Raw genomic sequence first — 72,089 nt, forward strand, 5'->3', positions numbered from 1 at the left:
GATATGCAGTGTTCTTTACCTTAAGATTTTGACTGTGGGGTGGCTGGGTGACTCCGTTGGTTCAGCAGCTGCCTTCCAGTCCTGGGATGACTTTAAAAAAAAAAAAAAAAAAAAGAGTTTTACTTTGAAAAACCTCAAATGACTTAAAAAAATACATTCAATGTCCTTACTACTATCCTGAATTTAAATTACTTTTTCTGTTTCTTAAAAAAAGAAAAAGATCTAAGATTACTACACATTAGAAACTATAATAAGATAGTTTTTTTTCTCTTCCCATGTCATCAACTGCCTGATAATGGTGACCCAGCAAACTTCCTCTGAGGCCCTTACATGTGGGCCTGTTATGTGTGAGAACGTCAGTAAACTTTGGTCTAATGGAAATCATTTGGCTTACTCACACATCTGTGTGCCTGCAGAGGGCAAATCTCTCTCTCTTTTTGTGCAGAGTTACCAGTCTCTACAAGATGGACAGTTTTTATTATTCCTTTTCCCTTCTCATTGCTCCTTCTTCCAAAATTACTTTCATTTACTCATAAAATTTCCAAAGCTTGTTGTAAAATCCTGCATGAAAAGCGTTCTTTTAGCAATATAAATATTGTCTGGTGAACATTTAAGGATATTCTCTTTAAATCACTTCTAAAATCCCTGCCATGCCATGATGATGGGCCCCAGTCAAACTGTTCCCTGAACTATTGTCAGAGCTTGGTGTCAGCTACCATGCTACTTCTCAAGCTAGGCTTGTTCAATGACCCCCCCATTACACTTAGGATAGAGCAGCAAGCTTGTTACTATAAAATGTAAAACTGTTCAAATATGGCCTTCTATTACTCCTGATTTACTCTGTACAATCATTTCTGTTTGCATCTTAATTTCCATAACTTACTATTTGCAGCCACTTCAAATTATGGCACTCCAGGCCATATTCCTATATGCTATTTTTTCTCTGTGGAATGCTCTCCCTAAACTCCGTCCTTACCGTCATATCATGATGTTGTAGATAGTTTACAAGGATTAACCTGCAGATTCCACTCAAAATTCACTAGCCATTGGCAATGTTAATTGATACTTCTCCACAAGCTGCAGAACCTCTTTCCACCCTTGGTAGCCTTGCATCAATGCATACATACTTCTGTTGTGCTTCTTGGAATTTTTATTGCAATTATTTAGCATGTCTTCTCTTCTATCTTACAATTATCTCTGGTAAGTTATTCACCTATATTGCTTCAGCAGCTAGAACGGTGCGAGGCACATAATAGCCACTCAGCTCCTGGTGGAGGGTAGGAATCTGGCATGCCAACATCATTTGCAGACCACAAAATCTGCTGCCAAGTCATCGTTCTTTGTTCCTCTCTTCCTTCAGTCAGCAAATATGTATTGAGTGAAAACTTATGAAGAATATTTATTTCTTATATAATTGATTGGTATTTAAACCCTTTGTACCACTTCTACATTCTTTCCCCCATAGCACTCATTTTTAGTCTTTTTATTGGTTACTTTTATAACGTTAAATAATATGTAAATGGCCTTACTTCTTGAGTCATCAGTAAGCCAATTTCCTGACTCCCTGCAGTGAAAAATAAGGATACCAGACCTCCTTTCTTTACCTGTAACTTTCCTTTCCTCCTTTCAACTTCCAAATTCAGCCATATGGACTTCTCTTTTAATAAGAGTAATGGCATTTATGTTCTGTACTGTAAAGCATAATTATGTCCTTCAGCATAATTTTTGTATACACAAAAATCAATGGCTCTATTGTTATGACTATGTAAATATTATGTACTGTGTAACCAATACTACACTGTAATTGCATTTCCTCTTGTACACCGATTTATTGTTTTGCTTTGTTTTGCTGGGTTTTGTTTTGTTTTGTTTCTTGAGTTTCTACATGAAATTTTTTTCTTGTATTAACTGTCTTTATTGCCTTCTTAAATTGGTCCATCTTTTCAAGGATAACATTAAATCTCTGGGCTTCTCCTTTTTCCTCCATACCTGCCTCCCAGTCCTATTCTCATCTGAACTCATTGCTCTCCAGGACTACTGCACCACTAAATCTTGAGCCAATCCTTCAACATGCTCCTAGATTCCATGTCTTCCACTTTTCTGGTTTAAGTGCCTGGAATCTATCCTCCAGTAGCATCTAAAGAAAGGGAGATAAATCTGCATGTCTTTCATATGAAAATATGTCTCTTCTGGCCTCAGGTTTGATCAAGAGATTAGCTGGGTATGTAATTCTGGATTGAATCATTATTTCTCAAAGCTTCAAATGCAATCCTGTATTAATTTCTAGCATCCAATTATACAGATGTACAATTGATGCTAATTTGTTATTTTATAAATTAACTGTTTCTTTTAAGAAACCTTTTAAGTCATTACATTATTGTTGGTGTTGTGAAAACTTCACAATTACAGGTCTAGAGCTGTAGCTATCTCCTCCCCCCATCCACACACACATTATGTCGAGCATTGATGCTTCTGTTTAAGGAAACTGTCTCTTATAATATCTTTGATGGTACTATTAGTTATATATTGGCCCACCTGCATAGATTTTGTAGATATTTTATCTCTTTTCTAATATCCTTCTTCTCTCTGCCATTTTAATCTACTTCTTGAATCATGTCCTTGCCTTTTTGACTTTGTCAAAGTGTATGTTAAAATTCAACTTCTGCAATCATATTGCATTTCCAAGATCTCTTCATTTAGAGCCAGCAGTTGACTAAATAATAAATAATCAATGAATCTAGATAAATGTTAGCATTAGAGTGTAATAAACATTACAATATTTTATATAGCAAAAGACAACTTTTCAAATTTCAAGTAAAGCATAAGTAGAATGGTCATCAACCATTCTGATTACTTTTATTTCACTACACTACACAACAATGGACTGATGAAATAGAAATAAAATCAGAAAAGTTTATCCTTACAATACAAATTTTAACGAAGAAAATACATTGGGAATATGCTTCTACTCTTGTATTTATTTTCTTCATCTAAAAAATGACAAATATTGCATAGCTCATAACCTATGGAAAATCAATTTACTTATATTTATGAGGAATTAAAGATAAACAAATTTGTCTTCATATTTATTTCACTTGAAATATATTATCAGAGAATTACCAAGCTTATGAAACTTTATAGATCTCACTAAACAGTGACACTGTTTGGATATTCAACTAGTATTAAGTTTAAAAAGGCTTTAAAATTCTATTGACTTTGGAGCTAAAATTTCCATGATGTTTCATCATGTAGTTGCATATATCCAGTTTATACTCTACAATAAGAAATTCATTGAAATCTATCTTTATTTCACTATTTTGTACCTGTTTACAAACTTGTTCTTTCTAGAGATTTTGAATGCAAAATCAGAGAAACAAAAGGACATTGATTAGATTATTATTCAAGCCAGGTGCCCAAAAGTAGACACTGATTTTTTGTTAATTATATTCAGCGCAAAAATAGATAATGTGATCCCTATTTACAGTAGTTCATCTTGGCCTTTAATCATTTGTTTATCCACGAGACTATTGATTGCTGCTCCAGCAAAGAGAACCACAGTGACACAGGGGTAAGAAGAGAAGCAGTGTAATTCTGTGTTGTTGGCTGTTCCCCACGATGAAACTATAATTCACAAAGTGATAGATAACAGAAGGTAATTTTATGGTTACTAAGAATGAGTTTGCATTTGTTTGTGTAGTTACTATATAAATTTATAGATGCATTTTGTTTGTATCGCATTTTAAATTTTAGTGGCTGAGCAGGAAGAGGATTGAAGTAGTACAAGGAGTATGTTCATGAACTCCTTTAGCAGCCACTTGTAAAGGTGGACTGTAATTCAACATGAAATAGGTTCAGAATGTTCCCACAAACTCATTATAAATCAAGCTGCTTCGAAGGTATGGTGTTATTAAGTTTGTTTTTTGATTTTCTCTTGCCCTTCCTCCATCATCTTATCTAGAAAAAGAGTTTAAAGGCAGGAAAAGTAATTCAGCAAGGACCTACTTTTAGTGCCTGAAATAAAAAGAGTCTTGCTAGATACATTTCACTAAACCATAAAGGCAGTTCCAAGAGTCAGGGCTTTTTTTTTTTTTTTTCCATATCATTGACTGACATTTGATCTGCTCTCTAGCCAAAGTTTGATAATGAAGCAGTTAATTGATGCATGCAAAATTTGACATGTATTTTGGAAGCTGTAGATTACAGTCACAGGAGTCCAACTATAGTGATGATCCTCTGCTGATTCCAATAATGCTGCTGCTGGTTGCCTCTTGTGCATTATGTCCAGCTAAAATATGTCAGGAGTTATAAAGGTTTACTTTTTTGTCCTTGTATAAATGCTAGAAAATCATTTAATACAGACCATTATGGTTTTTATGTTGTGGGAAGCTTCAGGTCTTATATTAAGAAGTAGAATTGAACCTGGTAAGAGCAATCTCAAATCTACATTGAGAGAATTATACTAACATTACACTAGTAGGCCCTTTCAAAACTGTTCATTGCTTGAGGACAAGAAATTATGTCTCATGCATTATAATGGTTGGCACCCAGTTGATTTTCAATGTATGTATATTGAACAGGACTGGACTAAACTTTGGGAAATTTGTTTTATGTGATGGATGGTTTTCCCTAGTGCTTGTTAAATTCTCAATGCACATTCTTACCTAGTGAACAAGCTATTTTCTCAGTGAGTTGTCCTCCACATTAGTCATCACAGAAATTGGTTCCCCCTAGATTTTCCAATCCCTATTCTAGAACTTGGCATAAAATTGGCATTATATAATTGTTTGCTAAACAAAGAAGAATAAATGTGAAACATTTGGCAGCCATAAAGTATCAGAAATCTTAAGTTAGAGTGTTGGAGAATTACACAACGTAAAATGAATATGTAAATGTATATGTAAAATGTAAATGTCTTCATTTGAAGCATGAAATCCTAATTATTGTTCATTTAGCTAATTGCTTAAACAACCTTTAAAGGTAGATTAAAAAGGGACACCTTGGTGGCTCAGTCTGTTAAGCATCTGCCTTCTGCTCAGGTCATGATCCCAGGATACTGGGATTGAGCCCCACTTAGGGCTCTCTGCTCAGTGGGGAGTCTGCATCTCCCTTTCCTTATGCCCCTTCCCCTTGCTCATGCTCTCTTTTTCTCTCTCTCTCTCTAATAAATAAATAAATAAATAAATAAATAAATAAATAAATAAAATCTTTTAAAATATAGTAGTTAAAACAACTCCCAACTTCAGCAATCCCTAGGCAAGACTAAATAGGCAAATGACTTTACATAAAGATTTGAAGAATAAAAATGTCACATAAATGCTGAACATGATTGGGAATACTTTTTGTGCCTAATAAAATTAAATAAATCACATATGCATTTATTGAGTGAATATTATAGCTTTGGCCTGTGCTACATTCTTTGGAACATTTTTAAAAGATGATATGGCACTCTGTGTTTCTGGAGGTTTTTAATGCAGCTATAAGTAAACAATCCAATGAAGCAGTTAGAGATCAATGATAGATAACACCATGATATACCAAATGAGACAGATCATTTTCCTGCCTCCCTACACTTGCACCCATTACTGCACATTCCAAAGTCTATTCTTGCTCCTATGCCAGTTCATGCCACATTGTTCTGAGCCATTCTTACACCTCTAAGAATCACTGTGTCCTTTCTCCATAATGTCATTACTCTTTGCCCTACTGTTTGACACTGCATAGTCTCCTTTACATAACACGTTTTCACAGACCCTTCATATCAGACTGAAAGTTCCTTAAGGACCAGAACTTAGGTATGTGAAAATTCTGAGCAGTGTCTGACACCTAAAAAATACTCGATAACAATTTTTGTCCTTCTCCTTTTCTTATTTCTTGTCTTTGCTCCTAACTTCGTAGGCATTTTTAAATACTTGATATTGGAAGACATAACCGGTCATACTGGGTATAATCCAAGTGTGAAAATTAATATGGAGGACAAAGAAGGGAGCTGTAGTGATCAAAGATCATTTCATAGAGGAAATTCAACCTCAGCTGGAATTGAAGGAAGAGGAGAGGCTATAGAGAGTGATTTGAGGAATAATAAACAAGATTTGCAAAAGTATGAAGGCAAGAAATTATGTGTTCAGGGAACTGGAAGGCCAACATCATTTAATGTTGCATTTGGGAAAGGCACTGGAAATATGATTGGGAGATGGGGTGAAAGATATGTCAGAGGAGCCGGATAGTTGAGCATAGAGCTTTGAACAGGGACGTAATAGGAAAATACAGTAGTCTCACGATCAGAGGAGAGAAAGAAAGAAGTTAGGATTTTTAGGGAGCTTAATCTAGCAGCAGAGTATGTCACAGAATAAAAAAGAAGAGATTGGATAAGACTAGCTAAAAAGGCACCATAGTAATTAAGAATGAAATAGTGAGTTTCTAAATGAAGGTCACAGCCATATAAATGGAGACTTTGGAGATGAATCTGAAACATATGAGATAAATGGAATATGAGATAAGCATATCAGATAAGGACTTGGTAATTCTTTGTATATAGAGCAGTGATTCCCTTTCTTTCAAATTTATTATCATGTAAAGTTTTTACAGGACTGATACAGTTTTGTGAAATCTTATTTTACCAAGTAAGAACATTAAAATAATACGGCAATACCTACCATTGCCAGGTTTTCATAAAAGAGAAGATATTTTGACACTAAAAGGTAGTGAAGATTTTTCTACATTCTCTGCTACAGGTGTTTGCTCATGATTTTGGTTGCCCTGGAGTGATTCACATCCTCTGAAACTCCACTCATCCTTCAGGACCACCTCCAGGACCACTTCTCCATGAAGGGTTTCATAGTAAATGTGTAGTAACAGTGGAATGTGCTTACCTGCCCTTTTGTGTTTATCACATTCTTTCTCATATTAAATTTATCTACTTGCATGATTGGTTATTTTGTTGCAATGAAGGTTTTTAAAGAATATTCACCTTGCATTATTCCTCATTGAATAGCTGGCACAAAATAGATGCTCAACAGTTGAAAAATGACAAAAAGGGTAAACAGTGATAGAAGGGCTTCTAATCTCAGAGCAGGAAACAGGTAGCAGCACTGAGAGAAATGAGAAAGGGAGCAGGCTTGGAAAGGAGGTGACAGCAGTCCATTTTTGATATATTGTGTTTCAAAATATGGAATAATAACTGGATTAACTGGGATAATAACAGGATATGTTAATCTGAAGTATGAGTGAAATTCTAGAAACTGAGCTAGCTACATTAAGTTGTTATCTACAGAGAGAGACTCATTGGAGTAGATAATATTTTGCTGGAGTAGGACTAAACAGAGAAAAAAAAAATAGATATGGTAAGCATTTTGGAGACTACCTCCACTAGCCAGTGGGGAGAAAAATAAACAGAAACTAGTGGAAGATATGGAAAAACGGGAGGGGAAGTCCAGGAAGGTCTAGGCATTTCTAGGCATTGTCCTAGAAACCATTGAAGGACTGGCTGCAAAGACTGGAGGTCAGCACTACACGGCTGAAGAGAGTTGCCCTTTGTGATTTCTACGAACAACTCTGATAAAATACATGGTACTAAAATTGACTGCGAAGTCTGACTTACACCCACCATTATGTTATGGCCTTGAGAGAAAAAAATCAAGTTAGAATGCATTACTTGTTGGGATGTTAAAAAAAAAAAAAAAAACGAGAAAGAAAGAAACAGCTTCACAACAGCTACAAATTATAAAGTAGATGCTTCACAATGCTATGTCAATGGAAATAGTTCATCAAGAAAGGTTATATATAATTCTGGTCCAATGTACACTAATTTATTTTTCATTCCATTTTTAATGAATTCACATTAGAAAGGTTCTTTTGAAGTCATAATGTGTTATTTTTAATAATTTATTTCTGAACTTTAAAAATTAATAATATTTGCACAGGGCCATTTTATAATCACAATATGGTACTTCAAGTTGTGAATTATGATATAATAACTCATAACTTGTGCATTTAAACAAGCACTCATCCTATGGCCTCATTCTTAGCAAAGCAAAAGGTATGAATTATTATGTAATAACTCATGCTTTGTCACATATTATTACTTAATTATAGAGGAAGAGGAGAATTTCAACTAATTTCGGTCTTGAAAAATCTAACATTTTATCCTTAAAAAAAATTCTCAGATGCTTATTTGACACAATTGAATCACTTTAAGTCTTTTTCCATTCAGACCACTCTAGATTAACTTTTTATAGCACCCTTGTCCTACTTCTTGCAAATCTCAGGAAATCTTCAATAGAGAAATTGAAAATCCCAGCACAGCTCTTTAGCCTATATTTTACAGGATCATTCATTTAGATCCAAAAAAGAAAGTATATTACTTAAGTAATTTTTCAATGTATTACAAAGAAAATGAGCAAGAAATAAGGAAGAGAGGGAAAGAGGGAGGAAAGGGGAGGAAGGAAGGAAGGAAGGAGGAAGAAGGAAGGAAGGAAGGAAGGAAGGAAGGAAGGAAGGAAGGAAGATCAGATTGAAATATGAATTTCTATTTACTATAATGATTTTCTGATAGAACTTTTAAACAATAGAAAAATAATTTCAACATAGTATAAAATATACTTTCTATTATCATTAGAAAAGAGTATATATATTTTCCAAAAAAAAGGATATCAATATTATTTCAGGGCTATCTCTCAAATAGTCATCATTAAATGATGGTGAAAGTTTATCTCGAAATCTGAAGCAATGAAATTCTTTATTCAATGCTTTCCTTGGTATTAGAAGTTTTTTTTTCTCCCCTGAGAAGATTACAGTATAGAAAAGAAAAATGAAACCAGAAGAGTAGGTATATTACAAGAGACAAATAACAGCCAATAAAATAGCCTACATACCAAATAAATACTATAAAGTAGATGGGCTCTAATCTCCAGATATTTCATTAAAGAATGATGTATTAAAAACCTGTGTAGTTTGTGTATTAGCAAAATGAATAAAACTCAGAGAGAAAAAGATCATGGACCTGTGGAGGAAACCACCATACTACTGACCAGCTAATGCTGACTGATTGGTCTGTCTATTACCACTGACCTAATCAGTCAATGAATTAATGTTTAAACTTTGTTACAAATACTTTTTCAGAAGCTATTCCGTTCTCTTACTATATCTGCAATCTCCCTCTAAGTTGCTGTTTTTATGGTATTTTTGTACCTTAAACTTAGGAGTGTGAATATCAGTGACCTAAGGCTGGAGATCTCGTACATTCAAACTTTATGGAACCTCTCAATCAATATAAAGAATTTTGGTGACACCACTAAGAAAACAGCAGGATAACACAGGGAGCAAAGCCATGCTTCAGAGCCACTGACTTGCTTGACTTACCTTGAGGTTTTATGCTAAACCATTAACACCTTCTAACAAATCTTTCTCTCCTAAGGGATACATTGGCTCTCATACTTCAGTTTAATGTTCCAGCGATGGCTATATAATCTGCCAGTATACCTCCAAAGTAGCAAAACAAGGTGAGTGTTTTCAATTACTTTTTAAGATCTCCGATGATATAGCAGCATGGTCTGGTATCAGCCTTTGGTCTTTTTCAAGCTGATTTAAACTTAGTTCATCCTGTTGACCTGATTTTTGTATGTATACAATGGCATGTCCACACAATTGTGAATTACCAGGACACAGTAAGAACCAGGATATATGTTTTTATATCATTTGTTACAGAGCCAGTGATTATATCATTGACTCAATAGGGTTAATTTATAATGTAATGCTTATTCAAATAGGACTTTGGTATTAACTACTCACTTAATGCCTTATGCAGGTTTTGTTTTAGGTAAGTTATGTGACACAAAATAAATTTTGTATATTTTCTGGTAACACATATATCCAAGATGAGGAAGTATACTCCCACAGTCATGGATCTCTTCTTTACGTGAGACGGTTTATCAGATTTTATCTAGAATATTCATAAATCCCTTTTGAATTTTCAGTTAGACAGAAATTGGAAAAACTTAAGATCATCAAGGTGATCATTAGTTGGCTTAAAGTCCCACTCTTTCTGTGTCTATGAATGCCTTCAAATAAAAGCTTTTTTAAAGAATAAATTATTCATTTAATGAGAACAATAAAAATAAGATGTTTTTCTTCATAGAATGAGATAAATTCCTAATTAGTTTTCTGATTTGCTGAGGTCTGGATCTCATTTAATATTTCCTGGTTCTGAATGCAGTATAGTTTTATATACTCTAGTTAAAGGGCTATGACAAGGGGCTAAATACCACAGCAATAAGCAATTAAGAAAATTAATCTTTTTAAAAGAAAATAAGGTCAGAGCAGTAAGAGTTCACCTCAGAATGGCAAACATTGGATAAGGAAAGCAGATTACTAAAATTATATTAAAGTATGATCATACAGTGTACAACAATATTTATTATTGCCATATGTTTCTACCCTGTTCGTTCAGCAAGATGCATCACAGATGTCCCTATAAATCCTCCTCAAGCCACATACAAGATGGAACTCATGGCTGGCCCCGCGCTCCCTGTGAGAACTTTCCCTCTCACATAGTTTGAAGAAAAGAACTTATTTTCAAGGCACAACAAAGTTACTTCTGTGGGCCTGAAGCAGACCAATGGCAGAGAGCCCAAAGCTGCTTCATCTCAATGTCTCCTGTTCCATCTGAGACAAATCCTAGTCTCCAAAGTCCTTGAAACTGAATGGGTGACCACTCTGGATGCTATGGTTCATCTGAGGAATTTGTTAACTAGCTGATCTGCAACAGGGGAAGTAAGCTGGAAGAGTGAGAAGTGTTTGGTGACCTTCCAGGTATTTCTTGAACATGTAAAGAAAACAACTGAAATAAACAAAACTGTATCTCAAGTTCTTTTCTCAAAGTTTGTCCAGTTTCTCATTTTGTATTGGTTAAGTCTTTGTGGTATTTTTCTTTCTTGTGTTTATCATCTAAGAGTTTTAACCTGGGTATTTAATACCCCTTATAGAAGGAAAAAATAATTCTTGCCAGGAGTCTATCTTCTGTGCCTCAAAATATAAAACTTGTTAAAGAGTAAAATCCTAAATATGACTCAATTAGCAGTCGCCAACACTTTTTGAAAATTTCTCCATAAAATGGGTTACTTATAAGTGCACTTGCCATTTATTTTTTCAAAGAGCTATGAAGTCAATTATTTTATAGTACAGTAGCCTATATTCCTATAATCTAGCTAAAACTTAGCAAGGTGGTTTGTTATATCCTTATAAATGTCTGCCCTTTTAACATGCTGTAAATGCATTCTAAAATTTGTGCTAGGTTCTGGTTGTTATGGGGAAGAATTAGTGCATTCTATTAAATTTAACTTTTGCTGAAACACTCTTACATCAGCTAAAGCTTAGAGCTGTAACTGGAGACTAGCTTCCATAGCAATTAAGGAATAAAATACCTGGCTTTTATAATTCATCTTTTGTTCTGGGAAATGCCTATACTTAAATCAGTATGGCATTAGACCTGTGACTACTGAATATTTAATTTCACCAAAATCCATCCGTATTCAGTGCTTTGACAAGCCCGTTAGTAGGTAGGTATTATTTAAACAAGCAGGACACTTTCAATTAAATGTATACTTAAATTGGTCAAGTGATCTCAGAAACCTGCTCTATTCCTCACGACATATAAGACAAAACATAAATTCTTCAGCCTAGCGTGCTGGTCTAGTCTACCATCCCCTAAACCCACACCCCATGTTTACCCTTCTCAGAAACAGCTATCTCTTCCTAGAATGCTCTCTTCTCCTTATTTACTTAATTTATACCAGTTCTACAAAGTCTCTTTTAAATGCAGTTTAATCCAAGATATCCCCAACTAGAATTCACTTTTGGATCTTTCATGTAGCTCCTTTTCCAGTCCACCTGTTTCTGGGACAATTTATACAAGTTCTTTCTTCTCCACTCACACCACATCTAAGATATTAAAAATCTGTTCAGTAGGAACATAATTTAAAATATGCTTTCAGGTTTTCTCTATAGCTCAGTGCCTTGGACATAGCAGGTACTTGATAAATATTTACAGATTTGAGATAGTCAATAGACTGTGTCTCCACTAGACACAGGTAAGAGGGACAGCACTGTCCCCTAGGTAGATGTCATGCTTTAGGGGTCCCTGTATATTCCAAACACACATGCAAAAGTAAATGTATTAAAATAAAAACCCATGCAGGTACTTTTATCATTAGGATCCATCACTTAGGGTTAGCACAACATAACTTCTAACCTTAAACATCTGCTCTGTGTCTAATACAGTTCAGGCTCCACAGAAATACTTCTCTGTGTCTCTTTGCCCAGTGTCCTGAAGATAAGACACTGTCTTACAATGTCCTAAACTTTGTAGGTTGTGCTGCAGAAGCACTTACATTTGGGAAGAAGACATATTAATTAAATTAAATTATTCCTCTCAAAAAACATGAATACAAGAGATACTTGAGGGAGAAGTATTTTTTCCTATACTGTCCATCAGCCTTTTCCTTGTTTTTCTTTACACAAAAGTTGAAGACTTTCATGAATTAGCATAGAGTTTGCACTTGAAAAATATTTTGCCATATTAAGAAACTCATATGACAATTAATACTTTAGAGGTCACAGTAAACATATCAATTATTTACACTGGCTGTAAAATGATCATTGAACACTAGAATTAGAAATTATTTTATTTGAATAAATAATAAGATTTAAATCAATATTGTAAAATATTAAATTGAAATTTTCAGCTTTGTTTAAATATTTTTATTTATTTTTTTAATACTTTATTTAATTATTCATGATACACAGAGAGAGAGAGAGAGAGCGCCAGAGGCACAGGCAGAGGGAGAAGCAGGCTCCATGCAAGAAGCCTAATGTGGGACTTGATCCCGGGACTCCAGGATCAGGCCCTGGGCCAAAGGCAGGCACTAAACCACTGAGCCACCCAGGGATCCCCTTTGTTTAAATATTTTTATTGATATTCATGAATAATTTGTATTCTTAGTTTCAATTACTTAAGAATTATTTATTTATTTTAGAGAGAGAGTGAGCAAGCGGATAGGGGGAGAGGCAAAGGGAGAGAAAGAGAGAATCTCAAGCAGATGCTGCATTTTGCTGAGAGCCCAAGGTGGGGCTTGAACCCAGGACTCTAAAATCATGACCTGAGCCAAAATTGAGTCCAGAACTTAACTGACTGAGCCACCCAGGTACCTCTTCAAATTTAACTGATCATTTTAAATTGCTAGACCAAAATAAGTGTTTATAAACAGTAAATATTTCTAATTTTAATTTTAGCTTCTTTGTATGTATATTTCTGTGAAAATAAAAATAAAATAAAAATTCAAATTTTATACTATTTAGTGTTGATTGCAGTGGCAAAACTCGGAAGAGTTTTTTGTGTGGATTTTTTTTCACTTTTTTATTCTATAATAAAATATACATTTTAAATATAAAATATATATACTATTCATTATAAACTATTTTCAAGCATGTAAATATCCATTATTTGAAAACATGTATAAAAAACACACATGTATAAAAATTACCCATAACTTACATTATTTACATTTTTTTTAAAGATTTTATTTATTTATTCATAGAGACACAGAGAGAGAGAGGCAGAGACACAGGCAGAGGGAGAAGCAGGCTCCATGCAGGGAGCCCGATGTGGGACTCGATCCAGAATCTCCAGGATTAGGCCCTGGACTGAAGGTGGCGCTAAACCGCTGAACCACTGGGGCTGCCACATTATTCACAATTTAAATGAGAATTGGCCAGTCTACTGCTCTTAAGATTTCGCTGCACAGCATTCTAATCTTTCTGCTGTGTTTTCCTGAACAGACATTTATACACACCAGCAAATACACATTTTTTTGAACAAAAAAAATTGCTTTTTGAAATGTCCGGCCAACACAATACCTCCACATTTCCAAAAGCAAAATTTAAAAGGAGATTATGAAAAGCAAAAAAGAGCTTTCTCTAATTGCTCTCACCTTTTGCAACTGTATCAGAACATAGTCCTTTGGTCTTAAAGTCACCCAGTTTCTTTTCTTGCCTTCTGAAATTTGCCATAAGCTAGTGTTCTTTCTGGAATTGAACCCCCTTACTGATACACTTCCATACTAGTACCAGTCCCAGATTACTCAAGTCGGTTTTTGGAAGCAACTGGCATACAGAGATGAATTCCTACAGAAACCCTAAAACAGTCTGAGGAATAAAATATTAATTCCCCAGTGGCCACTGACAATGCCATGTAAAGCCAGCAGCTCCCATAGGAGAATCAGTAGACTTTTTTTAAAGAGAAGCAGAAGGATGAATTTTCAGTTTTGAATGAAAGGAACAGTCATTTTCTAGTCTAAAACTCAAGCTTAAGTTCAGACAGTGGCTAGACAGGACCAGGAAGCACAGCAGAGGGAAAAGGAGAAAAAGCAAATGAGAAAGGTTCTCTTGCAGCCACATTTTCCTTGCTCTCCCAGAAGAGAGGATGAGGAGGATCTGCGGACAGCAATTTCCAAAAGGAGGATTTCACCCTGAACTCCCTCCTGCATTTAATCAACTGCATATGTTGTTTATTGCTCCAGCGCCATGAACATTATCGCTTAATTAAATTGTTTCACTCTTTGACTATCATAAATGCCACATCTCTTTAAAGCCATGTTTTATTTAGTTAAAGTTTGTTTTATCATCCGCAAAAAAGATTATTAAATTGAATGGGTGACTATTTCAGTTCAAGTTAAAATCAATAATATTTAGCTGGGCCTTAGATGCTAAATTCTGAAACTCCATGTTTTTCACTTTGCTGCAGCCCCATATCTAAGCATCACTGACGGTTTTCTCTCCTGTGTTCATCTATGATTTATGGCTGTTCTAGTAGGTGGGACGAGGCGTCAAGGCCTCTTGCAGTGTTTAAGCTTCTAGTAATCAGAGGAGTTTTCTCTTCCTACTCTTTTTGAATGGAGACTGCCATTCCCAATATCAGAAAGTCATAAAAAAATAGAATTTTAAGAAGTTCAGAGCTTAATCTGTTTTCTAAAATAGTTAATATCTGACTTTTGGGGGGGGAATGTAGTTCTAGAAAATATGCTCTCAAATTTCATATAAACCAAAATCAACATAGGTCCTTGAATAAAGAGTTTTAGCTCTTCCTTATGTCTTCATTACTCTGAGATAATCTGATGAGAGATGAAGACTTCGAATGCCTTTAAGTGGTTTCAAACATTAAAATTTTTCTAGCAGCAAACTTCTCATTCATGAAACTATAACTCACTCTTTAAGGAATGGTGTTTCTGTTTTCCTATTTAATTTACATAATGAAAATAGTTATAAATAACATTATCAGAGTACTTAATATCAAAGCCTAAATGATTATTAATTGCTTAACCACAGAGAAAGTTTGTCATTCACTCACTATAAAAATTATTTTTCATTATTTTGGGCATGTTAGAAACTAATTAAATAGGCAAAATTTTACCAAAAGACATCCTCCCCAAATGAGACCTATATTTTTAAAGAAAATAAATTTGAAATCTAAATTACTGCTAATTTAACAACAACAAATCACCCAATGGCTAATCTGAATTATTAAGGCATATTTTGCCAGAAATCTTCTTTAGGAAGGCATAAAAATTCCATTTCTGTAACTATGTTACCATGTCAGGATCCCTTTTTGTTGCCTAATGTTAACATATCTCAATAAAAAAATTAATTGCTTTTTAATAGTATTAGGATTTGTTTATCTACTGAAAACACTGATTTGAATGAAATCTGAAAAATCCTTACACTGATTCCTCTTTAGTGCTTTATATTTTTCAGTCACTCTGACCATTCAAGTTCAATGTGGAAGGAAGCAAATGAAAATACTACAAACATAATACTTTAATACTGAGAAAAATTAGACTGTGAAGTGTGTGTTGTTAACCTACACTCTTAAACTATTTTGAAATTTAAAAAATTAGAAAACAAAGCATTTACTTTTAACAACTCTGTGGGTCATGTTGATTGCAGATGCTTTGAATCTTTTATTCTTTTAACCACCCAACTTAACATGCAAAAGAATAACTTACCTAAAATAATTATTTTCATTTACCTAAATACTACTTTACTATGCAAGCTATGTAGGAAACTCCTAAAAAGAACTCAAAAAGATATTCCAACATGCCATAAAATTAAAGTCTGATGTGAAGAATTTGAGAATTTGTCCTCCTTGCAACACACTCATAAAAGGATAAAGACTGAGTTCCCAAAATATTGAACCCCATACTGAAATAACTGACTACAGCATTTTAATTGTCATTAGTAAGGATTTACATCTAAAAAAAATCAGAAACACTTTAAGATTATTGACTTATACCAAGTGATGTTCAAAAGTCTCCCTTCCCTTTATTCTCAAACTTCTATTTGTAGGGAAAGGAAATAACCTTTACTGTATAGTAGGTATAAAAGGAGCCAGATGATTCATCTCTGTGAATCTGCTTGTTGAATTTGATGGATCATTCTTAAAAGCGACGTTGCTAATCTTCAGGTTTTCTTTTTTAGGTTATTCACAGATCAGTAGGTTTTCCAGCTAATACAGGTCTGATGCTCTTCTGTCTTCACACATGGTATTCATCATATCTTGACAAGAAAAGACCTTCAGTCTACAAATAACCTTCAGTGAAGTAAGACATGTAAGTGGGTTTCTTTATGAAAGATAGATTTTATGGCTGAATAAAAAACAACTGTAGTTAAAAAGTGTCATTGCATGGCCTTATTTGAAGATTTTTCCTTCAAGGAACTTTAATGTTTGTTATTGAAACTACTAATAGACCCCCTCAAAAAAAAAAAAAAAGAAAGAAAGAAAGTATTAAATTACTTTATCATTAACCACAAACGCAACAGGAAGGGTTGATCAGCTCTGTATTTTATCATTCTGAAGCGTTCAGCCTTTAAAATATTTAAGCATCCACATTAGTTCTTGTCAAACTAGCACAAAGCAGTGCATAATATGACCCACATGTAAGAGCAGAACAAGATAAGAGGTTACAGTCAGGGTGAAATTTCCACAATGGGATCGCCCTGTACTATAGATCATGGTTTGGCTTCCTGTTTCCAGACAATTACTAAATGAGGTTGAATGTTTTCTTTATGTTTTCACTTGGTCATGCTAAGGGGAGAATCCAGTTTAGTTAATATTGAACTACCAAGGATGAAACAATAAATTTGAGGCATCCTACACACCCTGTATTATTTCATATGGCCAATTAGAAAAACAAAGTTGATCAAATTTCATGGTGTCAGATAGCGTGGTAATCCCGGTTCTCATGGTATAAATGACAGCTTTAAAGAAAGTATTAAGCACTATTAAGCTGGGCAAGGACCAAAATGATTTCTCACTGAAGCTAGTGTCTGAAGAATCCCTTTGCATAGATCCTATTGTGCACTGATTGAAGGAATAGCTGAGAGATAATTTCTTTAAATTCTGTTGTTTGCCTTAACTATATTAACAAAACCCTATATAACCCAAAATATGATTATCGGTGAAATTAGTATAGGGCATTTAAAAGCACCAAATTTTGACCCTACTGTTTGGGATGAGGGACAGTTAAGGAGGTAGGTGGTTGCCAGGAAGGGGTTAGACAGTACTAAAAAAAAATCCTACTGAATCTTAAACCTCTATGCTCCACATACATATATTGCCCAGATATCCTGTCCTTGTCTAGCTTGTAATATAAACAATGGTCCTGGGGAAGAAAGTACTATTAATAATATACAAAAAGATTTCACAGCAATCTGTATATTTAGTAAATCTACCCCAACTTTTAATCCACGTTCATTCATTCATTCATTCACCAAACACTGAACTCCTGATATATATGAGTCATTGGAGAAACACTGATCAACCAGAAAGACAGACAAGGCCCTAACTTCAAGGAGCTTATATTATGATGGGACAGAAAAATAATGAACAAAAATTAAATGTGAAACAATGACAGGCATAAAATTTACTAGATGTCATAATGAAACAAACAAATTAGGGCAGGTTTCTCTGAGGAGATGATATTAAGCTAATACCTAGAAAGAGAACGGATTGGCTGATTATCTGAAAACCAGGAGAAAGGTGTTTCTTGCTGAAGAAGCAGCAAGTACTTGGAAAATTCTAGGAGCTTAGAAATTTAGAAAAAGCCAGTGCAGCTGAGCACTTAATGACAAAGACAAGGTTCACAAAATGAAATGGGAGAATTATCCCAAATGCTTAGGCCTTATAGTCCTGGGAAGAGTCTGATTTTATTCTAAAGTCATCAAGAGTTATAAACAGTCTAGGATGGCATGTGATAAGAGTAAGTCCAATTGTAAAACACTAAACAAGGAAGTGCTTAAGAGAAAAAACAATTCAAAGTAAAAGAATATTTTTTAAAATATATATATATATATATATATATAGTGTGTGAATCTTAAAAAAGTGAAAACCAAACCCGTATCTTGGAAACTTGGTAGATTATCCCTGTAGCAAATATTACTAACTTGTCATGGAAAATGCCCACAGTAGTAATAATAATGATAACAGTAATAATAATAATAATAAAAATAAAAAACACTGGGCACATAACAATAATACAAAAAATTGCAGTTTCAATCATATTCATACATCCGGTAAGATTAAAAACATGCAATCCTAAACATTCCAAGACAGTTTTGTCACGATCACAGCTTTGATAAAACAACTGAAATTCCACCTTCAAGGGAATGAAATTGGATGCTAACACAACATATTGTATATAATCTCTTTGTTTTGAACTATTAAATGAATTTTTTAAATCGCTGCTTTCAGAAATACTGTTAATATTTTATTCACACTGTAAGAATAAAATGGTGTTTATTTTCCATAGTGCTTAATAAATATTTGGGTGCCTATACCAGTATTCAACATCTGAAGTGAATAACTTAATACAAAAACATCTTTCAAGTATAGGTTAGCCTGGAATAGAATTATTACAGATTTATAGAAATTCTTACAGTAATACTGCAGTAGTGTGTTTTTATGTATGCAAGAGAATCTGAGAAAATAACCAGCATTCAGGAAAGTGGGTGAAATGGTAAATATTTAAATACTTGAATGCAAAACAATATTATAGATATGATATTGATATTTTAAAGTATTTTGTGATAAGCAAATATTGAGAGCATAATGATTTGGACCTCTTTCCTCTTTCTCAAAAAAGCTTACTTGTCCCAACCCTCTGATTCCACTTGCCAGAGCTCTTACTATTTTGAAGTAAGAAACAAGAATCAGACTCACCGTTCCCCATACATTGTTTAAGACAAGCCTCAGCAGTGAAAAGGCCAGCCTCGGTTCTACTTTGAAGTCCTAGAGAATGCCAAAAGCCCTAGGACATTTCACTTCCAGTCTCCTTGTTTATATATTCATTCATTCATTCAAAAGTTCTTTATTGAGCACTTACTGCATACCAAGCACTGTCTTAGACACTTGATATTCATCAGTCAACAAAACAACAGAATGTAGCTGCCTTCAGAGTGTTTCCTGTCTATCCATATGAGACAAACTAAGAGTTAGACGAAATAAATAAGTGATATAGCAGTTTAGAAATAGTAAATGCCATAGGAGAAAGACAAAGCAGAGCAAGGTAAGGGACACCCAGGAGTGAGGCATGGAGCAGGTTACAATTTTAAGTAGAATGATCAGCAGGAGCCCCCTTAGAAGGGTGACTTCTAAGCAAAGACTTGACTGGAAATTGGTGAGAGTTTTGTCAAGCATCTGAGGGGAGAGCACTCCAAGCCAGGCCCCAAGGAAAGTAGGCCTGGTATTTTGGAAGAACAGCAAGGGGCTTGAGTGGCAGGGGAAGCATGAGCAAGGGAAAGAATAATTTCATACTTTCTGGGGCCCATGAAGTAGAAGCTTTAATAAAGGAAAATTCAGAGCAGCAACAGAGAAAGAAAGAATGGTGGTTGGGAGACTTACTTTGAATTTGCATACTGACAGCAAGCATGATGATTTACTTAGAATTTTTGTCACAGATCAAGAAAAATATAAAAATATTCTGAAGATTCTTTTATTCAGAATTCATATTATTATTATTATTATTATTATTATTATTTAAAGATGGTTATATCACCACCTCCCCAGCAACCCTGAAGTGCTCAGGCTTGGTTTCCAAGGACCGTGCCTCCATCTAACAAGCCAAAACTGGTCAACAGACAATGACAAAGATTCTCTCCTTGACCAATCTCTAACCGGCTTCTGAAAGAATTTTTTCAACCTAGTCCTCAACTTTTGGCCTTCCTTTTTCATCTTTGCCTTGTCCAGTTTTTTAAAAAATATTTTATTTATTTATTCATGAGAGACAAAGAGAGAGACAGAGAAGCAGAGACTTAGGCAGAGGAGGGAGAAGCAGGCTCCCTGCAGGGAGCCCCAATGTGGAACTCCATCCTGGGTCTCCAGGATCACTCCCTGGAGTGAAGGCGGTGCTAAACCTCTGAGCCACCCAGGCTGCCTGCATTGTCCAGTTTTAGCCCAAGACCTGAGAAGACAAGTTGGTCAGAATCCCTCATCTTCCAGATCTGATCATTCTGGAGACCAAAGCAGGTTCTCCATCCTCCACCATCCCCCAATGTGTTGATCGCAATGACCTGCCTTCAGCAAACATCCTGTCTGTGAGCCAGAATCCTGCCTTCCCCAGACACTTCCTCTGAGTCCTTTTCCATCCACTGACCCCCCTCCCTGCTCCTTGGCTATAAATTCCACTTTTCCTTGTCATCTTCAGAGTTGAGTCCCATCTCTCTTCCCTACTGCAAGACCCCATTACCATGGTTGCTACATCTATCATGATGACCATCACTTGGATAAAAATCTGCCTTGCTGTCCTGTAACAAGTGCCTTAAATAATTGTTTCTTTACCATCTGCCAGAATGATAGGGAAGCCCAAGAAGCTGACCAAATGCTAGAACAAAAATATGTATAGTCATCACTAGAAAAAATGTGGTAAATCCATGAGAAAATACATGGTCGTAAGAAAAAAAAAGTGCATTCAGGCACGTCAACTGTCAAAATGACACAAACGACTAAAAAGAAACCATGAAAATAAAAATCTACATGTAAAACAATCTGTCTCGTCTATCAATAGGCAACACTCTATTTTGATTCTCCTAATTAAGTTTACCCATTACAGTCAAATTCAGGAGGAAAAAGTGTGGCTGACTTTCAATATTTTTAAACAAAGAGGAAATTTTTTCATAAACTGTCAACTTGAAATACTCCAAAAGAAAGGAGATCATTCCGCAAAGAAAAGTGCTTTTCTCAACAAACCAACAATATGTGTTTATTGCATTGGAGCCCAGGACCACTACATACGATTACAGTAAAAGCTCTGCATTATTTCCATCTGGCAATGAGAACACAAGATGTTGTATAAACTACCAGAAGAGCTCTATTTCATTGTAATTAAAATTTAGTGTTACACTTAAGCAATAAGGCAACTCCAGGAGATGTGATTATCATGAGATAATGACCTTGGGGTGTTGCAAGGCATACAAGGAACCAAATGCCTCCGATCCTCTAGGGGCAAGATTATTTCTACATAACAATCTCCATCTCCTCCCACTTACCCTTCCCTGCCCCTGAAGTTCTATGATCAGTGAAAGAGAAGAGCTAGGGATTAAGAGCACCAATATGATTTCTGCAAGAAGAGGGCATTGGGGGACTGGTATATGACAAAGTTGGCATTGTAGAATGCTGAAGCAGCAGTTTCAAATGAGTTGTGTTGTTTGTGCAATAATTATGCAATGGCTTTAGAATTCTCTGGACACAGATAGAACTGTCAGTGATGTCATAGGCATGTAAGTAATCCCCAGCAAGGGCACAGATCTAACCTTTTCCCCCTGTTTTGGTTTTGTGATTTCCATTTCATAATAGCAATAAGATATGACAGGTGGTGCAGTTCTTGAGGGTTTATTATACTTCTTGGGTGGTTGAAGCCACTCAGCCTTTGGCCCAAACCTCTCAAGACATCTGAGATGTATAATAATCTCCCCCGCCAAATGCAATGCCTGTCATGTTGTATTGCTTAATTGCTTTGTACTTACCAAGTAATTCTTTTTAAAGTGAATGCAGATAACAGTGCTTCCTTTACAGTGTATCCTACTGGAAACTACTTCTACAATGGGAAAATATGAAATAATTTCTCCTATACTGGATGACTGAAAGGTCACTTAAAATTGTAGAAAATGTTTATATTTTATCACAGTTTGTTGGAAGAAAAACAATATACTAAAATTCAAGAAGTTAATATAAAATAAGACTATCCTCAATGACAGCTCATGTTCAAGAGTTAAGTACCTCAATTATTCAAGAATATCTCAAACTCTTCTATATCAGAGAGGTGAAAGTGAGAGCTTCATTTGTAAATAACATTTTACTAAGACAATTAGGGGAACCAAGACAAGAGTATAAAAGGGAAGCACTGGAACACTGAGGATGGTATTTTTAAATAGTAACATAGAAAGTATATGTAAATATATGAACATCTACCTGTAAAATAACATGATGCATGGACAAACTGAAGTGATAAAAGAGTAAAGATGTAAAGTATTGAGTATATTCTTCTGGGCATGGGAGAAGCTACTAAGTAGGAATTAAATTTAGGGTTTCTTTACTCTCCGTGTCATTTTGCCTGTGTAGTCATGTCCCAATAAACACCCAAAACTCTCCACTTAAGGCAGAATAATCTTCATTTCTGTTGAGGCTGTATCAAAGATCACACTAGCAAGTGAATCTATGATACTTTGGTGTGAGCCTATGTATTCTTGAAATTCAAAAAATATTATGACAAGATTGATTCACAGGCCAAAAAATGTATGTCAATACACATGATATATTTATACAGATCAATGAATACAACTCTGCATAGCAAAACTCTCCACACTAATGCCTATAACTAGTCGAGATGATGGAGATACATGACAAAATAGTAAATTACATTATGGGGGCTCAGTTCTTCTGAATTCTCTCAATGCCATGCCCTCCAGCCACCCAACAGTCATTTTAGTCAAGGAAGAACATGTGCACAGCTCCAAGGATGGTGACGGGAGAAGGCTTAGTACTGGCTCTGGGTCTAGCCCACTCCACACCATCTCCGATTTGCCCTCTTTTTAGAGAACCCACTTGGAACTTCAGCTCCCATACCTTACTTGACTAATCCTATAACCTTGGCCAAGGTCATTTAACTTTTCTCAATCTAAATTCCATATTTTAAAAAACAGATAGCAACATCAGCCCTATCACAGAATTTGGGGGAAGACAAGTGAAATAGGGTAGGAAGAAATAGTTTATAACTTAAGGGCTCGTCAAAGCTGGTTCCAGCATGATGGTGGTGGTTGCTTTTGCTATTATCACTCTTGCACTTGATTGAGCATGGAAAAAGGATGATAAACACACTTAGGCACAACATGGAGAAAACACCAAACTGAAGGGATAAAGGGGGGGATGGGCTAAAATAGAAGCCATATTCTTATTTCTAAAAGTATCAGGTAGGAGAATGGAAAAGAACAATTTTTAAGGAATTATAGTGAGACAAATCTCCAAAGAAAAATAGAAAAATCTGGGTGCTAGATTTCACCTTTCTTGGAAGACATTTGTTACTTCTTAATTTTGGCCTCTTCCACAAAGCCCACCTTAATTGAAAAGGAGATAACAAATCTCTCTGACCCTGTGTCAGTCACTCACTATCCTGCTGTTTCTTTACCTGATTACGTTTTGCTATTCTCACTATTCCCACCATATTATAGTGGCCCAACTTATAGATTCCGTTGTATGTTCAGATCATTTCTATCTTGTGTTATTAACTACAGAGGGGAAGAAAAACCCTGACATAGATCATTCTATTAAGTTTTTGATGGTAAGGAAAAAAAACTTTTCATTTAAAATTCATTTATAAATACTGTTATTTAGGAAACCTACAATGTACTACACCACCACTTAAATACTTGTTTCTCCTCCTATATATGCCAAGAAGTTTTTCTTGATTTATATTACAATCGTATTCTTGTACTGAATATAATTGCTTTGTTTTTCTTTCTGTTATGTGTAATTCTTACCTACCATTAGAACTGTTTTTAAAAGGAAAAATATTTTTAAATTATAAGTGGTAATTTTATTTCAAATTCCTTGTTTAAGAAGCATTCTGACCATGAAGGACAAGAACACAAAGGAAGTTTTACACCTTCTCCGACACAAGTAGACTGTCTAATCATAATTTGGAAATAGATTTTGGTGAAGATGACCTCTTTCCTCCTCTCTCTCTTTAAGATTTTTATTATTTAATATGAGAAAGAGAGAGAGAATGAGCAGGAGGAGGAGCAGGAGGAGAGGGAGGGGAAAGAATCTCAAACAGACTCCCCACTGAGTGCAGAGCCCAACTTGGGGCTCAATTCCAGCACCCCAAGATCATAACCTGAGCCAAAACCAAGAGTCCGATGCTTAACTGATTAAGTCACCCAGGTGCCCTCCATTCCCACTCTTACTATATTTTTCACTATCGATAAAGAGTCTACTCTCATTTGAGTTCCTAAAATTGTTTTCTTTGTTTTTCTTCTTCTTTTGAAAAAACAAAAACAAAAAACTAGATTCTTAAATCAGACCTGCCAAAACAAAGTAAAATTAGAATTATCTAATTAAAAAAAGAATTATCTTATTAATGAAGACAATTTGGAAAGCAAACTAATATAATTCCAATTTACTCAAATCTTTTCTTGTCAATGGTATTTGTGGAATACCATTGGAAGTAAGAGGCACAAAGATGGAGGTTTTCCCAAATCAAGTACAGCCTTGGCAGGAACTATTTATGCACTTCTAGAAACTATTCACACATAGTCTTTTCTGATATCCACCCAAGGAAATAAGCAGGATGATTTTTCTACAGATCAAATTTCTTTTGCACAAAGAAACCAGGTGAGTCTGATCTAGACAATTAGTAGCCAACACATTTTTGCTATCTATCTATCTATCTATCTATCTATCATCTATCTATCAACTATCATCCATCTTAATGCCATCTGGATAGAACACTGTTTAGAATGCGACAATTCATCCAGGCAGGAAAGCCACATACCAGGCTCCTTCTGCCTTTTCTGTCAACAACCTAACAAACACGTTCAACCCCTCATCACATCCCCTAGGTGATTCTGACTTCTTGGTGATGATGATGGTGGTAGTGTTGCTGTGCAGTTGCATTATTGATGTAGTTGTTTCTTGATTAATCATGAATCAGTAATTCCTGAAATTACTGTGCTTTCTAGTTCTTTCATGCACTTTCTAAACAGTTTCATACACACATTCTGGCCTTTTCATTTAATTTTTCATGCCACTGGTTCCCATTTTCTATCCCACGTCTAACATGGTGACAGGTAATAATTACACATTTGTCATGGAATAAGATATTCTTCAAAGATTCCCCAAGAATCCTCATAATAGCTGCTTGAGACAGTGTTATATTCTCTGGCACCAGACGGGGTTAGTATGAGACTTCTTAAGAGTCCATCGCCACAGTGACTCCTTAAAAGTCAAAGATCATTGAGATAAACTTCTTTTATTTTCTCGAAATAAAATTATGAAATGTGAGAGCTTAAACTTTAGAAATATCCTTATATCTTGAGGTCTTGCCATTGTTATGCACTCTACTTAATGGTAAATCTTGAAGGCTGCTATGAATTCTAACAGCGTAAGACTTTTAGGCAGGGACGTTTAGGACATTTGGGAGATCTTTAAAGGATTGCCGATAGAAGGACAGGTGCTGGTCCATATTTACCTCTCCATTGGGATGGCACCTAGCATTTTAAAAAAGCTAAGTATGACCATGTTCACTATTATGATGAAAACAGAGATGGATTTAAGCCTCATTTCCCATGGGTCACTGTAGTTCACCTTTGCCATCCAGAATTAGATGGAAATCTTTGTTTGGCTCTGAGTGTGAGAAGAGCTCCCAATCAAAAAAAAAAAAAAAAAAAAGGAAGAGGGGCAAGAAGGCAGAAGAGTAGGGTCCCCAAATCAGCTGTCCCCACCAAATTACCTAGAAAACCTTCAAATCATCCTGAAAATCTACGAATTCGGCCTGAGATTTAAAGAGAGAACAGCTGGAACGCTACAGGGAGAAGAGTTCATGCTTCTACCAAGGTAGGAAGACGGGGGGAGGGGGGAGAGGATAAGGAAACAAAAGGCCTCCAAGGGGGAGGGCCCCACGAGGAGCCGGACTAAGGCCGGGGCGAGTGTCCCCAGGACAGGAGAGCCCTGGCCCGAGAAGCAGGAGCTGCACCAACCTTCCCGGGTGGAAAGGGGCTCGCAGGGAGTTAGGCAGGACCCAGGAGGGTGGGGATGCCCTCAGGCTCCCTGGGACACTAACAGACACATGCGCCCAGGGAGAGCCCACACCCGCGGCCGAGCTCCCTAAAGGGCTGCAGCACGCATGGCTGGACCCGGGAGCAGCTCAGAGGGGCTCGGGCGGTGGCTCCGCGGAGGGGGCTGCGGGGCTGGGAGCGAATCCAACAGTGCAGGCCCCGGAGCACAGGGCGCCGGGGACACAGCCCAGGATCTGGCCTCCCCCCGGGACAGGCAGAGGCCGGGAGGGCCCAGGACAGCAAGGACGCTCCTGCCCGAAGCTGAGCAGATCAGCGGCCCCGCCCCGGAGCCTCCAGGCCCTGCGGACGGAGAGCTCCAGAGTTACTGCGGAGGCTGACTCCAGGCTTCCAGAGCTGCCATAGCCACTGCGGTTGTTCCTCCTGGGGCCTCACGGGGTAAACAACCCCCACTGAGCCCTGCACAGGCAGGGGCAGAGCAGCTCCCCCAAGTGCTAACACCTGAAAATCAGCACAACAGGCCCCTCCCCCAGAAGACCAGTTGACGGACAAGTTCCAGGGGAAGTCAAGGGACTTAAAGTATACAGAATCAGAAGATACTACCCCGTGTTTTTTTTTTGTTTTTGTTTGTTTGTTTTTTTTTTTGCTTTTTGATTTCTGATTGCTTCCCCCACCCCCCTTTTTTTACCTTTCTTTCTTTTTCTTTCTCTTTTTCTTCTCTTCTTTTTCTTCCTTTTTTCTTTTTTCTTTTTCTCTTTTCTTTCCTTCTTTCTCTCTCTTTTTTCTCCTTTTCCCAATACAACTTGTTTTTGGCCACTCTGCACTGAGCAAAATGACTAGAAGGAAAACCTCACCTCAAAAGAAAGAATCAGAAACAGTCCTCTCTCCCACAGAGTTACAAAATCTGGATTACAATTCAATGTCAGAAAGCCAATTCAGAAGCACTATTATACAGCTACTGGTGGCTCTAGAAAAAAGCATTAAAGGACTCAAGAGACTTCATGACTGCAGAATTTAGATCCAATCAGGCAGAAATTAAAAATCAATTGAATGAGATGCAATCCAAACTAGAAGTCCTAACGATGAGGGTTAACGAGGTGGAAGAACGAGTGAGTGACATAGAAGACAAGTTGATGGCAAAGAGGGAAACTGAGGAAAAAATAGACAGACAATTAAAAGACCATGAAGACAGATTAAGGGAAATAAACGACAACCTGAGGAAGAAAAACCTACTTTTAATTGGGGTTCCTGAGGGCGCGGAAAGGGACAGAGGGCCAGAATATGTATTTGAACAAATCCTAGCTGAAAACTTTCCCAATCTGGGAAGGGAAACAGGCATTCAGATCCAGGAAATAGAGAGATCCCCCCCTAAAATCAATAAAAACCGTTCAACACCTCGACATTTAATAGTGAAGCTTGCAAATTCCAAAGATAAAGAGAAGATCCTTAAAGCAGCAAGAGACAAGAAGTCCCTGACTTTCATGGGGAGGAATATTAGGGTAACAGCAGACCTCTCCACAGAGACCTGGCAGGCCAGAAAGGGCTGGCAGGATATATTCAGGGTCCTAAATGAGAAGAACATGCAACCAAGAATACTTTATCCAGCAAGGCTCTCATTCAAAATGGAAGGAGAGATAAAGAGCTTCCAAGACAGGCAGGAACTGAAAGAATATGTGACCTCCAAACCAGCTCTGCAAGAAATTTTAAGGGGGACTCTTAAAATTCCCCTTTAAGAAGAAGTTCAGTGGAACAATCCACAAAAACAAGGACTAAATAGATATCATGATGACACTAAACTCATATCTGTCAATAGTAACTCTGAACGTGAACGGGCTTAATGACCCCATCAAAAGGCGCAGGGTTTCAGACTGGATAAAAAAGCAGGACCCATCTATTTGCTGTCTACAAGAGACTCATTTTAGACAGAAGGACACCTACAACCTGAAAATAAAAGGTTGGAGAACCATTTACCATTCAAATGGTTCTCAAAAGAAAGCAGGGGTAGCCATCCTTATATCAGATAAACTAAAATTTACTCCGAAGACTGTAGTGAGAGATGAAGAGGGACACTATATCATACTTAAAGGATCTATCCAACAAGAGGACTTAACAATCCTCAATATATATGCCCCGAATGTGGGAGCTGCCAAATACTTAAACGAATTAATAACCAAAGTGAAGAAATACTTAGATAATAATACACTTATACTTGGTGACTTCAATCTAGCTCTTTCTACACTCGATAGGTCTTCTAAGCACAACATCTCCAAAGAAACGAGAGCTTTAAATGATACACTGGACCAGATGGATTTCACAGATATCTACAGAACTTTACATCCAAACTCAACTGAATACACATTCTTCTCAAGTGCACATGGAACTTTCTCCAGAATAGACCACATACTGGGTCACAAATCGGGTCTGAACCGATACCAAAAGATTGGGATCGTCCCCTGCATATTCTCAGACCATAACGCCTTGAAATTAGAACTCAATCACAACAAGAAGTTTGGAAGGACCTCAAACACGTGGAGGTTAAGGACCATCCTGCTAAAAGATGAAAGGGTCAACCAGGAAATTAAGGAAGAATTAAAAAGATTCATGGAAACTAATGAGAATGAAGATACAACTGTTCAAAATCTTTGGGATGCAGCAAAAGCAGTCCTGAGGGGGAAATACATCGCAATACAAGCATCCATTCAAAAACTGGAAAGAACTCAAATACAAAAGCTAACCTTACACATAAAGGAGCTAGAGAAGAAGCAGCAAATCGACCCGACGCCCAGCAGAAGAAGAGAGTTAATTAAAATTCGAGCAGAACTCAACGAAATTGAGACCAGAAGAACTGTGGAACAGATCAATAGAACCAGGAGTTGGTTCTTTGAAAGAATTAATAAGATAGATAAACCATTAGCCAACCTTATTAAAAAGAAGAGAGAGAAGACTCAAATTAATAAAATCATGAATGAGAAAGGAGAGATCACTACCAACACCAAGGAAATACAAACGATTTTAAAAACATATTATGAACAGCTCTACGCCAATAAATTAGGCAATCTAGAAGAAATGGACGCATTCCTGGAAAGCCACAAACTACCAAAACTGGAACAGGAAGAAATAGAAAACCTGAACAGGCCAATAACCAGGGAGGAAATTGAAGCAGTCATCAAAAACCTCCCAAGACACAAGAGTCCAGGGCCAGATGGCTTCCCAGGGGAATTCTATCAAACGTTTAAAGAAGAAATCATACCTATTCTACTAAAGCTGTTTGGAAAGATAGAAAGAGATGGAGTACTTCCAAATTCATTCTATGAGGCCAGCATCACCTTAATTCCAAAACCAGACAAAGACCCCACCAAAAAGGAGAATTACAGACCAATATCCCTGATGAACATGGATGCAAAAATTCTCAACAAGATACTAGCCAATAGGATCCAACAACACATTAAGAAAATTATTCACCATGACCAAGTAGGATTTATCCCCGGGACACAAGGCTGGTTCAACACTCGTAAAACAATCAATGTGATTCATCATATCAGCAAGAGAAAAACCAAGAACCATATGATCCTCTCATTAGATGCAGAGAAAGCATTTGACAAAATACAGCATCCATTCCTGATCAAAACTCTTCAGAGTGTAGGGATAGAGGGAACTTTCCTCGACATCTTAAAAGCCATCTACGAAAAGCCCACAGCAAATATCATTCTCAATGGGGAAGCACTGGGAGCCTTTCCCCTAAGATCAGGAACCAGACAGGGATGTCCACTCTCACCACTGCTATTCAACATAGTATTGGAAGTCCTAGCCTCAGCAATCAGACAACAAAAAGACATTAAAGGCATTCAAATTGGCAAAGAAGAAGTCAAACTCTCCCTCTTCGCCGATGACATGATACTCTACATAGAAAACCCAAAAGCCTCCACCCCAAGATTGCTAGAACTCATACAGCAATTTGGTAGCGTGGCAGGATACAAAATCAATGCCCAGAAATCAATGGCATTCCTATACACTAACAATGAGACTGAAGAAAGAGAAATTAAGGAGTCAATCCCATTTACAATTGCACCCAAAAGCATAAGATACCTAGGAATAAACCTAACCAAAGAGGTAAAGGATCTATACCCTAAAAACTATAGAACACTTCTGAAAGAAATTGAGGAAGACACAAAGAGATGGAAAAATATTCCATGCTCATGGATTGGCAGAATTAATATTGTGAAAATGTCAATGTTACCCAGGGCAATTTACACGTTCAATGCAATCCCTATCAAAATACCATGGACTTTCTTCAGAGAGTTAGAACAAATTATTTTAAGATTTGTGTGGAATCAGAAAAGACCCCGAATAGCCAGGGGAATTTTAAAAAAGAAAACCATATCTGGGGGCATCACAATGCCAGATTTCAGGTTGTACTACAAAGCTGTGGTCATCAAGACAGTGTGGTACTGGCACAAAAACAGACACATAGATCAATGGAACAGAATAGAGAACCCAGAAGTGGACCCTGAACTTTATGGTCAACTAATATTCGATAAAGGAGGAAAGACGATCCACTGGAAGAAAGACAGTCTCTTCAATAAATGGTGCTGGGAAAATTGGACATCCACATGCAGAAGAATGAAACTAGACCACTCTCTTGCACCATACACAAAGATAAACTCAAAATGGATGAAAGATCTAAATGTGAGACAAGACTCCATCAAAATCCTAGAGGAGAACACAGGCAACACCCTTTTTGAACTTGGCCACAGTAACTTCTTGCAAGATACATCCACGAAAGCAAAAGAAACAAAAGCAAAAATGAACTATTGGGACTTCATCAAGATAAGAAGCTTTTGCACAGCAAAGGATACAGTCAACAAAACTCAAAGACAACCTACAGAATGGGAGAAGATATTTGCAAATAACATATCAGATAAAGGGCTAGTTTCCAAGATCTATAAAGAACTTATTAAACTCAACACCAAAGAAACAAACAATCCAATCATGAAATGGGCAAAAGACATGAAGAGAAATCTCACAGAGGAAGACATAGACATGGCCAACATGCACATGAGAAAATGCTCTGCATCACTTGCCATCAGGGAAATACAAATCAAAACCACAATGAGATACCACCTCACACCAGTGAGAATGGGGAAAATTAACAAGGCAGGAAACAACAAATGTTGGAGAGGATGCGGAGAAAAGGGAACCCTCTTACACTGTTGGTGGGAATGTGAACTGGTGCAGCCACTCTGGAAAACTGTGTGGAGGTTCCTCAAAGAGTTAAAAATAGACCTGCCCTACGACCCAGCAATTGCACTGTTAGGGATTTACCCCAAAGATTCAGATGCAATGAAACGCCGGGACACCTGCACCCCGATGTTTCTAGCAGCCATGTCCACAATAGCCAAACTGTGGAAGGAGCCTCGGTGCCCATCGAAAGATGAATGGATAAAGAAGATGTGGTTTATGTATACAATGGAATATTACTCAGCCATTAGAAACGACAAATACCCACCATTTGCTTCAACGTGGATGGAACTGGAGGGTATTATGCTGAGTGAAGTAAGTCAATCGGAGAAGGACAAACAGTGTATGTTCTCATTCATTTGGGGAATATGAATAATAGTGAAAGGGAATATAAGGGAAGGGAGAAGAAATGTGTGGGAAATATCAGAAAGGGACACAGAACATAAAGACTCCTAACTCTGGGAAACGAACTAGGGGTGGTGGAAGGGGAGGAGGGCGGGGGTGGGGGTGAATGGGTGACGGGCACTGAGGGGGACACTTGACGGGATGAGCACTGGGTGTTATTCTGTATGTTGGTAAATTGAACACCAATAAAAAATAAATTTATTATAAAAAAACTCAGTTACATAGCACCAGTTTTTTCCCTCCACCTTCCATGTTTTCCATGGAAAATAATAGAGTAAGTCTATCATGAAAGGCCCCCATTAGTTATTACACTAGTACCTGTCATTTTCATGGTCTATGGTTAGCACGTGTTGATTTACATATGTATGTATTCATTAACAACCATAGACTGAGATCTTAGAGATGGTTTAGGGATATAATGAGTAGGAGATTGAATCTGATATCTGTAGAAGTATATTTTCTTTCCGTATGATTTTTTTTATGTCATGAAATGGTTAACTTTTTATAGACAGTCTCATTATGTAAAGTAAAATATAAGTAAATAATAAAAGTCTAGAAATAGAAGTGACAGAAATAAACACTCTAAAAAAAAGTTCCAGCAAATGAAAAAGATACAAATCACAAAACATTTGAACTGAATTAAAGAAATGGAGTACCACAAACAAAATATATTGTTATCCCAGGCATTGACAGAGCAGAGATGGCAAAAATCAATGCACCTATTACCCCAAAACATTTTTTAAGCAACTTTAAAACTCAAGTCTCACTGAGTTATGAATTCAGAGTGCTTGCAAATAAAACATTGGTAGGCTGGGGCTTCATGTCCTTTGACTTCTCTTCAACTTCCCCAACTGAAAACGTAACATAGATAAGCAATCAGACAGACAATTACTATTTACAAAATTCAAAGATTTTGTTATTAGTGTCAGAAACTGTTAACAGATCTAGAGGAGATTCAACAGCAGGAAATAATTTTGACAAGGCTGACTTGAGTTCCTACTATGTGCCAGTCACAGCTTCACTAGCATCTGATTCAGCAAGCTGAGTTCAGTGGAAATTGCATCTTCCGGGTCCTCATCTTCAGCTCAGAGAATCAGGTCAGTCCAAAATGAATCTCTGCTTATATAAATGACTTCCTCGTTTGCCTTGCTGAAGGGAATGAGCTTATCAGAATCAGCCTAGTGACAAATCCCAAAGTTTCTTGATGAGATCAGATCATATAGTTCCAGTAAATTAGCACATACCAGATGCAGTATATGCTGAATCTTCAGTATTCAGACTCTTGTCCATTGTCAGCAGGGGAAAATGACCTTCCAGCAAGGTGCTTCAACTAAGGCTCCGGGAGTTTAATTGAGGCTGTGACTAGACCCGAAAGTCTTGAATCTCTGCTCCACTACTTCACACCAGATCTCTGTGTCCTCTCTGACTTCATGAACTCATTTATTAACTGCAGAGAAGTTTTAATACACCAAAAAAGTCCAAAAAAGACTTCTTTGTGCTGCATTCTAATGTTCCCACAGTTCCCTTTGCTGCAGCCTCTAATTTAGAACCACGAGTTGGCAGGAGCTGAATCACAACATTCTTCAGTGGCTCTACTGCCCATCCTGAGCCGCAGGTTCCTGTCGACATCTGAGAGTTGCTTCCTTGGCTCAAAGAACTTCATGAAAGAAAGGGAAGAATATTGAAAATTACATGTAGAATAAATTCTAATAAGGTGAATTCGCTCAGAGATTATGATGTACTTTTTCTCTTAAATTTTTTTAAACTTTTTTAGTTCCAGTATAATTAACAAATTAGTTTCAGATGTGTTATACAGTGATTCAAGAATTCTATACATTAGTGCTCATTACAGTGAGTGTACTCTGAATTCTGCCTCAGAGAGTTCTAGCCCATTTCATCTGACCTTGCTATCTAGCAAAAGCCTGTTCATTTGTATATGTGTATCATATATATTATATTATTTAAACAATATATTAATTATATATAATACATGTATAAAATAACTGGTGAATCTAGGTAAAGGATATATGGAAGTTCTTTATATTTTTGTGTTTTTGTTAAGTTTCAAATTATGTCAAAATTAAAAGTTAGCCAAACTAAATGCAATGCATGATCCTAAACTGGATGTGAGACCAGAGGAAAAAACACTGCCCTGAAGGATGGCAACTGGTAAAATTTGCATAAAGTCTGTATATTAGGAAACAGTACTGTATCAATCTTAATTTCGTGATTTCAGTAATTGTGCTGTGCTTATATTCTTCTTCTTAAGAAGTATTTAGAGGTAAAACAGCATGATGTCTCCAAGTCATTCTCAAACAGTTTAGAAATGCACACACACACAGAGAATGATAAAATAGATGTGACAAAATGTTAAAAATTGATGATTCTGGGTTAAGAGTATACAGAAGTCTCTTTGTAATTCGCATAACTTTTCTGTAAGTTAGAAATTATTTCAAAATAAAACTATATAAATGTATATATGTATTTAAGGTAATCTCTTAAAATTTGTTTGAAAATATAACATAGTCATACTCATGTGTCATATTAGTTTCATGTTATGCCAGTTTATCATTATGGAAGATTTTGAAATCCCTCTTCCCATTTCCCAAAATGAAAATGTTTGCCATTGTGATTTCTTATTTGTCACAGAATAGTAATGTCTATATAAAAGGCAAAAATACTAAACTGCCATAGTTGCCAGATGGATTTCTGAACCATATAATTTTTGCTATGGCATCATATCTTAAGAGGGCAGTTTGCAATTACCCCTCTCAAAATACTACGTTTTTTTCAATGTTCTTTTACCCATGAAGAGAAAGGGAAAGCATAACAATGTACTGTTGTGTTGAGAGTCTATTGTATATCTCAACTTGTCAGGAAATTTCCCTGAATTTGAGAAAATTCTGATGAAGTCCAAGTATTTCAGTAGTAATATAAATAAATAGCTCTTCAATTCAATACGATTTATAGTGTAGAAGTACAGCAGAGAGACAATAGATGTTTTTGGAGAAGACCTAAGTCATATGGCAGCGTTCTAGTGTTTCATACACTGAGGCTCCACTAGTTTAATTTCTCTGATAGCTTCCTCTTACCTTGTCCTCAGCCTACAAGGATGCTGATGGAGTAAGGATGGAATCAGCCAGAATAATTTTCTCCAACAAAGGCAAATAAATCAGTATGAGAGAAAACAATATACATGTCAAGAGCTAAGATTGTATATTGACTCCAACACTACCAGGAAAAAGCACTTGACTACAGCCTCTATTCTAAAACTTGGGTCTACAAAGAGCTTTAAATAATGTTTCTGGGGAAGCTGAGAAGTTAATGGCAGCCATTTTACTTTTGGAGAGTCAAATGCTGATATCCCTTGAAACATTCTGCTCACAAACAAGACTAAAAGTCAGAATAACATCCAGTTGCATCCCTGAAGCTCAATGAAGTCCAAACAAACCACTATAAAATTCTCTCCATGAGCCTTAATCCTAGCGACCATTGAAAAGTCCTGTCTTGCAGGCCAAAGACCTTGGTTGGATACCTGCATTTGGAAGGAGATGAGCTCTATAAAAGATTACTAATAACTTTTGAACTTGGTATTAGAAGGTGCCAGAAGTACCTTACCATCCAAAAAAATGCTATCCAATTATTTGTAGCATGGCACAGATGAAGCATGAGATGGTCCACAAAGTTCCTATGTCTTGTTTTCTGTATGGATACGCTATGTATACATATACATTAATATACAAATACTATTTCTATCAAAGAATAAGTATATCTCCTCTTTGTTGTAATTGGATGTCGTTGCTGGCCTCCATGAAGGTTGCAGATGATTGCTCCCCCAGAAGTAGTCATTAGATCATAGCCACTGAATCACCTAGAACAGAGAAGGGGGTGAGGACTTCACCGAAAAGAAAAAAAAAAAAACAAAAAACAGCAACATAGAGCTAAGGAAACCATATGAATCTTATTCGGTTACTAGTCTTCATCACCATAGCAAACCAAAGGGATAGTTTTGAAAACCCCTTTGGATAATTTCTGCCTCCTGGAATTCTAACCGTCTTGTCTCACTGCCTTGTGAAAGAATCAAGTAACTGATTAACAGAAAGGATTCTCCCTTGATCTTTTCAAAACTCCTTGAAAGGCATATTTCTCACCAAGGATCTTGAGAGCATATTTCTAGCTGATGCCAGGAGTCATTGCTCAGAGATTTACATGTCACAAATGGAATTGATAGCCCTAAAGAGGATATTGGTGTTTGCACTGCAAAGCCATGCCACCTGCTGCATCTCTAGCCTCCTCAATGCTGTAGTAGTAATGCACGCATGTAGAGTTTCCAGAGTGTTCCAACAGTACTTCCTGACAGAAACAAAAGTGGATGTGTATAATAAGCCAGGAGACCCCCTCCTCACTGAGATGGTATTCCCCACTTGCCCTAAATTTAAAAAGTGGTCTCAAATAAAATATAAGACCATAACATAGATGTGGTATATTGTCAGAGACAACTCCCATAACCACCTACCAAAAACAAATCATTGACCTATTTCTTTTCCATCATGCCACTTACCATTCTCTAGAGTTACATCAGCTGTTTGGTGAAACTCCCTCAGCAATATGACAGTAAACACAGAACTCGAGAGCACTGGAAGATGGGTATGTAAATTCAGACATTCAAATCTCTGCCTTGCATGTGTTTACACCTGTGCTCCACTCGTACACTCAAGGATGCAGATCACAGAATCTATGACAGGAAGGCTCATCTTAAAGTGAATCTCAGGACATAGAGAGGAGGCTCTACAGCACTACTGCATTTACAACAGAGTTCACCCAAATTGTAAGCTACTGGTGGAGACATAGTTAAATTGATGCTAGTCAATAAATCGATGAAGATGTCTTCCAAAAAACACTGTTTCAGTGTTGAAATCACAGTGAGCTCTTCCAAATTATGCCATAAATGTTCCTAGAAGTTACACTGAGGACATGCAATCCAGTTTTACATGGGACTAAAAAAAATAACAAACACACCCTTTAGAAGCTTATCTTCTACAAGGAGGTGGGGTGGAGGAATGCCTCTTGGAAAAGAATATTCTTCAATCTTAATTTAAGATTAACCTTCATGGAAACAGATATAGACCCTCAGGGAACTTTGTGTCTAAGCAGGTTCAATGTTTATAGAAAAATTCTAAGATAGCATTCAAATCTAAGTAGCTCACCCCTATGAAACCACAGAGAGTCTGATAAAACCTAAAAAACAAACAACTAGTAAAAGGTTTCTGATCCATTTTAGAGTATTCTGAACAGTAACGTTCTACTCTAAGGGTATGATTTAGAGTCATCCCTAAATCTGGTCTCCAGAGCTGACTTAGGCTAATTTCTAGATCCTACTGCATCTACTTAGATCTTATTCCTCATATATTTTGAATGCTAAATGCAAAACATGTACACTATCGGTGGCTATATTTTAGGTGGGGAATGCAATTCTTCCCCATAGTGGCAATACAGCATCCTCTCAGTTATAAATATCTTCACTTCAATGAGAAAAGATGATGAAATTCTTTTTGAAGACTCTCAAAGGGCTTGCAGATTTTTAAAAATATTACCACCACTTTGTTTGGAAGAAATACAGTTTGGTCGTAAAACCATCATTTGTGATTGGATTTATGAACATGACATGCATTTGCATGCTGTGCGTGAAAATCCTGCACCAAAGAGTGGTTTCAAACAAGGATACTGTTGCTAGTCAGAATTTTCTATCTGTAATATCATTAGCAAATTCCACATTCCCCAACCTGTTGAAAATAAATGTGATTCAAAGAATCTTCCCTTACATAGTCTATCAACTTCAAAATCCTCTTACTCTCATTGAAATTTTTCCATTTAGAAGGGGAAATTCCTTTTTATTTTTGCCCAAAACTCTCTCTTTTAATGGTAGATCAAGAGAAGAGCAATCTCTCTTCTTTCAGTTGTCTGTATGTGCCATGCTAAGCCCTTATGATCTATCCGTAATTTGTGTAGAATATATCATCATTGGGCATGGACCTTAGGAATGTGTTAATAAAAAAATAATTGCCCCACCAAATCTAATTCATTCATGAATAGTCTTGATTAAGTAAGAAACTGTACTCATACTAGATTTTTTTTTTTTAAGTAAGAAAGGAGCTGCCTTAAAGAAGCTTACATTTCATGCTCCTCCTTTACAATAAAGTAGAAGGAAATAAGGGTCAAGTCAAGATACATGTGGTATTTTATGCTAAAAACACATCAAGAGAATTAGCACTTGGGGGATCTGGTAAAGTTTCCTGAGAAGTTGTCATTTTTGTTTGGTTTGAATGCTTACTAGGATTCTGATAAGTGGAAAATCAGGGGCATCCAAGGGAAGTGGAAAGCTCTGAGTCTCTGATGCAGAGGATTGTCTCAAAGTTGGTGGTCGGCTCAGATCAAAATTTCATAGAACTAAATGCTTCGGAATGGTGTGGGAGATGTGAAACAAAGCCCAGTGCTTAAGGTACACTTCTCAAAAACCACAGGAAGGCGACCAGTAGTAATTTGTTGATTGACTAAATCACTTGCAGTGAAATAGCCTCCATAGGTGAGATCCCTGTTTTAAATATCCAGTGTTGGGATCCCTGGGTGGCACAGCAGTTTGGCACCTGCCTTTGGCCCAGGGCGTGATCCTGGAGACCCGGGATCGAATCCCACGTCGGGCTCCCGGCGCATGGAGCCTGCTTCTCCCTCTGCCTGTGTCTCTGCCTCTCTCTCTCTCTGTGTGTGACTATCATAAATAATAAAATTAAAAAAATTAAAAAAAATAAATATCCAGTGTTTACACACTGAGAAAGTATAAATTAAAGCTTCCATATTTTGAACATTTTTACTGTACTACTTCAGAGAAACAAGAATTCCTGTATGAAATACAATGCAAATGAGACTCCTGTGGCAGGCTCACTCCAAGCACAAGTAAGGAGAGCAGCCTTATCACACTAGCAGCTGCACTAGCCCCACTGTTTTATCCTGTCAATAGAAAAATCCTTGATATGCTATTGAATACACAGTTATCTTGACAGCCATCTTCATGTAATATTCAAGATAGCTTTTACAAAGTCTCGGTTATAATATTAGCTTGAGATCTAATGCTTGCTCTTTATTTAAGGGATGATTAACTTGATTTGATGCTTTCTCTGCTGTGCCAATTCAGATTCAGAATTCTCCTGGGCAGATTTCACTATCTTTAACTGACCGTAAATGTAAGATGTTCCTAACCAAAACCCTATTCTTATCAATTACTGTTCTACACCACCAGTTTTACCCCCATTTAACTGAAGAGCTATTTTCATCAGCTTTCCCTCATGTATGGGCCCTGACCTCTGAAAGATTGTAGCCACTGAATTCCTATCACCCAGGATAAGAAAGAACTGTCTTAAAAGCTCTATCTTGGTTCAAGTGGAAAAAAAAAAAAAACCTAGTCAATGACATTAACTGTCTCAAAACTCTTTTACTATTGCCATACAAAAGATTGTTGAGATGGAGTTTAGCTGATTGAAACTTAACGTTTGAGAAGGAAGGAAAAGAGGGAGGGAGGAAGGAAGGAAAGGAGGGAGAGACGGAGGGAAGAAACAGCACTTACAAGTTCCAGAGATAGGATCCAAAGGATTCCCCCTTCTCTTGCAGAAGTAGGATCTGCAAGTTCTAGACTTAGGAACCAAGCTGTCCATGCCTAGATCATTTCATATTCTGGGTTCTAGATGCAACATTTATAAATAAGGTAAGAGTGGCTTATGTTACCCAACACATACGAGACCCCACACATGCGAGTCATGGTCCTGGTACAAACAGATGGCTCACTCTGCATTGAGAAGAAAGTTCAATAAACTATTTACAAAGCTGTGGGCAGAACACAGGGAAGGTGTAGGGAGAATACAGTACCCCGGATTAGTAGGAATGGTTGGCCATTATCATCCCAGGTCTAGGAGCAAAGAGACAAGAGAAGCTGTGAAGAGAGGACCACCTGACAGAGCCTGTGTCCTTAGATTTAGGTATGCAGCTGCCCTGGGCAACTCTACAGGAAGGAACCAGAGCAGCAAACACCTACCCTCACTTTTCACCATCCCTCTGTGTACCCCACTAAGTAAAATGGATAGAAGGTCTAGAGGACCTACCTAATGGCAAAAATCCAGAATATCACATTAGTCATGCAGATTGGGTACATGATTATAAATAAAATTTGTGAAGGAAGAATAATAGTGGGGGGGGGGACTCAAGCTACTTGCTTCATGGACACAAATACTTTGGTGCTAGAGTCTTACAACACTGACAATTCAAAGACTGAATAGAACCTACTTTTTAAAAAAAATCTATTTATTCATGAGAGACACAGAGAGAGGCAGAGACCCAGGCAGAGGGAGAAGCAGGCTCCATGCAGGGAGCCCGACGTGGGACTCGATCCCAAGTCTCCAGGATCACACCCTGGGCTGAAGGCGGCGCTAAACCACTGAGCCACCCGGGCTGCCCAGAATCTACTCTTAAAATTATATGTCTACACATAGACATAGTAAAGTTTTCTAGTTATTACAGACTCAAAAAGTTTGATTGGGAATTGACAGATCAGTAACCTGGGCAGTGTCTATATATAAAAGGCAATATGCATGAGCATCTTGTCTGAGGCTAAAAGGAGGTGAGAAGTTTTGGACACAGACACAGGGAGAGGTGAGGGGAACGGAGAAAAAGTGCAATGTCCTTCCTCTTTTGAGCTGTGGTGGGTTTGCTAATTTAAGTACACTTCACTCAAATATGCAAAGAAATATAGTGTCTTTATATTTTTCTATGCCTCTCTGAGCTTACTTACAAGGTCGCAATGAATTAGGTAGCAGGGGAAGAAAAATCCAAACACGCTGAGTAGTATAATACTACTATATTAATTTTGGCAATCTATTGATTTCATCTTAAAAAAAAAAAAAGGTAACTGAGCCTTTTTTTTTTTTTTGCATAAAAATCAACCTGTTTGATTTCTTCCCTCACAGTCTGCTTCTCTCCAAGATGGTAACTAAGCATGTGACAGGAAGAGGTAGAGGGGACTCACGCTCAGGTCTTTTCACCATCCTCGGGCAACAACTGTCACTGCCTGGTAGCCACTGCCTCCCTCCCCTTAGTACCTGCAGTCAATTCTCCTGTTATTAGGTCAGGGTCTGTAGCTGTCCTAGCTTATCAGGTCCCGGCTTGGTGCCTACAGATGCTCAGTAGCCCTGAGATGGGACTGTGAGCTCCCCTTGGTTCTGGTCCGGGGAAGTCTGCCCATAGCCCTCAGTGACAGAGCCACTTCATCCCCCCACCGTGATTTACCCTGGCACCTTCCCACTCATCCATCCCCTTTCATCATCCAGTCTGGTCCACCTGGGTACAAGGTACAATCTGAGAAAGCTACACTCACCCTGCTCTCACCAAAGCATGCCCGCCCTCCTCTGAGGTACCTCCCAGGGACGGCAATTGGTAGAGACAGCTCCCAAAGCCACAGAGGCAGGACTTGGCCCCAGCAAGAGGACCAGATATATCCCATCCCTACCTCTCTAACTTGCTCCTCACATTATCCTTCCCACAATCCCTAAGGCTGACAACGGCAGGACAATGGCAGCTCTTGTCCACATTTTATTCTGGGATATCCACATAGAGTCAAATCCTTAAGCTGTGGCTGAGGCCTTCTCCCAGTGACATCAGTGAGCCCCACTCAGGGGCAAGATCTAAACCATTCTCAAAACACTAATATATTATTTGCCATTTTCATTCTCATTCTTTTATGAGTATACACTGTGGTTTTCCAGGAGCTGTGTGGGGTGTGATTCCACTAAGGACTGAACACAGAAGCAGATATGTGACTCCAGCTGTCTTCTATTAAGCCAGACATTTGCAAAAATGTTAAAACTACCACTCTTCTCACTATTTTTTTCTGGTTTAAGATATTATCTTTTTTTTTTTTAAATGAAACTATGTTATTTATGCTAACATGTTAACATGTAAGGGGTTTGCTATTGACATGTTAAAATGAATTTTTAAATAAATATCTTTAAAACTTCTCAGTTTTAAGCTCTAATAAGTCCATATTGATGATTCACATAATCAAAAGTTCTTGGACAGCCTCAATTATTCTTTAAGAGTGAAAAGGTATCCTTAGAGCAAATATTTGAGTCCTGCTTCTCTAGTCTCCTCCGCAAAGCCATAGCCTCACTAGAAGTTAACATATATATTTCTATCTATCTATCTATCTATCTATCTATCTATCTATATATCGATGTTAATTCAAATCCTCCTATTCCAGGCAACATTGGGGTTCTTCCTCCCTGGGCAATAAGCCTGTGGTTCACACTTGGAAGTGAAATGTTGAAATGATGGAGATAACATGATTCAGTCCCCCCCTTTGTGATACTCTCCTATAAGAGGATTGGAAAGACAATAACCAAGATTTTGCACTCAGGTAGTATCCTATCAGGGCCTCAGTGACAAAGGTTGACCGAAAGTTGGGGAGCAGATGTTCTTGCTTTAGGCGTGCTCTCAGTAGGACAGCTGGAGACAGCTCGTTAGGGCTCCCAGACTGGGGCTTTGGGGGGGTGAGGCATCTTGATGAGGAAGCCCAAATAGTAGAACAAGAACAAAAGTCTCCCTGACACTTGGGGCCCCCAGAAGAAACACAATAGGGTGGGAGCTGACACCCTGGGTCAAACATGTGGGATCCAGACACTCTAAAGTCAACTCTTAATCTTGATGAAGAGTCACTTCTATCTGTGGGCTGGAGAAGCCTAGGATATACGTAAGTAAGATTACATACCTATGATCAAGTACCAATGCACCATAAATTGTTATAAAAATACGATACAAACTACATATTGTACTTTCTGAGCTAGCCAAAATATTTGAAATTACTTATGAACATAGAATGAACACTTATTTCAAAATAAATGCATTAAAGTTGAAATTACAATAATTAGAATTAATATTTTCAAGTCCTGAGTATTATTCAAAATGCTACTATTTAGGGGGAATCCGTATCTAGTTTGAAATATAGATCTTACCATTATTATATATAGGTATTATTATTATTTCCATCTTAGAGTTGAGAAAACTGAGAGCTTTGTCCAAGGCCACAAGGCTAGGAAGGGTTAATAAAACATACTTTTAAATTTTTTTGTCTCCTTGAATCTACTTTAATACTAAAAGTCAGGCACTCTGTAATGATACCCATTGCCATTATGCTTCATTGTATGTTTATATATAAAAGAGACACCCCTTGACTCTCCACCAGAGCCCCCTGCCTTGTCACAGACACCCATCTGAAATGGTCCTGAGAAATGCAATCTGGTTCAATTTGCTAAGGGGACAAAACTTTCCCAGAAGGTTTAGTGATTGCTACAGTTGGAATGTTCTGAAACCAGGACCATGTTCCTGTCATGGCAAATTAGGTCACCATGGCGAGACATGGGATCATGGGATGACGGAATGTAAGAGCACATTATTAACTGATGTCCTCTCCACTTTAGTTTTCCTAGGTGACATTTAGCAAATTAAATGTAAATGTTCAGAAACACAAAATGCTCCGTTAGATGGTTAAAAAGAGGTGGGGTGGAAGAGGAAGGAGCACACAAACTGGCAGGCAATATAATAATAGGACATTGGCTGTCGTAAAAATTTCTAGAAATGTTATTTTTCTGTCTTTTGGAAGTCATCCCTGAAGTAGTCCAGCACTTTTTCGCCCAAGCTACTGTTTTTGTTTTTGTTTTAAAGTGTGTCAGGACTGATTTTGTTACCTTCTGCTTAGTAAAAATAGGAAGTTTTTAATATGCGAACTTCTAACTGTATACAATGATGCCAGGCAAGAATTAATAAAAATGTGAAACTGGGATCCCTGGGTGGCGCAGCGGTTTGGCGCCTGCCTTTGGCCCAGGGCGCGATCCTGGAGACTCGGGATCGAATCCCACGTCGGGCTCCCGGTGCATGGAGCCTGCTTCTCCCTCTGCCTGTGTCTCTGCCTCTCTCCCTCTCTCTGTGACTATCATAAATAAATAAAAAAAAAAAAAAGAAAGAAAAAAAAAATAAACTGAAACCTTTAAAAAAAAATAAAAATAAAAATGTGAAACTATTTAACCTACACTAACCCATGTTGAACATCTCAAAATGGTAAACTTTTTATTTTAAGTTTTATATATTTCAGATGACAAGTGAGACAGAAAGGCACTATAGCTTCGTGGCTATGCATGTGGGTTCTGGAACAGACTCCATGGTTAGAATCCTGGCTCTACCACCCACTAGCTGTGTGACCTCGGGTAAGTTATTTAACTGCTCTGCAACTCTATTGCATAGTGTGAAAATAAATTTAATAATAATCATATCTACTTTATTAAGAAGTTTTGTTGTGACAAATATGAGTTAACATGGAAAGTACTAAGAAAACTATTTGGTACATATGAGGCACTCAATAAAAGGTGGTTATTAGTATCATCTTACAACCCCTTGACTTTCACAGCTGTTCTAATCTAAAGATAAAACCGATTAACTGATGTTTATCTTTATAATAGATAAAACTGAAATGAAGCATGATACCTTCCACCAATGCTAAAACAAAACACAGAGATGTACTGAAAAAAATACAAATCCCAATTCAAAGGGCACTAGAGAGCTTAGATTCTACTGATTTTTTTTTTGCAGATATAGAAGTATCCACATCATAAAAAAATTTTAAAAAATTAAAAAAAGAAGTATCCACATCATAAATTCTGGCATCTGTACTTTATGAAATATTTTTTTTGCCACATATATTTCTAAAAGATCTCTGTGGACATTGCATGCAAGGGAAAGCAAGAGATTGCTGTAATTGTCCAAGGTAAAGATGAAGCTGAAATGGACTATTGTCAGTGAAGCAGAGATGGGGAGAAGCAGAATTTCTTTATGAAATATCTAATAAATGTGATTTGGGGCTGTTCCCCCACAGATATAAACAATATAAATACAAAAAATAGCAAGTGTTGACTAGGATACAGAGAAATTTGAAAACTCCTGTATTGCTGATGGGACTATGGAATGGTACAGCCACCATGGAAAACAGTTTGGCAGTTCCTCAAATTATTAAACATAGAGTTAGCATACGACGCAGAAATTCTACTGCTAGGTATAGAACCGAAGGAATTGAAAACAGATGTCTACAAATGTCCATGGCAACATTATTTGCACCAGTCAAAAAAGTGGCAACACCCCAACTGTCCATCAATTGATGAATGTATAAATAAAATATGGTATGTCCATTCCATGGAGTATTACTCATTATGAAAAGGAATAATATGATAAATGCTGCAACATGGACGAACCTAAAATCACTGTTAAATGAAAGAAACCAGTCAGACACAAAAGGTCACATATTCTATGATTCTATTTCTAGGAAATATCAGAGTGGGTAAATCCAAAGAAACAGTAGATTAGTGGTTGTCAGCACCTGAGGAGGAAAGAACTGGGAATAAGTAATTATGTGGATAGGGTTCTTCCTGGGGTGATGCAGTGTTCTGGAACTAGACAGTGATAGCAGTTGCCCAATTCAAAGAATACACTAAAAAACCCTAAACTGTACACTTTAAAAGGAGAAGTTGTATGACATTTAAATTGTATTTCATCAAAGCTATTACCAAAAATTATAGGAAAACAAATTTCAATAAAAATATAGGTGAGGAACTACTACTTCTTTACCTCTTCAAATCAGAAAAGTGGATGGTTCTTAGAGGATACACTCAGAAAGTTCCCATGGGGAATTTTGTTTGGGGATAAAGAATTTACCTTATCAATTGCTTCAGGCAACATGGATCAGCAATGTTGATTATCTTCTGGCAGACACACCCTGTAGACAACAGATAATATTTGATGGTCCTTTATGTAAAGGCAAATAGTTCTCAGATCAGCCATAAGAACGGAAAGTAAAAAGTTAGCCTCATCACCAAAAATTAAGTAAAATATTGCATAGTGCTCAAAATGGAACAAGGCTAATTAGGTCTGAAAATAAAACATCGTCTGACACCATCAGAATGATCACTCAAGAAACTATTGGCACAAACTCCAGTGCAATAAAAGAGGATGATGATGTTCTAAGATTTCTAAGCCATCTTTTAAAAAATCAACTGGATAAGTTAACTAATTTACTTCTTTAAAAATAATAATAATAATTTACTCTTACCACCCTCCAAGTCATTTCCTTTATGGTCCCTGAAACATGTATGCCCTTGAGGTTTTTACATGAGGAAAATTCACCCAAATACTCTGAAGTTGAAGAATAAAAAGAAAAGATTTTTAGATTTACAAATTGCAGCATTATACAATATGTCTCTTTGGAATTTAAAATGAGCTACAGATATTTTACTGGATACTTTATTAAATTCATTTACCTTAGATAACTAACTTTGGATATATTGCTGTAGAAGGAGACTGGAATATTCTTGCCTTTTTTATTAGGATAAAGTCGGTAAACACCAACAAATGTACCAACACAGGACGCCTGAGTGGCTCAGCAGTTTAGCGTCGCCTTCAGCCTAGGGCCTGATCCTGGAGACCCAGGATCGAGTCCCACTTCAGGCTCCTTGTATGGAGTCTGCTTCTCCCTCTACCTGTGTCTCTGCCTCTCTCTGTGTCTGTCTTTCCTGAATAAATAAATAAAATATTTTAAAAAATGTACCAACACATTTGATAATCTCTACCTGGATGAGTACATGGAGAACCATATATTAATCATATAGAAGTCAAAGATAGAGCTTTCATTTTTATACTTATCACCTTTAGTCTTTTTGTTGTTGTTGTTGTTCAATTGTGGGCCAGAAAACTCTCTAAATGGTTCTGAATCTGCTCAAGATGTTCTTTCCTTTCCAAATGTTCTTTCCTTTCCTTCTCCAAATGGAGAAGGTAAGCAAAGAGAAAAGAAAAAAAAAATTACATTCTGCTACAAGGGTCACATCTGTTTGAGAAATATAAAGATATTTCAGTTAAATGTACCAGGTTATCAAGGTAGTAATTTCATACTTGCTCTGAAATACTGAAAATATTGAAAAATTCAAAATGTAGGTGTTTGGCTGAAAAAAAAAAAATGAGCTGGAATCAGTCCTAAATACTTTTTGGCAGAAAGAGGAAGAACTTGCTTCTTCAAATCTTGAAATAGTGCCAAATGTTCTCTTCTCCATTGACTTTTCATTTAAAATGTTCACCTCCCAAGTGCAATATATATATATATATATATATATATATATATATATATATAGTGCAGCAAATGCTGTATATTTTTTCTGAAATTTTAGCAAGAATGATTTCCATGCCAAGTTGTCTAAGCCTTCTTTGCACTATGAAAACAGAACCATATTTTCTATAATCAGTTAAATGAATTAAGCTAAGCTAATCATTCTCCTTAGACCTAAATAAATTTTGAGGTATTTCCTTTAAAAAAAAAAAGATTTTATTTATTCATGAGAGACACAGAGAGAGAGGCAGAGATACAGGAAGAGGGAGAAGCAGGCTCCATGCAGTGAGCCTGATGTGGGACTTGATCCCAGGACTCCAGGATCACACCCTGAGCCAAAGGCAGGCACTAAACCACTGAGCCACCCAGGGAACCCTGGGGATTTCCTTTTTTAAGTGTTTTCTTTCTTTCTTTCTTTTCTTTTCTTTTCTTTTCTTTCTTTTTTTTTTTTTTTTTGATACAACTATCATATTTTTACCACCACTTATCAGGCCCTATGTCCAAACAATATTCTTCTAAGTATTTTGACCATGTGCTATCACATTTGGTAAGCTTATGAAAGAATTCTATGGGACACACAGGCCTGTAGATCACAAGTTTGTAACATCAAAAACAGGAAATAGCACACAGGTGATTTGATAGGTAAATTCTCTAAATGCAGCTAGCCATGGGGTGCGGTATCCAGGGGAAAAGACATGGGTCTTTGTGTTTAGGAAAACCTGAGGTCAAATCCTAATACACACAGACACACACACACACACATTGCCTGCCATCTCACCAATTTAATGATCTTGTTTCTTATTTTAATTTATTAGGAGTTACTTTTCTTGGTCAATAAAATAGGGAAATACTTCTATCAGAAAATGTTAGCTCCTGTTTCTCTTTTTTTGAGGAGGTAGGAAGTTCAACACAATAATCAGAACATAAGAACCTGCCCAGTCTGTCCTCCTTAATGCCTCACACAGGGCTCTTCACCTTGTTTATGCTATTGTCTTCCATGCTTCAGCCTCTCAAGCCTGGTCTGCATCTTCACAGTCTTCTTCTTCTAAGTATTTGGGATGTCTGTTATCATATTTGGTGCTTCATCTTAAAAAGTGACTCCTGGGGCACCTGGGTGGCTCAGTCAGTTAAGCGGCTGCCTTTGGCTAAGGTCATGATCCTGAAGTCCTTGAATCAAGCCCCATGTAAGTCTCCATGTTCCATGGGAAGCCTGCTTTTCCCTCTCCCTCTACCCATCCCCTGCTCAGGAGCACACAGGCACTCTCTCTCTCTCTCTCTCAAAGAAATATCTTTTTTAAAAAAGGGGGGGACTCCTTCAATATTCACTTTTTATATTCAATTATTTGAATATTGAATATAATATATTCAATATTTTCTTTTTACAGTATTGTTTCCTTATTTAAAGAAATAATGGTGCTATTTTTTCCAAGTCCAAAAATCTGTAGAAACTACATATTCTGAGTTTGGTTTGTTGGTGTTGTTAGCTTTGCTTCCTTTCTATATGATGGCACCTTTCATTCTGTATGACATTTTATGCATGTGTGTTTTTCCATTATAGTTTAAGCTTGGGTGACAACTGTACTAATTTTCTATAAAAATTAAAAAGGGCTGTTATATATATATAAAAAGGGCAGTTATGCAAAGACATCTATGAATGAAGAGGCAGCTTTCTGATTAGCTCTAATTTTAAAGAGATATATTCAACAGGAGAGGTAAAGCCCAAAGAGATGCTGGCAAAAGCTAGTAAAAGGACTTATAAAGCTTTCATTAGCTCAACAAGGTCAAGGAAGAATAAGTCCACTATAAAGACCATTGGTAACAAGCTCTTCAGTTTTACATATCCCAGTATTGCAAAGAAACAAATCTCAACACTGACAATAATCCCTACTGATGCTAAAGTTCTGGAAATCTATGATTTATATCCTATCCTCAGAACCGACACAGTGCCTGCCACATAGCAGACACTCAGTAGAATGCAGAATGAATAAATTATGACCAGGATTAATATTTTCAGATCTACGTGCCTGTGAAAAGATACAAATCTATCTTTTTTAAGACTTTTATTTATTCATGAGAGAGAGAAAGAGTGAGGGAGAGAGAAAGCAAGAGTACATAAGCAGAAGGAGGGCCAGAGGGAGAAGCAGACTCCCCACTGAACAGAGTCCTGACATGGAACTCAATTCCAGGACCCTGGGACTACTGAGCCACCCAGGTGCCCAAAAGATACAAATTTAAAGAAATGTCAAACCCATTACATTAAGAAGATCTCAAATACAATTAAAGTTTAGGAAACCAAAGAGCCCTTAGAAAAAGAATCTCAAAGAAATTACATATTTAATGAGGAAAAAAAGAACTTCAATTGATAAGATAAACATGACTTTAACACCAGAAGATTCTTTCAAAGAAATACTATCCACATGTACAATTTTAGGCAAGGTAGACAGAGATACAAAATAATCCCACCCTAACAACAGGGGCAAGTAAATACAATAGGAAAAGACAGTCTCTTCAATAAATGGTGTTGGGAAAATGGAACAACTACATGCAAAAGAATGAAATTGGACTACTTTCTTACATCATACACAAAAATAAACTCAAAATTGATTAAAGACCTAAATATGAGTCTTGAAACCATAAAACCCCTAAAAGAAAACATAAGCAATAATCTCTTGAATGTCAGCCATAGCAATGTATTTATGGATCTGTCTCCTCAGGCAATGGAAACAAAAGCAAAAATAAACTATTGGGACTACACCAAAATAAAAAGCTTTTACACAGCAAAGTAAACCTTCAGCAAAACAAAAAGGCAACCTACTAGAAGATATTTGCAAATGACATATTTGATAAAAGGTTAATATCCAAAACATATAATGACTCATAGAACTCAACACCAAAAAAACCAACCCAATTTAAAAATGAGCAGAAAACCAGAATAAACATTTCTTCAAAGAAAACTACAGATAGCCAGCAGACACATGAAAAGATGATCAATATTACTAATCGTCAGCAAAATGCAAATCGGTTCCTAGATGCAATATCCCTTCCCACTAGTCAGGATGGCTATTTTCAGAAAGACAAGAAATAACAAGTATTGGTGAGGATGTGGAAAAAGGGAACTTTTATGCACTGTTAGTGGAAATGCAAATCAGTGTGATCAACATGAAAAACAGAATGGAAGTTCTTCTAAAAATTAAAAATAGAAATACCATATGATCCAGTAATTCCACTACTGCATATTTACCCAAAGGAAACAAAAACACTGATTAGTAAAGATATATGCACTCCAAGTGTAGCATTATTCTATATATATATATATATATATATATATATATATATATATAGTATGTGTGTGTACATATATATATATGAACACTAACATATATATGTTAGTCAGCCATAAAAAAGGAATGAGATCTTGCCATTTACAATAACATGAATGGACCTAGAGGGTATTATGCTAAGTAAAATTAGTCAGACAGAGAAAGACAAATACTATAAGATTTTACTTAATTGCAGAATCTAAAAAACAAAGCAAATGAACAAACAAACAAAAACAGAAACAGACTCACAAATGCAGAAAACAAACTGGTGGTTGCCAGAGGGGAAGGGGGTGGGAGGGTGGGAAAAATAGGTGAAGGAGATTAAAAGGTACAAATCATCAGCAAAAAAAAATTTTTTTTAATTAAAATAACCCCACCTACCTCCAACTGCACCAGAAATATCTCAGTTCTCATATCTAATTTCTATGGCCTTATGTTTGTAATTATTTTGGTTTATACTCTTCTTCCTATGAGAGATAAGAAACTGTATCTATAATTGCATTGTATCATTGGTATTTAGCCCACCAAGTCTTCAATTTACTGAATAAACAAGCAAATTGACTGCTAAGCTTTTTTCTAAATAAATCTTATTTTTCCATTTACTCCAAATATATTATCAAAGATCTATTCCCACAGGAAAAAGTTCCCAGGGAACGTGGGAATTTCTGATGAGAGAAAGAAAAAGTCTAGCCTCTCCCTTTGACAAAAGCCCTGTCTTAGGTCAGTAGGAACTTATAGAATAAGCAGGTCACTCCTCAGGTCAATCAATGCTTCCTTCATAATGTTTTGCATTTCTTTTGGAAACAGGCAATTTCATCTTAACATTTAACATACTCCTTCCCTTTCGCCTAGCCCTGTAAGTCACAGGGCATTCTCCTGAGCATGGAAATCAATTCTGTTCACCTCCTTTTCCATCATGTGGATAATAAGATACTTGGAGTTACTCAACAACCTCATACTTCTACTTTCCACCCTGCAGCCTGAAAACTCTCTAACTTTAATGTTAATATAAAACAAAACAGTTCGTATTTTACAAGTTCATAAGTTAACATGTTCACCAATTTGGCTTATTTGTAATGAGAAGACTTAATTAAAATAGAAAATCAGCAATGCTTTCTTTAGCAGGTTAATTTGCATCCAGCATTGTAACAAAGTGTCCTAAGAAATTTGTGTCCTAAGAGTATCTCAGGATCTCTTAATATTTCTTACTATGTGTAAAGCATAATAAGTGGTGTTGAAAGGAGGAATAGGAAAATAGTAAAAATATCTGTCTCATGAAACATAAAATCGAATTGAAGAAATAAAACCATTGAAAAGCTTTACAATTGGATTAAAAAACCAAACTGTATTTTTTGGAAGTAGAGGACTAATTAAATGAATGAGACAAGAAAAAAAAAAAAACGTAGTGATTCAAAGGAATAAAAAATTAGTTGGGCTGGCCTGAATTTGGAAGGCTTCAAGAGAAGAAGAGACTTGCATTATGACTTGAATGATGGATGAGATTGAGAGAGGCAGAGAGAAAAGAGTTCATTCCAGGCCAGTAGGATCAGTTTCAGCAAAAGCATAAAATCAGAAAGTTCAAGGCAGCTTGGGGCACAGTTTAGCTGGAATACAGTACCAATGAAGTGGATAGTTAGAGCTGTCGGTGAAGGTTGCAGCTCGATGGTCAAGGTCTTACATGGTCAGTATAAGCCATTTGGACTTCATTTGGTAGGCTGTGGGGAGTCACTGAAGTCTTTGAGTCAGAGAATGATAAGATTGAAAGAGTGTTTTATGACCAATTTGTCAGCAATATGAATGATGAATTGCCAAGAAGAGAGACTGGAAGCAGAGTGAATAATTAAAATTAAAAAGCTTCTAAAATAGGAGAAATAGGGAAAAATGATAAAGCTCAGAAAGAATGGTGGTTCCAGTAGTGGGAGAATTGGGGAAAGAAATGGAACAAGAGACATTTGAAGAAAGAGCTGGCAAAAGTTGGTGACTGGTAAGATCTGGGATACAAAGAAGGGCATCTATGACATCAGATTTTATTTATTTTTAATAATAAATTTATTTTTTATTAGTGTCCAATTTGCCAACATGCAGAATAACACCCAGTGCTCATCCCGTCAAGTGCCCACCTCAGTGCCCGCCACCCAGTCACCCCCACCCCCTGCCCTCCTCCCCTTCCACCACCCCTAGTTCGTTTCCCAGAGTTAGGAGTCTTCCATGTTCTGTCTCCCTTTCTGATATTTCCTACCCATTTCTTCTCCCTTCCCTTCTATTCCTTTCACTATTATTTATATTCCCCAAATGAATGAGACCATATAATATTTGTCCTTGACATCAGATTTTAAAGCCTGGATGACTAAGGTGATGCTATCTTACATTTGTGCCACATACTACAATTAATTTGCAGAACAGGGATGCCTCAGTGGCTCAGTGGTTGAGTGTCTAACTTCGGCTTAGGTCATGATTCCGGGGTCCTGGGATCAAGTCCCACATTGGACTCCCCTCAAAGAGTCTGCTTCTCCCTCTACCTGTGTCTCTGTCTCTCTCTGTGTGTCTCTCATGAATAAATACATATAATCTTTTTTAAAAAAACTTTGCAAAACATGTTCACATTGAAAATAAAGAAACGGAAACTCTTATAGTAAACTTGATCCCTTTAGAATATGATAAATTTTCCTTTCAACTTCATAGTAGATATACTTGAAGGGTGCTCCTCCGCTCACATTTCCCTACTCATAATGGCTCTTCACAGCTACTGAGCCTGGCTCTTTATAGTTATATCACACCACCCATCCCTCTTTTGACCAAGCTTGCACGGAATTGGGCTATGCTAGAGACTACATGGAGCTATTCTGGGCCATCCAGAATAGCCCAGGAACTTGGAAATGAAAATCTGAGAAGACTGACAGTTACAGGCACTGGAATATTGAGGTGATAGAAATTCAGGGATGAGAAAGCCATTTTGAAGACTCTATGAAGTGGCCATGTACAAATATAAAAAAGGAACCAGCCTCTAGCAAAGGACAGAGACACAGAGAGGAAAGAAGGTATATAGAAACTGGCAGAGAAAAGCAAGGATAAGTCATATTAAAACTAGAAGGGAGGGGCGCCTAGGTGGCTCAGTCCATTAAGGGACTCACTTGCTTTCGGCTGGGTCGTGATCTCCAGGGGTGGGATCGAACCCTAGTCGAGTTCCTCACTCAGGGAGGAATATGCTTGAGATTTTCTCTCTTTGTCCCTCCTTCATCCCGTGTGCAAGCTCTCCCAATCTCAAATAAATAACTAAATCTTAAAAAACAAACAAAAACTCGAGAGGAGGGATCCCTGGGTGGCGCAGCTGTTTAGCGCCTGCCTTTGGCCCAGGGTGCGGTCCTGGAGACCCGGGGTCGAATCCCACGTCGGGCTCCCAGTGCATGGAGCCTGCTTCTCTCTCTGCCTATGTCTCTGCCTCTCTCTCTCTCATTCTGTGTGACTATCATAAATAAATAAAAAATTAAAAAAAAAAAACTCGAGAGGAATAAGAGAGTATCTGCCTTAGTTGGCCTTCCTGAGCTGTGCCCCATTCCTTAGTGAGACCCAGGAACACCTGCTGCCTATGGGTCTGTCACGTACTGTGTATCCTTCCTCCAACGTCTCCTTTGGCTTCAGCTAATTTGAAAGGATGTCTGTCCCTCACAACAAGATTATCCTGGCAAAGAAAATTTCACTCTACTACCTCAGGGTATCATAAACTGAAATAGAACAGCCAAGAGAAAAAGCTGATTTTAGGAGTAGACAGCAGGGAGATGGGGAGTAGACTTTTAAACACGTTTATGCATGGAACATGCTGCTGGAATAACAGGAGGGAAGCTAGGGCAGGGGTGGAAGTGTTGATTTAGTCAGTTAAATACAGATAATGGCTGAAATTCTCTCTCCAGTGAGCATGTGTGACCGAAGACAGACATCCTTGCCAGGAAGGAGAAGAAAATCTGGTAGAAAGTGGCCAAGAGATTGCCAGATTTCCAGTGAGGGCTCTTTTAAAAAATGAGCTGAACTGGGAGGGTGAAGGGTCAGGCTTATCCTCAGATCTTTCTTTTACCCTTTGTTAAGGTCATGAGGTACATTTACTTTGAAATCAAAGAGACTTGCAAGACAAATTTTCTTAAGGTAAATACTCTTTTTAATGGGGACAGAAAATAAATGTGAGTGAAATTTCACCTTCTAAAAGTTAAAGTTTAAACTTTTATTTTGACTACAATCTTTTTATTCCTGTAAACATCTTCAAACCTAAAGTGGACAAATCTCGTTAAGCTGAAATCCCTCCTTTGCCATGAAATCTTCTCAGGGATGAGAGTAAAGTCATGAAGTCTATGGTCCTAAACATGAAAACATTATCAAGACTATCACAGGTAAGCATATTCTTACGTTGGAATGCTAATGTCTTAATTGTGCTTTTTTTCTGCCATATTTTGAAGTATTACCATTTGACAGTTAGGAACAGGTTTGACATGTCAGTCGACAGAAACATTGCTCCATGAACAACATTCATCGTGCCTGCTGCATGGAGTGGGGCAAAGAAAAAAATTGAACCCATTCTAAGCACCAAGAAGCAGGACTGCCTGACTTGCAGTGTTCAGAACCTAGCACAGAGCTGAGAGTATGTTTGTACTTTTTGATCCTGAAAAAAATACATGCATGTAACCCTGCAAGTTACTCTTAGTACACTTGACCTGAAACCCTGGATCTAGCTTGAAAACAGAGTTTGTTTTCAGCAATTCCCTAAGAACTATATGGAGCTCAACTAAATCAGATGCAATTCTGGTCTTACATGCACTTTGGCAGAAATCTTTCCTCTCTAAATAGAAATATATTGAACTTTAGCTCAGAGACAGAGTCGAAATTTTGTAAGTAATATCAATGAAGTTGCGTTATTACAGAGGTAAAAGAAGCTGTTTACACCATAAAATAATCAAAGAGTTAATCTTGTTTCATTCTTACAGGAGCAAAACCCACTGGCAAGCTTTAACTATGTTAATTTTCAAACTTTCAAGTCTGTACTCAAACCACAAAGCCAGCAAACTAAAGGTAACCAAAGGAGCTGTTTGGTAAAGACAGAAATGAACTATGCCTTTTGAAGTGTTTCCAGGGAAATGTGTTTGGAATATTTAAGTCCCAAGTGAGTTACAAAGGTTATTCATTCACAAGTGAGATAAATTCATAGCTGTCAAATTGTCTGGATTCTCTGTGTGATCACCAGGGCTTCAAATCATTTATTTTTTTTTTCTTGCAAAAGTTCAATATTTTCACAGCTTCAAATTTGATCGTACTTTATAATTTGGAAATAAAGAATTGCTTCTCTTCCTTACCTACTCACTGAAGCAATAAAAGTCCATGAGTATATTAAAGCAGTTTTTGTCTTCCCTTGCAGTTCTATTCTGTTTTGGTTTTTTTTTTTTTTTTTTTAAATAAAGCCGAATGTTTCTAAATTGGATGTTTCTCCCAGTAAACTAACTGGATATAATTAACAAAGTGTCTGGTTTCACAAAACAGATGGGGGAAGGGGGATGATTATTGCAAATATAAATTTTACTGTGTTTTATATTCAGCTACATTTTCTTGAATAATTGTGAATGGAATTGCTCAAAGTTCCCACCACATAAGTTTTGACCTTATTACTTTTTTGCTCTTTAATTTTTCACGTGGTTCAGAAAGAAAGAAAGAACTTTAAGACTTACATTTGAATCAGACTTGAATTACTAAGACTTGAATTGGGAGGTAAGAGAAAAGTGAGAACCCTTAGCAAAGATAACAAAGGTAAGTGAAAGGCAGTTCTTGACAGGATACTTCACAGGAGACGGGAAGCTGTGGCTACTGACCTGGTTAACCCTAAGTTCATTTCAGATCAAAATGTGAGAAGATGACCTTAGGGAGCAGTGCCCAGCCCTGATCTAAGCCCCTCTGAGAGGAAGGCAAGGACGTCAGGGGGGTCTCTGTGTATCCCAGTGTGATAAAGTCAGGGTGCTCAAGTAGTCATCTGCGTGGAAGAGCCAGCCAAAGCAAGAAGCTGGTCATAACTACTCTGTAAGTCCACACACATGTCTGACTCCAGGGAGAAGGCCACATCGTTGTTACCCACATCTTCTGGATAACCTGATATGCAGAAGGCAAAGTTAGAGGTGATCCCTGACTTCCAGAGACACATCAACTCTTTGGAGAATTGGGCATATATGAAAAAGACTCAGTTAAAAGGTAAAGTAGGTGAATACTTATTAGAGTATCAGTAATTACTAAAGGATTTGGAAATGGGAGTGAGAGGGAAGAGAGCACTGAGAGACGGGGAGAAAAGAGGAGAGAATTACAGACAAAGGGGAAGATCCCATGAGGTTGGGCCAGCTGGTTTGGGACACTATGAACAGACCATTCATGTTTCAGCAGAGGATCCATGTAGGAACATGGTAGCAAAGGTGGGGAAGTAGCTAATCACTAAGTTAAAAGAGAAGTTAGGGTTAGAGTTAGGATTAGGAGGGCCACCCAGAGCCCTGGAAAACCCTTTGTAGAGGGCTGTTTCATGTAAAGTTGTATTTTTTTACTATTATTCCGGTATCTGTCTATAGGATGGAGAGGGAAGGGATCATAGCAAAGGAGATGCAGGAGAAGTTTATGGTAGACACAAAACAATAATGGTGGAGATATGAGGTGTGTAATAAAGAGGAGATGAAGAGCTGGCTTACCAAGTTTTTACTGAGAGCAAGGCATACCAGTATGGGCTGTAAAATGTATGAGTGTGAAACAAAAGACCTCAGACTGACAAAAACTTTAACAGGTAAAGCTAAGTCTAGGACCATGTTATGAGCAATGACATATTCTGCCTACAAGAGAAATGTCTTTGAAGCATGATAGAACATCTGTCCAGAAATAACCACATCCAGTTAGAGATTTTAGATTCAGATCTGTCAATGATATACATACACATACGTGCATACATATATGTACACATATGTATATCTTATATGTCTATAAAAGAAATGTGCATATCCTGTATATATTATATATAGCATATATACACAAGTATATATATATACATATATGTAATTTTGTCCCATAAAAAAGCTATTTTAATTTTTGAATAGATGAAATATAATTTTTTAAAAGATCAAACATTATCTTTTGACATATTTCCTAACACTGACCGACACGGAGTCAGGTTTACTTCACTATATACATGTTCTTTGGCTGTTTGTAAATCAAATGATATTTTTATGATCTAAGAAAGATGGATTTTTTAAGAAATCCTGCTGTGAATCTATAAATTCTAGCAACTCGTTAAATTGAAAGAATCTTCATGAAGTGATTTTACATATTTTCAGAAATTGAAGTTTTTACAATAAGGAAAGAATATCTAGATAGTCTTATAAATTCTTCATTCAAGAAACTGAATGAATTTGAGTCCAAAGATAAAAGAAAAAAAAGAAAGAAACATTTTAATTTATTTATTAAGTCTGATTGCTTTAACAGTGCAGAGTGACTTGAAATAAAATCTTTATTAAAGGTAAGATCACATCTAAAGAGCTGCTTTCAATTTGTAGTTCAAGAATATCACAAGACATTAAAAATGCAATTAACAAAAAAAAGTAAGGAAATTGAATGATAATCCCTGGAATCAATTGCAAAGTATAGTAATGAAAAATAATGCAATTATGCACATAGAACTAAAAAATACTCAAACTGGATATCATATCAGAAGCAACAGACCTGAAGAGTAAAAATGGATAGGAATTGACTTTTTAGGAAAAATGTAAGAGTAATGAGATATGCATAGAATAGATCATTTTAGAGAGAATATCAAGGAAAAAAAAATCTGGAAAAAAATTATCATTGCAATAAAAAAATTCAAAATAATCATTTGTCTCTCACCTTACTAAGTGGTCTCCTGATTCTACTGTATTAAATGACTGAAATGTGTCTGAATATTTTGTGGGGTAGGAGAAAGCTTAAGTAAGTACAAGGGCTTAGCAGTTAGGCTTCTTGGGTTAGAATCTCAGCTCAACACTAACTAGCCATGTGAATTCTTTAACTTCTTTCTACTCCAGTTCTCGCTCCTCACAAAATGCAAATAATGAGTAGTTTTCTTATAGCTTTGTTGTAGGGATTTATAAAGATCATGTATTTAAGCACTTAGCACAGCATTGGGCCCACAATAAGAATTCAATAAATATAAGTTTTAATATTGTTCACAGAAAAAGTTAATAAATCTCTCTAGTGTCCTATGAAATTACCTCTCAGTAGCAGATTAACTCCTTCTTATTGAAATTCTACTTGACTTCACATACCTCATCTACTTCTGTAAGAGGATTTGAGGTCACTTACAATTAAAGATAGGTGTTCTGTACTGTTGTAAAAATATACATGGGAAAATTTAACCTACAGTGTAGAAAATGAAGGTGAATATGTTTACTGTAATTGAATCCTGTCTTTCCTGGCTGCAGGAGAACTGAAAATATTAAATTCTGAAAGTTGTATTTTTAAGATCAGATCTCTATTCTTACAGAACAGCGATAACATATTTGGGTAAGACTTGCTGCAATATTTCCCCCTGCAAAGTGTCACTGGATTCTCACAACCATGTTTTGAGTCCAGCTATGATAACCCAATTTTGTATATGAGGAGATTAAGGCCCAGAGAGGTCATACAGCTAGGAGAGATCATAGCTAAGATTTGAAGTCCAGTACGGTAAAAAGCGTGCACACACACACACACACACACACACACACACACACACTTAGCTTTGAGCTTCCTACAAGTAGAGGCATAAATGGCAGGGCAGGGGGAGCAGAGGACCCACCTCCTGTTATCTGATAAAATATCTAATAAAAAGAAGCATGCCTTGGGCCAGTAGATACAAGCTTTTACCTTCCATTAAAACTAAGAGAAATTAGTAATATGGATATTTATACAAGGGGCTTTAAACCACAAAGTGAACTCTGATTTTAGTAGAAGTCTTAAACAAAATGCAGACGTGTTCTTTATAAGTGTCTTTATTATATAGCCTGAGGGAGTAATTTTAAATTGGTTTTGTGAAGGAATTATCTTTAAACAGCAGATGGCTGGGGTAATATTTTCTAGGTAAATGGTATTCTTTTTAAGAAGGATGTATTGAGAGCCTACTATGTGTCAATATCTGTGCTAGATCATGAATATTCAGAAATGAACGTTATGATTCCTGCCCTCAAAGGTCTGACAGTCCAGTGGAGCAATTCATTTGTCACAAAACACCCTCCTGGTGATAAAGGTTTGTGCAAATACGGCAACAGGATTGGCTGGCCGTCTGCTGAAATATGCGAGGCTCCCTGGGGGAGTCACAGACATGGAACTTCTGAAGGTATTTGCAAAGCGGTCAAGAGCAGAGCAAGTGTTGCAAATGGAAGGAAAGGCATGTGGAAGGGCTCCGACCAGGGCAGTGAGGTGTTCACAGAAATTAATCTTTCTGTTCAGTTTCATGTTCCTGGAGCTTACATAAGATACAAGAGGGTGATGTTGAGAAAAGATGTTGATGCAGCACATAGTGGTCGGGTGGGGCTATTTATGCCCTGCCAGGAGGGTAGAGTTTGCACTATGAGGAAAAGGACTATCAACTCTCAAGGAACTGACGTGGTCTGAGAAGGACAAGAACAAGGACCCCAAGTGTTATGTTAATTTGCTGGGTAACCAGTTTGCCAAATGACCGATTTGTTAAATTCTTGATTCTACCAATTTGCCAAAATTGTTTTTCTTAAAAAGTTTAGAGGTTTGTGAATTGCTATTTGACGTGTTTTTATTTTGACTTTATAGCAGCATTTTAAAGAATGTGCATTTGGCATCTGGTGCTGGGATGCAAACAAATCAGGAGGTGGGATTGAGACAATAGGCCTTCGCCAAGAGTAGAGAGAAGGAAAGTGGGCACCCAGCACATGGCAGAGAGTGACCAGACTAGTGACCCAGGACAGAGTTTCCTGAAAAGTGGAAGCTGGGGAGGGTGGGCTCAGAGGACCACAGGCAGAGACTCAGGGGTGGAGAGAAGAGATTGTGGCATGGAGAGAGGACATTAGGGAGAAGACATTGGAAAAACAGGTTCAAAGAGCAAGTCTGGAATCAGCGAAGGAAAGAGTGAAGAAGAGGGGCCAGGGGCAGGGAACAATCTGAGTACCATGACACCCCACGGCCTCCCTGGGACCTATGCTCTATACTAGACGACTGATATGGCAAATCAGACACACACAAATTTTGTTTCCAGCAAATTTTTTGGCTAATTGATTTTTTTTCAAGTACTAGAATACTCTAGAGTAGGAGATATCTAGGGCTATAGCTGGAAAGGGGGGGAGTAAAGGCAGGATTGAGATTTTCTTCAAATGAGCCACTTGACAAATTCAAAGATGATGAGAAAGAATTGATAATTAAACAGACCAGGGGCAGCGGGGTGGCTCAGTGGTTGAGCATCTGCCTTTGGCTCAGGTCATGATCCCAGAGTCCTGAGATCAAGTCCCATATCGGGCTCCCGGGAGGGATCCTGCTTCTCCCTCTGCCTATGTCTCTGTATCTCTCTGTGCGTCTGTCATGAATAAAAAAAAAAAAAATCTTAAAAAAAATAAGCATGCCAAAAGAGAACAGAAAATTCTGTAGCAAAGTGTTCTAGTTACTATGGATATGTAGCCAACCTTCCCAAAACCTAGTGGCTTACTAAGTGATAACATTTACTTTGTTGACAGAGCTGCACTCTGTCTAAGGGTTGGCAGTGTCAGCAGCTCCCTGCTCCACCTGGGCTCAGCCAGGATGGCTCAAAGGCTAGGGACTCACTGACATCTCACTTGTCTGTCTGGCAGTTGATGTGGGCTTTTGTCTGGGGACCTCAGTTCTCCACACAGCACTCTCCATGTGGCCTCTCCGCATGGGCTAGTTCGTATGTCCTCACAGCGCTTGAATCAAAAGGTAAACCTCTCAAAAGAAGCAGGCAGAAAGTTTCATGTATTTTCTGACCCAGTCTACAGAATTTACAGTATCCATAGGATCACCCAGATTCAAGAAGAGGGAACATAGACCCCATCTTTTAATGAAATACCACAATGTCATATGGTGATACCACATCATACCATGGTGATTTGGAGCATATATGTATGGCCACCTTTGGAAATAAAATCTGCCACCCAAGTATACTTTAGATGATAGGGAAAAGTTATTTCCAGAGCCCAGCAGTGAAATAGGCAAGAAAAGTTTTCCTATTACTAGGGAGGGCCAGGAAGTTAGCTGATTGTGAGTTGATTTAAGAAGAACAAGGAGAGTGAAGAAAGCTGTGCATGTAACAGGTTTGGGCTTTTTTTTTCCCCCATGCAAGTTTCAGATGGTATCTTGGTCCTGCAAATTGCCCCTTTACCTTAAAGCCAAGTGTGGAGAGGTACAATTTGTTGCATTTGGATAAAGGTTTTAATCACACTTTAAAATACTTGACCCCAAATTTCTCCTTTTTTTATACCAGAGTTATTAACAGACAGAAAAGAAGAACTAGCATAGGTATTTGGGAGATCTAGTTGTCACCATATACAGACCCACCTCAGGAAACAAGAAAAAGTAAGAAATGGGGTCAAGGAGAGCAGATAAAGTAGTGAAGTATCATGTCAGTTTCAGGCTGTCCAGTCTTCAGGGTCAGTTGTCACTATCTGCTGTATTCTGTGAGGTGTTAAGATCCGGCCACAGTGTTCCCATGATTAAGAAAAACCATCCTTTAAAAATCACATATCTGGTAACACCTAAGCTTACTATACAAGTATTGTCAGAATTTACAAATTGTTCACAATTTGTAACACGGATCAAATATTTTCTCTTTAATGTCTTTTGTTTTCTTTACTTAGAAATTACTAGGATTGGGCAGCCCGGGTGGCTCAGCAGTTTAGCGCTGCCTTCAGCCCAGGGCATAATCCTGGGGACCCGGGATCGAGTCCCATGTCGGGCTCCCTGCATGGAGCCAGCTTCTCCCTCTGCCTGTGTCTCTGCCTCTCCTCTCTCTCTCTCTCTCTCTCATGAATAAATAAATAAAATCTTTAAAAATAAAAAAATAAAAATAAAGAAATTACTAGGATTGTTTTCTATTTCTGGAACATCTCATCTACCGCACATACTAGTTACGTTTATTTCTTTACTCTGGGGTCAAAAAAAAGAAATGAATTGTTGGAAGAAAATGTAGACAGAATAAGGAGAAATATTATTTTCCATACCCAATTAGCTCAGAGAGAAGTAAAAGCGACCTTCTCTTAATCTGTTGTGGAAGGTCCCAGGCAAGGAGCTGTGTTAATGGGCCAATCGTTGAACTTTTAGGGAAGGTTTAAAAGTGCAGAGGTTGAGAGGGTTGAACTTCCGGAAGCCGTATAGATCTGCTGGCAGAATTTCTGAGGAGAATGTGAGTGTTAAAAGGGGAATTATGAATGATGACAAGCAGAGCACTTAGAGGGCGCTTTGAGGTTTGATGCAATATTTGGCTACTAGAACATCTAGGAAAATTCAGAGCATGATTTCTTTCCCTCCTAAGAGGAATGTTATTTTACATCCAAGAGATTAACAAAATCTTTAAATAGTCCACAAATCTTCTGCAGCTTTGTCGACTCTTCTTTTCCTCATGTTGCGTCAGGGAAAATGTCTCTTCTACTATTAAAGATCAATCCCTCCACGTAAGCTCCCGATCCCCGCCCATCTCATTTTAACAGAAGTTATTCTTCAAGTATCCTCCTTTTCCGGTATCTTCAACTTTTCCATCTAGAGCAAGTCATCCCTTTTGTTAAAAAAACTTTTATTATTCATTTCTTTAATTCTAGTATAATTAACATACAGTGTTATATTTGTTTCAGGTGTATAATACAGTGATTCAACAATTCTATGCATTACTCAGTGCTTATCACAAAAGGTGTACTCTTAATCCCTGTCACCCATTTCACCCATCCTCCCACCCACCTCCCCCTTCGGCAACCACCAGTTTGTTTTTGTGTTTAAGAGCCCGGTTTTTGTTTGTCTCATTTTTCTTTATTCATCCTTTTTGTTTCTTAAATTCCAGATATAAGTGAAATCATATGGTGTTTGTCTTTCTCCATCTGACTTATTTCACTTAGCATAAACTCTCTAGGTTCATCCATGCTGTTGCAAATGGCAAGATCTCACTCTTTTTTATGGCTAAGTAATATTCTCATGTATATTCATACCACCTCTTCCTTAGCACACCAATGCATTCTAGCATTCTGGCATATTTAAAAAACATGATTCACCCCTTTCCAATTGTGACTCCTTTGCACTCCTCCCTATCACACCCAAATGTCTTTAAAAACTTGACTCCAGAAAAAAAAAAAAAAAACTCCAAACTCCACATCAGAATCTTTGCCTATTCATTCTCCATCCCAATAATCACACTACAGTTAACTTTGTCAAGGAAAGCAACAACTTCTGTGTTGCAGATCTAACTGGCACACTTCTGGCCTCATTCTTGAATTCTCATCAGCAGCCAATATAGTTGGTCCTTGATCCTTCTGGAAACATGGCCATGAGTTCTTGGTATCTTGGGCCAGCTTCTTCTCTCCTGACCTCCAAACATAAAAATTCTTCTAGGTGCTCTGTGAGGCATCTTTCCTTCTACACCTCCTCGTGTGATTAAGATTCTCAGCAGCATCTTTATGTAAACAGCTTCTAAAACTTTCATTTCTCATTTAGACCATTCTGCTGAGCCTAAAACTCCTTTAGCCAATGGTGCATGTGATATCTCCACTTCTCTGCTTGGATTTCTCATAAGCCTCTAAATTTAATGTGCCTCGAACTAAAATTCTCCTGCCTCCAGATGTTCTACTCTTAGTCTTTCCTGTCAGGAAATGGTACTATGATCCTAGTTTCTGGAAACAAATGTTTGACACTTCTTTCTCCTTCATACCCACAACCAAGTCCTGTCCATTCTATCTGAAAAATGTATCTAGAATCATCTATTTAAAATAGTCTTGACTCTTCTCAAGAATTCAAAGTATGTAGGAAATAGAAAAGAATAAAATGTATTCTGTGATTGTATTCTGCAATGTTTTCTGTGATTTTTTTTTAATTAAAGAAGAGGATCTAGAGAAGTGGAATGATTCTAGAAACTTCTCCAAATACATACATATATACATAAATGAATTTGAGGCAAAATATTGTCCTTGAAGGGTGGGTTATTAGTGCTTTCTATATAGGGAACTGGTTTGTTTGGCTTCTCAAACTTCAAAGCTAGTTTTTTAAAGGAAGGTATAACCTTTTTGCAGAATCTCAGGAAATTTGTCCTGGAAGTGAGGGAATGATTTAAGTTTTTAAGTGTTCTTTGCATGCTGTTTCCAAAGAATAAATTTCATTTTAGGTGTAATGTTTCTTCATTCTGTATAGCATGAAGGTTATATATTACTCTTCACCATCTGAAACTTTCTTTTTGATAAAATTAAAGGTCACTCACTGGGCGCAAAGTAAAAGTGAGCCCTGGAGGTCAAATTCAGCCCACTCTTACCCCTCTCTCAGTGGCCAGAAGACTTTCAATCAAATATTTTAACAAGGAAGGAAGAGAAAGAGGAAGGGGGAGAGGCAAGGAGGGAGGAAATGAAAGAGGGAGAAGAGAGGAAGAAGGGAAGGGTATACAAAGAAAAGGGGGGGAAAGCAAAGAAAGGAAAACAAAGGTTTTATTTAATTAACTAGCACTCAAAAACTAATAAGATCTAAGGGTTTGGTGTCTGAGGAATTTGAGAAACAGAATTTAAACACGAAATGTTAAGTTCAAGTAGCACCATCAGGCACTTGAAGTGAAAAGGAAAAGAAAGGTTTCAGTAATTTATTCAAGTCAGAAAATAAGGATGGCATGTTCTGCTTCCAAAGCGCTGTTGTGCTATGAACTGTGCAATTCAAGTTCATTGCATGATGTGGAAATGATCAAAACTGAATTTTCCTCATCGTATGCCCTAAATCATAAAGAGTTTATGTACTTTTCAAAAATAAAGAATTTGGACTTCTTTTATTGTGGTGCATTCAGATGACTGAGTCATAGAAACTTGTTGAAGATATTTATTGAGCTGCTACCTCAGATGAAGGACTTTTTGGAATTAATAGGCTCTGAGAGACCCAACTTGTCAGCCCCCCAGTGGCTCAGAAAGCTGTACATCCTTGTGAATATGACAAGACGTCTAAACACTCTGAACCTGAGACTGCAGGGGAACAAAAGAGCATTGCTGATCTGCTCAAACTACAAGTAAGCCGATTCCATGTGGACATGTGGACTGAGCAGATGGCAACTGGGGATGGTACTCGCTTCCCATGCCTGAACATTCAGAGCTCAAAATATTCAGAGATTTTGAAGAATTACAGAATTAATTAATTCTGTAATTGATGGAAATAACATCATAATTTTAGAAGAAAGTCATAGGGTTTACTGAATATAAATCATGCTAATGTCTGTGCTGTCTTTAGAGGTAATATCCAGATGTGTCTACACTAGCAAACGTCTACAGTATCAGCATCATTCAATTTCATGAGAAAAGGTGGTATGGATTGTGCTCATCCAGAAAATAAAGTATCCCTGAAAATTTCACTCACCTGATATTTCAGTCCATTTGGTCTATCTTGCTCTGAAAGTACATTTCTTGCTGTACTGAATGCTGGTGGTGTCCTGGCCAGATCTCTATGACTAGGGCTGGTGTGCCTATCCTCTAGATGGCATTGGTGTTGGTTACTAATGGCAGGAACTAAACCTTTCAAGGTAAGTGACCTCCACCAACCAAGAGTTGCCTCATCTGGGAGATTATGTCTCATCTCCAGTCCTGGGAACAGATAATAAGCAGTGACTCCCTGGGGACAGGGATGGGTTCCCTTCAAGAACCAACTTAATGTTGCAATTCATACCTTACAGCTCCCCATGGAACAGGCTAAAGCTGTACTCCATCTAGACCTGCATCCTATCTTAAGTGCCTTCCACTGTTTTTCTCAAGAAAATAAATAGTATCCATCTGAATCCCTGCCTCAGACTCTGCTTCTAGGAAACATGACCTCAAACAGTTGGTACTGGGAGTGCTCCTGGAAGCAAAGTCCAAATTTAAGATTTTGAAGTTGAATCACTTGCCAACCAGTTGGCCAAGGACCCTACTCTTAGTGGCAGGTGAAATACAGAGTCCTTACCATAGTGTAACCAAATTACAACTGTGGTTGCTGGGCAAGGATGTGGGGAAAAGGATAAACACTGGCTCATGCAACATTGCTGGTTTGAGAGAAATAGGGGAAATAATGATTATAAAGGTAGTGGAATCAGGGAGCTATTGCCATAGATACTTTGTAAAAAGAAAAGATCAGGATCAGGTCAATCAATCAACAATTGAAAGCAAAATGTGAAGGTCAGAGGACCTCCTTAGCAACTTTTAAAGAAATTCTCATCTCCTGTAGAGATATGCCTCAGAGGCATTTTAAATCCACTCTCTATTAAAATACTGTCTGCAATTACTTAGACCACCTGAACAATCCGCAGAACATCACATTTGTCTACTATATTGAGGAACTTTGTTATCTATACTTATGAGTAAGAAGTGAAATTTACTCTGGATATCTTGATAAAACACACTCCAGACAGGGGGAGATAAACGCTTCAGGATTCAGAAGCTTGACTCATTGGTAAAGTTTTTAAGGGTTCAGTGATCTAGGATATACCAGGACATTTCCTTCCTTCAGTAAAGGGCAAAGTTACTGCACCTTGCATCTCATATCTTAAAAGAGGTACACAAGACTTAGTAGGCTTCAATAGATATCAGAGGGGTCGCATATCCATGCCTGAGATTACTGTTCTAACCCAATTATGGGGTGATACAGAAGGCTGCTACTTTTTGAGTGGAGCCCAAATTGAGAGAAGAGTTCTAAAGCAGATCCAGTGTGGTCCAAGCAGCCTTAGCACTTGGGCCATATGACCCAGCAGACTACATGGTGCCAGAGGAATCTGTTTTAGGAAAAGGTACCATGTAGTACCTCTAGCAAGCCCCAGAAGAAAGCCCACAAGAAGTTTCTAAAGTAAGACAATGGCATCTGCAGCAGAGAACTATACATCATTCATGGTGTTCTTGCCATGCTACTGAGTCTTGGTAAAGAAGGAGCATAGGACCTTGGGACATCAACCAGTCATATTACAGAAATAACTACCCCAAATAAACTGCTATGCCAAGCACACAAAGTCACCAGGCTGGGTGGGCAGGGAAGCACCAGGATCAGGCTCCAGTATATTCAGAAGACATAACTAAGCCGCACAGAGAGATAAACCGATGTTCATGCCTCCCACTACTGTTGCAGTGATACACCACTTGCTTAGGTCACACTGTGCTCTCATGGGGACTTGCCTATGACAACTGACAGAGGAGGAAACAACCTGAGCTGGGTTCACAGATAAGACAGCTCAGGGTATAGGTACAATCCCCAAAATGATGACTGTTACAACTACAGAGTGATTTTGAAAGACAGGGGTGTAGAAAATCCTCCCAGTGGACAGAACTTCAAGTGCATACCTGACCTTCTACCTTGTGTGCAGAGAAAGGTAGCCCAAGATAAGAAATACCTCAACTTATGGGCAGTGACCAATGGCTTGGTTAATTGAGGAGGGATCTGGAAGGGGCAAGATGAAATATTGGAGACAAGATCTGGGAAAGAAATGTGTGGGTGAACTTATGGGAATATCCATAAAGTATAAAGAATTTTGTATCAATCCATACATCATTGCACATCTGAGAGTAACTACAGGGTAGACACCAAATAACCAAATAGAAAGGTAATGGCTCAGCCGGTTATTATCAGCCAAAGTCTGTCTGTAGCCAGCGTAATGGCTCATGGAAGAGTATTCAAGGTGACAGAGATGCAGGAGTGCACAGACTCCCTTTCTTCAAGGCTAATCCAGCTGTGGCTGCTGAATGTCTGATCTACCAGCAACCAAGACCAAGGGTAAGCTTCTAATATGGCCCCATCCCTGGAGGACACCTCTTTGTGTTCACTTTCACTTCAAGCTCAATGTCTTCATGGTACAGATGCTGGATGTTTCCAAACATGCCTTCAACTTCTAACACAAGCTACCCAATGCTTTTAAAGTAACTCTCTTCTCCCAGCCTTTGGCTACAGACTAGAAAATAAACATAAAAATCCATGTAACAAACATGTCAGATTTTTAAAACCATTTTTTAAGCTTGCCTTGACCCCATTTCATTCTACTTCTGACTCCTAGATATGTTAGAAGTTAAAAATATAAACTCAGGGATCCCTGGGTGGCGCAGCGGTTTGGCGCCTGCCTTTGGTCCAGGGCGCAATCCTGGAGACCCGGGATCGAATCCCACGTCGGGCTCCCGGTGCATGGAGCCTGCTTCTCCCTCTGCCTGTGTCTCTGCCTCTCTCTCTCTCTCTGTAACTATCATAAACAAATAAAAAAAAATTAAAAAATTAAAAATATATATATATATAAACTCATTTTTCTGTTGGTCTTAATAAAAGGAAACTCATTTATCTATTCATTTAGTTAACAAATATTTACTGAGTGCCTACTAAATGCCAGGAATTATTCTTAAGACCAGGGATATAGTAGTGAACAGAATCAAGAGTGAGCCTGCTTTGTGACCATGTCTTAGCATGGGTTTCTCTGTAAGCAGAGCTTACAACAAAGGTTTGCATACAGGTTATTTGTTTAGAAAATTATCCTGGGAAGTAGAAGTAAGACATAAAGGGAAGGAAAAGGAAAGGAGATAAAATCAGCGTAAGGATACATTATCAAATTGGCCACCAACAAGAGCCACTGGTGCTTTATGCTGTAGGGCCAACTAAGGAAAGTCGTGAAATGTTTCTCAAAAACTGTCTGCCTACAGGTTGAAAAGGGAAGTCATTATCTTTTGGTCATAGGCATTACCCTTTGGTCAAAAATGCCCATAGGGCATTCACTTCCCTGCAATTCCAGGCTGAGCATGCATGAGGATGGAAGGAGTTCCCGATGAAGGGAGTGGCACACACATGAGCCCAAAATGAAGTACCATCAGATTATGCCTGCACAAAGCTGGTCAAAACTTGCACAAGGATGGTCGGTATATTCACAGAATTAATCACCCCAGAAATGGATGAGGTAAAATGTGGGGACTAGAGGATCTATTTATGCCTGCCATTAAATCCAACTTGGCAGAGTCTCTCTAATGAGGATGGCCTACTGTATTTTATGTAAGGATTTAATACAAGAAGCAATAGTCCTCATTGCTCCACTGGTCCTGAATCTATAATTCTTCTTTCACCATCCACTCTAAATTTTCCTCATTCTTGAGCAGCATTTTGGTGTTGTAGATTGCATGCCTGGGGAAAAACAAAACCATCATCCCTAAGGAGTCCGAGACCTTATTTCATTTGCCCTTGTTAAGGTCGCTTCAACTGCTAGCTGGTTATCACCAGGCATGGAAGCTCAAAGAGCTACCCCAGTGAACCCTTACTTTCAGGCACACTCCTCACTGCTCTATTCTGTAGTAGTAACCTTAGTAAACTTTTCAAGAAAATAAGATTCTAGGGGATCCCTGGGTGGCTCAGCAGTTTAGCGCCTGCCTTTGGCCCAGGGCACGATCCTGGAGTTCCAGGATCGAGTCCCGCGATGGCCTCCCAGTATGGAGCCTGCCTCTCCCTCCTCCTGTGTCTCTGCCTCTCTCTCTCTATGTCTATCATAAATAAATAAATATTAAAAAAAAAAGAAAATAAGATTCTAAGATTCAATTTCTCCCACTGATATAACAGTTTGTTTTACCACTAGCTCTTTTGCATAAAGAGCCCCAAGCACCCAGATGGTAGTAGTAGTTTCAAGTTCACTGTGAAGGAAGTGTTCCCCATCCCTATCATAAACCAGAACTTCTAATCCAGTAATTTACTAGGATAGAAACTACAAATCCCACAATGGGTCACTGGTCGTAATTGGGAGAAGAGCCAATCTTACTTTTTACCTGTTGGCTTCCAGACTCTTAGATTCTAACCTTTGGACTCAGAACCGGGTTAGGAAATCAACACACTTATCATCTTTTAGAGGATAGCATTCCAACTCCAGCAACATTGTCCCCAAGCTATTGCCTTCACCAACCACTTACCACGCCACTCCACCATCTTGCCAGGTTGATGAAGTTTAGGTCAGGCTCGTCATTCCTGTGCCTAATTTCACATGCCTTTATTGCTACAAAATGGGCTCTTTAGTCTGAAATACTTTTGTATGGAATATAATTTATTTGTATCAGGTATTCTGTAAGTCTTTTTTTTAAGATTTATTTATTTATTTATTCATGACAAACACAGAGAGAGGCAGAGACATAGGTAGAGGGAGATGCAGCAGGCTTCCCACGGAGAGCCCGATGCAGGACTCAACTTCCTGGACCCAGGATGACACCCTGAGCCAAAGGCAGATGCTCAACTGCTGAGCCACCCAGCCGTCCCTCTGTAAGCTTTCTTAAAGTTTGGTGGTTCTGGGGGATCCTATGCAGGTAAGGAAGGGAAACTCATGTCTACAACAACTTTCTGATGAGAAGGAATTGCTGCCATCCTTTATATTGAAAGAGGTCCATTGTAATCATTGTAGCACCAAGTAGCTAAACCCCTTTGAATACACCTTGGTTTATGATTTTGACTTTGGAAAAGAGTAAGTAATATGTAAATTTTTAAAATAGGGAAGAAAATTTAAAAATCTCTAATGATCAAAAAGCAAAACAAAAGAATGTTAATTAGGGCAGCCCCAATGGCCCAGCAGTTTGGCACTGCCTTCAGCCTGGGACATGATCCTAGAGTCCCAGGTTCGAGTCCCACGTCGGGCTCCCTGCATGGAGCCTGCTTCTCCTTCTTCCTGTCTCTGCCTCTCTCTCTCTGTGTGTCTGTCATGAATAAATAAATAAAATCTAAATATATATATATATAAAATAATTATATATTGAATTAGAATCATAATCACACAGAGAAAATTATATCACAAGATTTTAAAACATAGGATTATGACTATACATTCTTAGATGAATATATCATAAGGACATAAAAAGGCATAGAAAAATCTTAAATGATATTCAGTAATCTTGTTGTTACTGGCAATATTGTTATTTAAACTATTACATTGATGGAAGAATTGAGCAAATAAATTTTATCTTCATGTCATTGTCAAACAAGATTTTCTTCTAGGCGTATACACTAGAAAGGCCTAGAAATCACATGAACTAAGTAGCATAGAATATCTCAATCGCTTAGATTTTGGTGTCTCTATACCATTTCCTACTAAAATAAGCCAGAGCTTCTTGGAGAAATGGTTGGTTGTTGCCATTCTAGGGCAAGACACTATTAACTACATCTGGAATATGTGATTGTGCTTAAAAGAAAAGTGATCAAAGACCAATGAAGTCATGTTTAAAGGCACAAAAGCCTTCTTGAGAGTACTCACACTAGCCAAAGATGGAACAATTTGAGCATCAAACAACAATAATAATTACAATGAATTGGGTAGCCCTGGTGGCTTAGCGGTTTAGCACCACCTTCGGCCCAGGGCGTCATCCTGGAGACCTGGAATCGAATCCCAC

At 37.6% G+C, this 72,089-nt stretch overlaps 1 long non-coding RNA gene across 1 annotated transcript; it reads right to left on the bottom strand.

The window, feature by feature from the left end:
• Positions 1–32,414: 32,414 nt before the first annotated feature.
• LOC129516635 (uncharacterized) lies at positions 32,415–45,831 on the bottom strand. The gene is made up of 3 exons (XR_008665812.1): positions 45,769–45,831; positions 35,590–35,842; positions 32,415–33,628 (listed from the first exon to the last, which is right to left on the bottom strand). It is a non-coding gene; the product is annotated as an uncharacterized LOC129516635 (long non-coding RNA).
• Between the last annotated feature and the right edge of the window lie 26,258 nt (positions 45,832–72,089).

Source organism: Nyctereutes procyonoides, unplaced genomic scaffold (genome assembly GCF_905146905.1).
Source record: "Nyctereutes procyonoides isolate TBG_1078 unplaced genomic scaffold, NYPRO_anot_genome, whole genome shotgun sequence".
NCBI lineage: Eukaryota > Metazoa > Chordata > Mammalia > Carnivora > Canidae > Nyctereutes > Nyctereutes procyonoides.